Here is a 69,663-nt window from a genome sequence, read left to right as displayed (position 1 = left end):
CCCTTCGATCCAAAATGGCCTCGGGCTTCTCCTCATAGCTTAGATCGGGATTTAGGATCATCATCTCTTCTTGGTGAACTATGTGTGTGGGGTCAAACACATACTTCCTCAATTGTGACACATGGAAGACATTGTGCACATTTCCCAAGCTTGGTGGTAGAGCCAATCTATAGGCTACCGCACCGACTCTATCCAAAATCTCATACGGTCCGATAAATCGGGGTCTCAGCTTTCCTTTCACTCCAAATCGAGTTATTCCTTTAGAAGGGGCAACCTTCAGAAAAACTTTCTCTCCAGATTCGAATTGTAGATCGGTCCTCCGAGCATCGGCGTATGATTTCTGTCGATCCTGCGCCTCCTTGATCCTCCCACGGATTTGTCGAACAATCTCTATCATCTCTTCTACAGAGTCTGGTCCGAGAATTCTTCTCTCACCCACTTCATCCCAATAAAGTGGCGATCTACACTTCTTTCCATACAATGCCTCATATGGAGCCATCTTGATAGTCGCTTGGTAACTATTGTTGTAAGCGAACTCTACCAAGGGCAACACTTCTTCCCAACCTACGCCTCGATCTAGCACCACGGCCCGCAGCATATCCTCTAAGGCTTGAATCGTTCTCTCTGACTGCCCATCGGTTTGTGGGTGGAAGGCAGTACTAAAATTCAACTTAGTCCCCAACTCGCGCTGCAGGCTCGTCCAAAATCTAGAAGTAAATTTAGCATCGCGATCGGATGTAATTGTCGCTGGTACTCCATGCAGACGTATAACCTCCCGCACATATATCTTAGCCAACTGGTTGGATCCATAGGTAGCACGAACCGGTACAAAATGAGCAGATTTGGTGAGGCGATCTATAATCACCCAAATCACAGTGTTTCCTCGCTGGGATTTTGGCAGTCCTGTCACAAAGTCCATTGCAATATGTTCCCACTTCCATTCTGGAACCTCGAGGGGTTGCAATCTCCCATAGGGCCGTTGGTGTAGCGCCTTTACTTGTTGACATGCTAGGCATCTCTCCACAAATGCTGCAACATGCTTTTTCATACCGTTCCACCAAAATTGCCTCTTCATGTCTTGATCCAATGAAGCTGAAATTTTAACACCACACAGAAGACACACCAAGGTTTATACAGTTAAAATTTCGTACTGAAAAGAGATCGTTTGATCAGTCAAAAAGGGGTCGGAACCCACTGTCAGTCACCACCGAAAACATACCCCACACAAACACATGAACACAAAACCTATTCAGCATCTAAAACATTCAAAACGTCCTAAATGCATGTGGTTCGGGTATGGAAATAGGGTTTTGGGCTACCTTCTCGAAGAGTTCAAATGTAGTTCGAAAGCCTTCCCTACTCCGACTCCAAATCGGTACGTGAGAGTGTGATACCTTGATGAATTCAAGAAATCAATGAGAGGGAGTGAGTGGGGGAAAGGTGAGAACCGAGAGGGAGAAAGAGAGAGAGAGACCTTACCGGTGTTGAGAACAAAAGCGAGAGGGAGATGAGAGAAACCGATGATTGTGATTGGAAAGGGGATAATGTATCGGTTATGTGGGAGTGGGGAGGTTGAGAAAATAGTGGGGTGAGGGGGAGGGGTTTCGAAAATAGGGAGAGAGGGGTTTAATTTGTTAATTAGGATTTTAATTCAAAGCTTAATTAATTATCCCAAAAACATTTTGCTTAGGTAAATAATCATATCCCCAAAAATAATATAAATCAATTAAGACTTACCAAACCATATCTTAAACAAGATATTCACAAAATTCATTCCTTAATAAAAAACAATATTCAACACATTTTTTTTTTCCGGATATTACATTCCTCCCACCTTAAAAAAAATTTCGTCCCGAAATTTTCCTAGATCATTCAAACAGCTCCGGAAACTTCTCTCTCATCTTATCTTCTAATTCCCATGTTGCTTCTTCGACTCCATGATTCCTCCACCGTACCTTCACCGAAACAATTGACTTATTCCTCAATTCTTGCACCCTTCGATCCAAAATGGCCTCGGGCTTCTCCTCATAGCTTAGATCGGGATTTAGGATCATCATCTCTTCTTGGTGAACTATGTGTGTGGGGTCAAACACATACTTCCTCAATTGTGACACATGGAAGACATTGTGCACATTTCCCAAGCTTGGTGGTAGAGCCAATCTATAGGCTACCGCACCGACTCTATCCAAAATCTCATACGGTCCGATAAATCGGGGTCTCAGCTTTCCTTTCACTCCAAATCGAGTTATTCCTTTAGAAGGGGCAACCTTCAGAAAAACTTTCTCTCCAGATTCGAATTGTAGATCGGTCCTCCGAGCATCGGCGTATGATTTCTGTCGATCCTGCGCCTCCTTGATCCTCCCACGGATTTGTCGAACAATCTCTATCATCTCTTCTACAGAGTCTGGTCCGAGAATTCTTCTCTCACCCACTTCATCCCAATAAAGTGGCGATCTACACTTCTTTCCATACAATGCCTCATATGGAGCCATCTTGATAGTCGCTTGGTAACTATTGTTGTAAGCGAACTCTACCAAGGGCAACACTTCTTCCCAACCTACGCCTCGATCTAGCACCACGGCCCGCAGCATATCCTCTAAGGCTTGAATCGTTCTCTCTGACTGCCCATCGGTTTGTGGGTGGAAGGCAGTACTAAAATTCAACTTAGTCCCCAACTCGCGCTGCAGGCTCGTCCAAAATCTAGAAGTAAATTTAGCATCGCGATCGGATGTAATTGTCGCTGGTACTCCATGCAGACGTATAACCTCCCGCACATATATCTTAGCCAACTGGTTGGATCCATAGGTAGCACGAACCGGTACAAAATGAGCAGATTTGGTGAGGCGATCTATAATCACCCAAATCACAGTGTTTCCTCGCTGGGATTTTGGCAGTCCTGTCACAAAGTCCATTGCAATATGTTCCCACTTCCATTCTGGAACCTCGAGGGGTTGCAATCTCCCATAGGGCCGTTGGTGTAGCGCCTTTACTTGTTGACATGCTAGGCATCTCTCCACAAATGCTGCAACATGCTTTTTCATACCGTTCCACCAAAATTGCCTCTTCATGTCTTGATCCAATGAAGCTGAAATTTTAACACCACACAGAAGACACACCAAGGTTTATACAGTTAAAATTTCGTACTGAAAAGAGATCGTTTGATCAGTCAAAAAGGGGTCGGAACCCACTGTCAGTCACCACCGAAAACATACCCCACACAAACACATGAACACAAAACCTATTCAGCATCTAAAACATTCAAAACGTCCTAAATGCATGTGGTTCGGGTATGGAAATAGGGTTTTGGGCTACCTTCTCGAAGAGTTCAAATGTAGTTCGAAAGCCTTCCCTACTCCGACTCCAAATCGGTACGCGAGAGTGTGATACCTTGATGAATTCAAGAAATCAATGAGAGGGAGTGAGTGGGGGAAAGGTGAGAACCGAGAGGGAGAAAGAGAGAGAGAGACCTTACCGGTGTTGAGAACAAAAGCGAGAGGGAGATGAGAGAAACCGATGATTGTGATTGGAAAGGGGATAATGTATCGGTTATGTGGGAGTGGGGAGGTTGAGAAAATAGTGGGGTGAGGGGGAGGGGTTTCGAAAATAGGGAGAGAGGGGTTTAATTTGTTAATTAGGATTTTAATTCAAAGCTTAATTAATTATCCCAAAAACATTTTGCTTAGGTAAATAATCATATCCCCAAAAATAATATAAATCAATTAAGACTTACCAAACCATATCTTAAACAAGATATTCACAAAATTCATTCCTTAATAAAAAACAATATTCAACACATTTTTTTTTTCCGGATATTACATTCCTCCCACCTTAAAAAAAATTTCGTCCCGAAATTTTCCTAGATCATTCAAACAGCTCCGGAAACTTCTCTCTCATCTTATCTTCTAATTCCCATGTTGCTTCTTCGACTCCATGATTCCTCCACCGTACCTTCACCGAAACAATTGACTTATTCCTCAATTCTTGCACCCTTCGATCCATCTGTATTATATTTTCAGAGACAACACGTCTCTAACAACATATGGGCAGGAGTTCCATCCGAAGATGTACGCTGCCGACGATTTGAAGGAAAAATTTGGGATGTTCCCATCCAGCAACATGTCTTGACAATAGTGGACCAGATGGGGTTTGGGGGTATGTTAAGGTGTGGTAAACCAAAAGAAATTGACCACCATCTTATCACAGCTCTGATTGAACGTTGGAGGCCAGAGACTCACACGTTTCACTTTCCAGTCGGTGAAGCGACTGTGACACTGGAAGACGTGGAGGTCTTATGGGGCCTGAAAGTTGATGGAGAGGCTCTGACAACTTACATCCCCCCGACGGACGCGGGATATTGGACGGACAGGTGTATGGATTTTCTAGGATTCATACCGGAAGCATCCGAGTTGAAGGAAATGGCTTTTAAGCAGACGAGCTTATCGCGCCAATTGAGGATTGAGCTGTCTAATGACCACGAACACTACATATATGCTCAGCGGGCTCGTATCTATTGTCTGCTATTACTTGGTGGTCTGATGATCCCCAACGCCACCGGAAATAAAATTCCGTTCTTCTACCTACACTTTTTCATGGATATAGAACGGTGTTCTACATATAGCTGGGGTGGGGCGACGCTTGCTTGCTTGTACCACAATTTGTGTGAAGCGGCCGTTGGTCAGAGGACGGATGTAGGGGGAGCCTTAACTCTATTACAACTTTGGGCTTGGGAGAGAATCCCAAATATTAGACCGAGGATGCTAGATCCCGTGCATACAGACTATCTACCATGTGCAAGCGCGTAAGTTGTTCATTAATTGCGTTTTTAAACTTAATGTTCATCAATTTTCGTGTTCTTCGCTCATAATTTAAATTTTTTAGATGGAATGGCCCGGCGTCATATGTAAAAGCACCCGGACATTGTGTTGAAAATTTCCGAGATCAGTTCTCCATGATGCATCCTAATCAGGTACTTCATATATTTATAAAATGTTTTTGGTTTTTTGTTTTTTGTTTTTATGGAAATTATTTTGAAAAATTTGTATCACATGTAGTTTATTTGGAGGCCTTATCTCCACCGGGAGTTGCCGGAAAGTTGTGATGCCGGTCGTCCTATATGGATGTCGATCACAACGCTTATTTGTTGGAATCTGGCTGAGCCACACCTGCCACACCGAGTGTTGCGCCAATTCGGGATTGTCCAACCGTATATCCCGGATCTCCCCCGGTTCCACGGTTCTGATTTTTTGAAACAGGATCGCCGTGGAAAAGCTGGTCGGAATTGGGTTCAATGGCACGCCAATTATATACAGGAGTGGGACAACAGACACTTTACGATATGGACTGATCTGGAGGACAGTACTGAGCCTGTTGCAACGGAAGAATATATGAATTGGTTTCGCCAGATCACTGTGGTGTATTTAACCAAACCCGGCGTGCATGCTGAAGAGGGATTCCACGAAACCGCATCTTCTCATAACTTTACGGTACATTATTCATACTTAACTAAACCCTGATTACTTATTCAAATTCATATTATGATATGTACTTAACTTTGAAAAATTGTAGGTGGAGACGCTTCACAAAATACGTCACTATCTAAGTGGTCGAGCTGCGATAGGACATTTCTGTCCGGATATGGAAACCATTTCGAGGATGGTTGAAGAAGGACTGCAGATATCCGGGGAGCCTCAGCTGATGGACTACCCTCCTTCGCAGCGCTCTGCAATGGACGTGGACGTACCCATAAGGCAAAAGGCAAAACGACGAACCAAGCAGAAAACCGTCCGCGGAGAGTCGTCATCTCAGTTCGTACACGACTCCGATGACGATTTTGAGGACCCACCTCCACCGAGCTCTGCACTTCGAGGCCGTCATTCTATTAGCCATACCGGTGGTACCGGATAAGATATTGGCCTCAGTGATGTCCCCGCTTCTCCACCGCGGTCGTCTGTGCAGGAGGATCTTGAGAACGCTGTTGTTCAAGATACTCCTCCCTCAAGGATCCCTAGATCTACATCTACTATTGGGAAGGGGATACGGCGTCTGTTTATGCGGAAACGTCGTGACGATTGAACTAATTTGAACTCTTGATATTACTGTAATTTGATATTGATGTTTTTTCATTTGATTTGAACTCATTGATTTTAAGTCTTTATGATTAAGTATTTGGATGTCTGAATTATTATTTCCTAGTAGAAATGAAAATGAAAACAGGCAAATAAAGAGATATTGGCGTTTTTGTGAATGTAAGTCTTTGTGAAAAACGCCAATGCTATTGGCGTTTTTAAGTTAGTTTATATTTTTGCCCGTTTTGTCTACGACGAATGCGGACATTCTGAACAAACACGCCAATCCCGTTGGCGTTTTTAATAAGACGCCATTCCCGTTGGCGTTTTTAAGTTAGTTTATATTTTGCCCATTTTGTCTACGACGAATGCGGACATTCCCGAGGTGCCGAGCAGGGGGCCGAGGTGCCGATGTGCCGAGCAGGGGGCCGAGGTGCCGAGCAGGCGGCCGAGGTGCCGAGCAGGCGGCCGAGATGCCGAGCAGGCGGCTGAGGCGTTTTTAATAAGACGCCATTGCCGTTGGCGTGTTATTTAAAAACGCCAACGCCATTGGCGTTTTTAAGTTAGTTTTTTCGTTGCTCGTTTTTTCTACGCCGAAAGCGGACATTCTGAACAAACACGCCAGTCCCGTTGGCGTGTTTCAGTAATAGCACGCCATTCACGTTGGCGTTTTAAAGTGAAAAGACGCCAATTAAGTAGGCGTCTCTTCAAACACGCCACTCACATCGGCGTGTCCTATAAAAAAACGCTCCCACAGCTAAGAGTTTTTAATCATTTCATCATTATTCAATATATAAGTACATACAAATATTACCCTATACATTAGTCCAAATCTTGCTAAATACAGAAATCCAATATTACACAATGCATACGTTCAATTGTCTCGCCTTTTCCGCGTAAAAAAGCTACGGATCCCCTTCCCGATTCTGGCGGTTGAGAGTCTAGACGGAGGAGTCTCTCGCACAACGACATTCTCTAAATCAACCCCAAAATATTCGTCTCGCACAGAAGACCGAGGTGGAGAATGTGGGACATCACTGAGACCGATGTGTTCGCCTGTACCACCAGTGTGGCTGACAGAGTGACGACCTCGAACTGCAGATCTTGGTGGAGGTGGAGGCATAAAATCGTGATCGACATCATCAGTGTGACTGACAGAATGACGACCTCGAACTGCATATCTTGGTGGAGGTGGAGGCAAAGAATCGTCAGCGGCATCATCTATCAACTGATTATCCATCCTTGGTGGAGGTGGATGCAAAAAATCGTCAGCGGCATCATCTACCAACTGAGTATCCATCCTTGAATGAGCATTCGGGCAGTTGCGCCTGTCGTGACCTGGTTGACGGCAATGTTTACATCGGCGTCGGGCTCGTGGCTGGTCAGCTTCACGGACATCCATCTGATTAGGAATCCTAGTAGTACGGTATCGACCGCGACTTTTAGGCATTAACTGAGCTCGTGAACATTGCAAAGTCCATTCAGGCACGGCCCAATAATCTTGGTGTCTGGGTGGATTGAACACCGTAGAATATTGGTGTACCCAAACACTTGTGCGGTATACGGGATCAACAAGCGACAGCATGTTGTCGTTTCTAAAACGCGCAACTGCCGCTGCATGTGAACATGGAAGTCTCCACATCTGCCACTTTTGACATTTGCAGTGCGAGTCCAAGTACTTTACCTTCCACTTATTAGCGCCCTTTCCACCAATTCGACGCTTTGTTCGAACCACATAATGCCCTGCAATTGTGTTGGGTGCTCTCACATTATGCAATTGACCTTTTGCATCATTTTTGTACACCTTTTCATGCGCCCACGGGGTAAGTGGTGTGGCACACTGTGTTGATGCAATTGACCGGTCATTGAACCATTCTATTGTCCTCCAGAATATCATATCAATGCAAGCTTTAATTGGGAGTTGTCTTGCGCCTCTCAACACATTGTTGTAAGATTCCACCATATTAGTGGAAACCTCACCCCATCTTTTGTGTTTGTCATACGCCAGATTCCATTTTTCTAACTCCACGGCATCAAGGTACTGCAAAGCCTCGTTGTTGACGTTTCGAAGTAAACGACGTCTGATCTTAAACTTGCGCTTCTTGGTAGCAATACCAATTTTCCAAACAAGTCTTTTGACCATGATACCTTTGTGATTCTGCAAAACATTCTTTCTAACATGTACCAAGCAAAATCTGTGATGACCCACATTGGGTTCTTCTTTCCATATGGGAGAATTCATTGCATCTATGATTCCCACATGCCTATCAGATATGACACATATTTCATGCTTTGCTACATGAAGTCTAATGCGTTCCATAAACCAATTCCAACTTTCTTTGGTTTCCTCATCAACAATGGCATATGCAACAGGCAAACATTTCTTATTAGCATCAAATCCAACGGCAATAAGAATTTTACCTCGACATCGTCCACGTAGATGAGTTCCATCAACCGTTAAAACTGGTTTGCATAGTTGAAAAGCCTCCACAGCTGGTCCAAAAGCCCAGAATACGTACTTGAATACCTTGTTCATACCATTGCTTAATATGTCATCGTGCATCCATTCCACAATTGTGCCAGGATTTTGTCTTTGCACTTCATTCAAATAAGCTGGTAAAACTTTGAACGACCACTCCCATCCACCGTATACAAGCTCAATCGCTGTCCTCCGAGCATACCATGCTTTCTTGTAACTAACTTTGACATGAAATCTATTTTCAATATCCGCCACAATTGCTTTTACCTTGTAGCAAGGATCGTTTTCTATCTGATGGCGAACACTCAACGCTATCATACCCGACGAAAGATTAGCGTGACCATTATAGTTACGATCCCCCATGCAAGTATGAGCAGTGCTGAACACTCTAATTTGCCAGTGTTCATCATGCTTCCTCAGTGTTGCTCGGCACTCCCACAAACATGGCGGTAAGGACTGATGCGAAGCATATTTCCTATATTTTTTCCCCTTAGACTACACATTTTTATGTTAATTATGGCTCATCATGTTGTGCTTTTATTGAAGTTTAGGAGGGTTGAAAGCTGGAAGTGCGCCGAAAGTGCACACTCAATGCTCCATGAGGATTCCAGAAATTTCGCCCGATCGGGCGATTCTGAGATTCAAAACGCCCGGTCGGGCGAAACGCATTAGGAGTCCAGAAAATTCGCCCGGTCGGGCGTTTCTCTCTTCTAAATTCGCCCGGTCGGGCATTTTGCAAGCTTAACTGCATTTCGGCAGTTTATTTGGCTGGGAGAAAAGAAAAGAGAAAAGGGGACGGATGTGACGGAAAGGAGGGTGTGGCAGAAGAAAAGAAAGGGAAGAGAGAGGAAAGAGAGGACTTGGTGATTTAAAAAATGGAGAGAGAAAGTGACGAGGTGGCAGTTTAAAAAGGAGTTGAGGGAAGTTTAATTGGGGCATTTTTTTAATGCCCAAATATTCAACATTCTGGGGGTGACGTTTTGGGCAGAAAATTGAGAGCAGCGAAAAGCAAGAGAAAAGGAGAAGAGAAGAGGAAGGGAGATCCAATCTTCATCATCTCGGAGAAGGACTATCGCCGGCCATTGGAGAACGCCGTTAATTCTACGGTTTTTCTTCTTTAGCATGTGTGGCTAATTTTTCTTCATTGCTCCTAACACTAGTAGGATGAATTGATTGTAGAGATTATATATTTAATCATTTGCTTTGGTTTTCATCTATGGATCGGATCTTATTTATGCTATGTTTTGATGCATCAAATGTGGTATATTATTTGCCTCTTTCTAATGTCTCTTTAACTTAGAAATTGGATGAAAACTTAGATGAAAAGCTTGTGAATTTTACCTTGTTCAAAGGTAAATGCATAAGTGGATATTGATGTAAAAAAGTCTTCGAAGTTGAATTAATACTTACTACGCTTCCGTGGGAGTTTAGTTTGATGAGAAGAAGTTATGTGTTAAGTGTTCAGCTAACCATAACATTTGTTGGCTTTGAGAAGTTAGTCTATTATTTACTGCGCTTCCGCGGGAATGATAGTCTAATGAGTAGGTACTTTTGGCTATGTGTTCAGCTAGTACTAGTACTATAATTCTTTAAGTATGTTCAGTACTTTTAGAGTGTAAAATTAATCATCATTCTCAATAGCTTATGAATGTGAATATAAAATCAGTACATTAGTGATTCATCCGAATGTTGTTAGGAGCAATGTCCTTATCTCTTGAGTTTCTCCATTTTCGCACTTTAGTTCTTAAATTTAGTTTTTTTATCTTGTCAATTCTTATTAAATAATCAAACGTCTCCCTGTGGTTCGACACTCGAAGTACTACATTCGACGCTGTATTCTTGCAGTATCGTTGTAATATTAGAGTTATTTTTATTAAACTTGTGTGATCTTGCACTTGATACTTGAACTCGAAAATTACACATCAAGTTTTGGCGCCGTTGCCGGGGAGGCAACTGGTTATTTAATTTAGGATTCTTTTTGTTTTTTATTTTTGTATAGTTTTCTAACATTTTATTTTTTTTGTTTCAGAGTTGTAGCTAGAAGACTAAGTCGAGCCAACGACTTTAAACAAAGGCGCTAGTTGGGAGGCAACCCAATGAGTTTTTAGTTTTTTTTTTCTTTTAATAAATCGAGGGTTTTGTTTGCTCAATTCTTTCCTTCGATGTATTTTTTATGAATTGAGTTTTTCTTTTTTTGTTGTTTTAATTTTTTTGTTTCGTGTAGGAGCAATGTGGAGATTGGATTGGAGCTTAGGAGGAAGCACACCTGCAAAGGAATATACACCCACCCTCCCACCCGAATGCACTATGGACATCATGCCAAGTTTGGGGGAGTTTTCTATCCCATTACTTGTTTATTTTTTTTTAATGTTCTTCTTTGCATGCATTGAGGACAATGAAGCATTTAAGTTTGGGGGGGTTTTGTTGAGTTTCAATGATTTTTATGCATGTTTTTTGGGTGTATTGTATGATAAAAGTGTTTTGAATCATGTAATTGACGGGTGCATGCTTTATCTTCGGCTTTCTGGTTGGGAATTCCTGCTTGATTTTTCTTGATCTTTGCAGCCTAGGATGAATGGAATTTGTGCATGATTTATTTGAAAGAGCATGTTGTGATTACATCCGATTTCTTGAGTTGAGGAGAGTATGAAAGTCATATGTCTTGTGGAAATTATCTTGAATTGATTTACTTTATCGAGTTGCGTGCTTGTATTCATTTGTGTCAACGGTATGGGAGGATAAGGCACTAGGATGAACTCTATGGCCAAATGATCACATGCCTAGTCCTACACATGATCCCCTAGAAGCCACCTTGAGCTTAATTCCCTATTCTTTGTGTAAACACTTAGCCAAACACTTAGCTACTTAAATAAGCCTCATTTTAGCCTCATTATTAGACCTTGCTACTATTTGGGTGCTAAATACTAGTTTGAGCTTTGTGGTTGAGTGTTGAGTGTTGGGTGGTGAATTGTAAAAGGGTAGACATCTTTTTAGACTTGATGTAATGCATACGTGAAAAGAATGAAGTTCATAAAAAAAAAAAAAAAAGACGACCTCCAAATTCACAAAAGTCGAGGTCTTTACAAAAAAAAAAAAGAATAAGTTGATAAAATAAAGATAGAGCTTCTATGTTTGTTTGTGTAATCTCGTCTGGAATAGATCTCAAGTTTGGGGGAGTGTGGGTTTGGTGGTAATTTTTCGTTGGTTAATCTTTGGAAGGAAGTTGTAGGAGGGAAGATTTTGGCACTCAAATGTGTAGCCTTTGAGCTCACTATCCATATTGATCCTACCTCGTCCCTAGCCCCATTACAACCTTGAAACAAGACCTTGGACCTTATTGTTGATGCTTGTGGATGTTTTGTAAATAACTTGGTAGAGTTAATGAAGTTTGATTTGAAATCCGCGAGTCTATGTGATAAGTAATGCTTGACGAGTCAATGATGACGGTTTGAGTTGTATGATCGCATGCTTGGACTTACTTTGAAATGCACCTTGACTTGAAGTTCTAGGTTGATAAGTGATAGTTCATGAGAGTGAGAAATCTTGATTGGAAATGTTGGAGGTGTAGATTTTGTCACTCACGTGCCTACTTGATTCTTTGTGATGAAAACATTTTGTGGGTCAGAATTTGTTGAGCTATTGTGTTTTAAGTTCATCTTGCTCGAGGGCGAGCAAGAACTCAAGTTTGGGGGTATTTGATGCGAAGCATATTTCCTATATTTTTTCCCCTTAGACTACACATTTTTATGTTAATTATGGCTCATCATGTTGTGCTTTTATTGAAGTTTAGGAGGGTTGAAAGCTGGAAGTGCGCCGAAAGTGCACACTCAATGCTCCATGAGGATTCCAGAAATTTCGCCCGATCGGGCGATTCTGAGATTCAAAACGCCCGGTCGGGCGAAACGCATTAGGAGTCCAGAAAATTCGCCCGGTCGGGCGTTTCTCTCTTCTAAATTCGCCCGGTCGGGCATTTTGCAAGCTTAACTGCATTTCGGCAGTTTATTTGGCTGGGAGAAAAGAAAAAGAGAAAAGGGGACGGATGTGACGGAAAGGAGGGTGTGGCAGAAGAAAAGAAAGGGAAGAGAGAGGAAAGAGAGGACTTGGTGATTTAAAAAATGGAGAGAGAAAGTGACGAGGTGGCAGTTTAAAAAGGAGTTGAGGGAAGTTTAATTGGGGCATTTTTTTAATGCCCAAATATTCAACATTCTGGGGGTGACGTTTTGGGCAGAAAATTGAGAGCAGCGAAAAGCAAGAGAAAAGGAGAAGAGAAGAGGAAGGGAGATCCAATCTTCATCATCTCGGAGAAGGACTATCGCCGGCCATTGGAGAACGCCGTTAATTCTACGGTTTTTCTTCTTTAGCATGTGTGGCTAATTTTTCTTCATTGCTCCTAACACTAGTAGGATGAATTGATTGTAGAGATTATATATTTAATCATTTGCTTTGGTTTTCATCTATGGATCGGATCTTATTTATGCTATGTTTTGATGCATCAAATGTGGTATATTATTTGCCTCTTTCTAATGTCTCTTTAACTTAGAAATTGGATGAAAACTTAGATGAAAAGCTTGTGAATTTTACCTTGTTCAAAGGTAAATGCATAAGTGGATATTGATGTAAAAAAGTCTTCGAAGTTGAATTAATACTTACTACGCTTCCGTGGGAGTTTAGTTTGATGAGAAGAAGTTATGTGTTAAGTGTTCAGCTAACCATAACATTTGTTGGCTTTGAGAAGTTAGTCTATTATTTACTGCACTTCCGCGGGAATGATAGTCTAATGAGTAGGTACTTTTGGCTATGTGTTCAGCTAGTACTAGTACTATAATTCTTTAAGTATGTTCAGTACTTTTAGAGTGTAAAATTAATCATCATTCTCAATAGCTTATGAATGTGAATATAAAATCAGTACATTAGTGATTCATCCGAATGTTGTTAGGAGCAATGTCCTTATCTCTTGAGTTTCTCCATTTTCGCACTTTAGTTCTTAAATTTAGTTTTTTTATCTTGTCAATTCTTATTAAATAATCAAACGTCTCCCTGTGGTTCGACACTCGAAGTACTACATTCGACGCTGTATTCTTGCAGTATCGTTGTAATATTAGAGTTATTTTTATTAAACTTGTGTGATCTTGCACTTGATACTTGAACTCGAAAATTACACATCAAGGACTTATCTTTCGGATTTCCCTGTGGCCACTTACAAACTGCATGCCATCTCTTTCCTTTACTTTCAACAACTGTATATTGTCGGATTTTTTCCAAATGCCAATGAGTCACAGCTGCCTTCAATTCCAACTTCGTTCTAAATTTAGTATGCAAACCGACATTGGTAGGATCCTTTTCACTCCAATAATGCACACTGGGATCATCACGCTCAAAGTTTTTGGGATCAAAACTATCATATGGACCTGGTAAGGTGCGAAAGTAGTTGATTCCAGGCTGTGGGAACTGTGGAACTACTCTTCCTCCAACTGCCCTTCCACCAACTGATGTTTCTCCAACTGCTGTTTCTCCAAGTGGAATGGATGGTCTTGAAGCAACAAATTGTTCATCATCCGACGGATCACCATCTGAGTCTGTACTAACCGTGTCGGAATCTTCAGAATTATAAGGTGATTGTGGATCAAGAAAGTCGGCTTTATCAGGACCTATTATGTCCTCCACCACATCACAATTGTCACGATCCCCTAAATGCACGCCTCCAGCTTCAAAATCTTGTGTTGCAGCTAAATATGGTTCTTCGGCTCTCGTAGACGTACCAACATCAAAATCTTGTGTTGCAGCAAAATATGGTTCTTGGGCTCTCGTTGACGTACCAGCATCATAACTTATGACATGATGACTATGATGTTGAGTAATTGCCGAATACTCAACATATAATTCAATTACACCTCCAATAACCATACTCTCACTAAACATTAGTTGCATGCATACTTCTTCTAGTTGAACACCTATAAACGTGACTCCGGATCCAAAGCATATAGTACGTTTCCATATTATTTGAATATTGTTTTCATATATGCTTATCCCCATCCTTTCACAAATTTTTTCCACAAGGTCATCGTACGAAATTGTTTCATCCAACATAATGAATCCTTTAGCAAAAGGAGGATCATACGAAATAACTGCTCCGGGAATTATCTTTCCACCCCAATATAAATTGACACACCACGTCATACTATCTGCAATAATGTAAAACACAAATAAATATGTATTATTTTTACATTCATCATTATGTAGAGTCAGCCAAAAAATTGACAAAATAATTCTATTAAATACACTACAATATGTATTATCATAACAATCCATAAAATATACTATAACATATAATAGCATAACAATTGGTCAAAATATTTCCATTAAAATATATACTATCATAATAATCCATCAAAATATTAGTGTACCCATAATAATTGGTCAAACTATTATATTAATTACACTACAATATATATTATCACAACAATCAATCAAATATTGGAAGACTAATGTTTAGAAGAATGAGTCTAAAATTTGATATACTAACCGATTAGAAGGACTAATGGTTGAAAGAATTAGCCAAATTCAAAATATCCACGCTTAAATCCACCACCGGGTCGACCCGAGCGAAAGGTTTTTATGCGTTTGGGAAGGGTTTTCGCGTTTTGGGGAGGGAAAGTGTTTAGGGTCGCGATGTTGGGGGAGATCTGATAAGGATATGGTTCAACAGAAACACGCCGCTCAAATTGGCGTTTTTAAGCATAACACGCCAACCTCAGTGGCGTTTTTATTAATTAAACACGCCAACTACATTGGCGTTTTACCTGGTATACACGCCAACTTCATTGGCGTTTTTTCCCGTCGCTGTATTTGGCGAAAATACACCTCCAATACGACGCGAAGATAAACGCCAATGAGGTTGGCGTTTTTACTAATAGAAACGCCAATGTGGTTGACGTTTTTCCCATTTTTGGAATAGATAACAAAATGGGTACATTTACGTAATCTTTAGTGTAAAGTGCCCCATAAACCCGATTTTCCCCCCAAAAACAGTTCCCAGTTTCAGGATATTCTCTTTCACATTGGCATTTCAATCTGCTTCAATATAATAATAATACCCTAAATTAGCAGTCGGTATAGATTTTCAGTCTCTCACTGTCCTACTATATTTTATCTTACTGAGAAGCATATCAAACTCACTACTAAATCTTGCTCTTCTCTGCTGCCCGAATTGCAGACGGAAATGGGAGGTAAATTCCTGCTTGTTAATTGCTAATCGATATTCGTTTATGCGGCTTTGTTGAATTGGGGGTGAAATGCGTAGGTGGTGAAGTGGATCGCTCAACTTCAAATCTTTGGTTAGCTCATAACCCGAGCAAAAGATGGGCTGAACTCTTCTTTCTCATCTACACACCTTTTTGGCTCACACTCTGCCTTGGAATTGTCGTCCCCTACAAACTCTACGAGGTATTTTGCCGCTTTTTGTTTCTTATTGATTTGCCTTTCTTCGTTGATTTAGTGCGGGAGGGGAAAGGGAAACTTTTGATCCGTATATCCCATGTGTTGATTCCAAACATGGTTATGAATTTTCTTTTTCATGTAAATTTTGAAAAGGTAATGGTTAGGATTCGTCATACTTATACTCCATGTTTTAAATGTTTGTTTTCTGTTGGTGCTGAAGAATGATGTGCTAATTCCTGTCAAATCTTAATAACATGGATAGTGAGATGGAACATCCTAGATTTCGGAAGATTTAAATTATAAGGATACAGGGCAAGATTGCAAAAATTACACTACTTACTAGTTGTAAAGCCTTCACTATGAGCTATAAATCATGTTAACTGACCACCCATATGGAGTACTTATTAGTGATGAGAATCATTTGATATCTTTTAACTTCAACCGTTAGTGATGAGAATCTTAATGGAACAAATATCCTTTTCTTTATTGTGCTTATAGATGAACATGGTGCTATGAAGTCCTTGTTCTGTTGTTATATTGATGAGATTGTTGACTAGAATTTCTTAAATTTCTTATTTTTTTGCCAGAATTTTACAGAGTGGGAGTACCTCTTACTTGGACTTGTTTCAGCTTTGCCTGCTTTTATAATTCCAATGGTTTTTGTTGGAAAGGTAAGTTTATGGTTTTCTTTCTCATGGTGAATAAATTCATTTGAGAATAAAGTTATAAAGGTCATTTTGATTGGTCTGCTGGCAGCAGTTGTTGTACTGAATCTCGCATTGATTCGTTTGTTTCTATTATGAGTTATGTCTCCCTATCCCCTAGAAGATGCAAATTGTAAAGTCATGATTAGAAACTTAGTTGTTAACTAGCGACATGTTTTAAGTTAGTTAATTGCAGAAATCATGTGAATAAGGATATAAGCTTTAACATATTTCCAGCTCACATTGTAAAATTGTATTAATTCCTCTTAAACTCTTGCAGGCAGATAGGAGCTTGTGTTGGAACGATCGTTATTGGGTGAAAGTAAGTACTTATAATTTTTTGCTAAACTAATTGAGAATTACTAACATTTATATGACTAATCTAATCATCTTTGTCTTATAATATGCTTTCACTTGTTTCTATGGAATTTCTTATCAAACAAAGTAATGTTAACTCGTATCACTTGCATGACATACAACCTGAGAATCAAGTTCCCATGTCAGATAAAAATCACATGAGATCCTTGTTTCAGAGTTTTGCCCAGAAAAATGTTGCAACAGAGCTATCTTAAATCAATTGCTTATCTTCCTTAAGAAATTGATATGATGCTGGGTGATGGAAGACTAGATTGTGACAAAACAAATCATGTCCCATCTGTTAGCAATATGCATATGAATGAGCTAACTTTTTTTTTTCTCATACTGTATGCTTCAAAACAAATAACGTTAATGGTTCATACGTAGATTTTTTGTTGTTCGCTTCTGGTACATATCAGTTAATAACTACTACGCGAGTTGTTTTATCTTGCATCTTGCTGTAACTAGAAATTTCTTTTCTTCCAGGCTAGTCTCTGGATCATTCTCTTTAGTTACGTTGGAAATTACTTCTGGACCCACTATTTTTTCACGGTATTGGGTGCCTCATATACATTCCCATCGTGGAGGATGAATAACGTGAGCCCGAAAATCATATTTGTTTACATTTTTATTAATTCATAATAGTTGAAAGTGACCATGGAAACCGTTTTGCAGGTACCACATACAACTTTCCTTCTCACGCATGTCTGCTTCTTGTTTTACCACGTTTCTTCTAATATGACACTTCGCAGAATCCAGCATTCTGTCGCTCACTTGCCAGAAACAACACAGTGGCTGTTTAAAGCTTCCTGGATTTTAATTCTTTCATATTTCGTAGCATATCTGGAGACTGTAGCCATTTCCAATGTAAGTAAAGACACAAAAACACACACTGGTATTTGGGGTTTAATCTTTATGCAGTTCAGATCTTTTATCAATATGCCTTTTTTATATATTGATATTTTCTAGTATTAATCTTCTATTTGACTATGTGCAGTTTCCCTATTATGAATTTGTCGATCGAGCTGTCATGTACAAAGTTGGCTGCCTGTTTTATGCAATTTATTTCTTTGTTAGTTTCCCAATGTTTTTCAGGTAATATTTGCTCCTCTCTCTGTATGTGTGTGTCTAACTTTTTTTATGTGGCTGTAAATTTATGGGTGCTTGAGATGGCGTTGCTTGTGTTTGGAGTATGTGTGCTTTTGCGCCTACTTGTTTAGGAACCCAACTTTCTACTTATATATCATTAAACTCCTTCATGAATGTAGGCTTGCTTACAATAGGAAAAGGCTTTCACTTAGATTTTGGTATTGAAATTTGAAATCAACATAGATGCATATGATAGTCGAACTGCTAAAATTTATTGTCTTTCTGATGTTAATGGTAATTCATGATTATTACTGAAGTTAAAAGTAGTTGTTCAGTGCAAAGTTAAGGACCTAATTTAGAACTCGAAGCTCATGTTATTGAAGTAGCAAACTATTATTGATCTGCTTATTTGGTTGGCACCATATGCAACGCAGGATCGATGAGGAACCAAGTGATGCTTGGGACTTGCCAAGAGTGGCTGTTGATGCTTTAGGTGCTGCAATGCTAGTCACCATCATTCTCGACTTATGGCGGATCTTCCTCGGACCAATTGTGCCTATTCCAGAATCAAAACAATGCCATCAACCAGGGCTTCCGTGGTTCCCCCCAAGCGCGTAAGCCTTGTTCATGCCAAGCACGTCTGTCCTTGTCGGACACATTGTTTAGCCCCAGACTTTAATAGAACTTTCATTTCATACACTCTAGGCTTCTTTGGCACATGACCAGCTCTTCTATAACCGTATTCAAATCTGCCAACGTTTGTCACAGATTATATTCAAATCTTTTCCACTCTTCTATAGCTGAATCATGTTTGATTCATATTGGCTGACATTCTTACCAAAACACTCATTCATGATGTTTTTCAGTTAATTCACAAGATGTGGCGTCTTGGGCCTCCCTTAGGTTGTCGAAATGGGTTGTGAGGACATCGTGTCTTCAACGAGGGAGAACCTCGTTGAAATGCAAATGTCAAGTAGTTGCTAGCGAAATCTATGGTGGTGTTGTACTCCCTACTACCAACCATGGATCCCAATCAGGGTTTTGTCATCAATCAACACTTAATAATAGTACTACTAGATTTAACATTATAGTAGGGGCATGAGTGTGACATTGAGTTTAAATAGTACTCCAGCACAAACATGTGTATACAGATGTAGGGACAAATTGATCATGTGACCACTTCACTATATGAAAACATCAATTTCTTCGACCTGTTAATATTGCTGGTGTGGGCATCAGTAACTAAACTGTTTTGTATAAAGTGCTGTCTGGAATACCAAAAAATGCACAGAACTACAAATGCTCAAATTTATTGTTTGTCAACTTATTATGAAAAGTGTTTAATTCACAAGTCTAGCTACCTGTATTTAAAACCAGTAGTCGGTATGCGGAATGATGTACTACTACTATTTAAATTCAAGACACAAAATGAAAGAGCAAAATATAATTTTTCACAAAATTGTCCCATAATAATCTGATATATACATGTAAAATCATTGATTTTGTTATCATTTTGCATCCTAATTTACAACTACCACCACCACTTATTTATCCTTTTCTACTTAATGCAATATAATACGGAGTATACAACAGAATTAAATTAACTCAAGTATATAAATAAGTGTATTCAAAATAGAACATACAAACATAAGTAAAAGCTCACATAAGGTATATAGCATATCATTTTCGTATAGACAAATTAACTCCAGTATATAAATAAGTGTATTTAAAATAGAACATACAAACATAAGAAAAAGCTCACATAAGATATATAGCATATCATTTTCGTATAAACGTATGCTATAAAATAGAGCATACTAACTTGATGTAAATTATGAAGTTAGGAATTTGGTTTAAATTTGCAACAATGTAAGGTCATTTCTTGGACCACATTTCAAAATTCAAATCTTTAATTCTTTCCTATCTTATCCAACTCTGTCACTCACTCAGGTTTCGATCACTTACTGTAATTAGCACTTGCAAAAAGTGTAAATAATTTGGCCCATTTAACCTAGGACCTCATTTTCTCTCTCTACATATGCTACTTAAAAAGAGATTCCCTGTATAAAATTTGGGATAAAGGGGAATCATATTTCCTATGATACTACTTGTCACACGACATAGAATTATGCATGCATGCCGCAGGAACTATTCTTGAATCTTAACATGTGAAGATAAATTTCATGTAATCATTTCTTGTTTCTCCGATCTTTGCCCCAAATGCCAAGATTGTGTTTTTATAGATGATGATGAGGGCTAAAAATTGAGGTGAACATAAAGATCATTTTTTTGGCAGTGTATGTATGTAAATGGGGATGTGACTTTTTTTCTTCCTACATTTCAAGTGCAGCTGTCAAGCTCCATCTGGGAATTCTCTTCTTTTTTATTGTGCTTTTATATTCTCAGTATATGTTTAGGTGGAGAGAGAGAGAGAGAGAGGTCAATAATGGCAACTGGAACCCAAAACCAGAAAGAAATGCCTCAGAATCTAAGGACGCAGCTTGCTCTTGCTGTTCAAAGCTTTCAATGGAGCTATGCAATTTTCTGGTCCGTTTCTTGCATACAACCAGGGTAAGTATTTACTGTGATACCTCCCCACCCCACCTACCAACCAATAAAATTGATTTTTCTTCTTTATGCTTCTGCTGAAAAATGAGGAAAACTGCCCTAAAAGTTTGAATGCAGTAGAAATATGAGAGGAATCTCTAATTTCAGTCATGATTTTTCTTTTCAGTGTTGTTATATGTTTAAGTTATGAGTTTGGCCTTCCTACATTGCTTGCATTTAGGCTTAAGTTTTAGAGGCTTGCTTTTGTAGGACCACAAATTGAGTGATTGTGTTCCACCATTCACTGTTTTAAAGCTACTTGCTTGCTTCTCAACATCGCTTGAACAAAAGCTTTTTTTTTTAACTTGAATTCACCTGCTTTGTTGGGGATTTGGATGTAGCTTTGCTGGTGACTGCATTGTTAATGGTCGATGTTGAATCTTATATGCATATGTGACAAGTTTAGGATGCTGGAATGGTGCGAAGGGCACTACAACGGTGACATAAAAACACGAAAGACTGTTCAAGTAGCTGAGGTGGACATGGATCAGTTGGGATTGCAGAGAAGTGATCAATTGAGAGAGCTTTACGTGTCTCTGTCGCTTGGTGATACCAAACCTCAAGCTAAGAGGCCTACAACTGCATTATCCCCTGAAGATCTCACTGATGCAGAGTGGTATTTCTTGGTTTGTATGTCTTTCGTGTTCAACGCCAACCAAGGGTACCTGTCTTTCCAGCTGAATCAATTTGCTTTTACTTCGATTTCTGGTTGATGGACGTAATTATGATGATCTGTGCGCCTGATTCTGAAACATTAAGCATAATATGAAAACTATATTGAATTTTGTGATTCTGAATTCTTGAGGTTGCCTGGGAGAACATTAGCTGCAAATCAAATGATATGGCTCTGCAATGCTCACCGGGCTGACACCAAAGTCTTCTCTCGTTCTTTGCTTGCAAAGGTAAGCAGAAAACGAATCACCCCACAAAATGTGTATCCCATAGAATCAATCGAGTTTTTAACATCTTTTTGCTTCTTCTCAATTTTGATGGTTGGGCGCGCATTGCTTTTATCAGAGCGCATCGATCAAGGTATTTATCTGAACTCGTTAAAGTTTTCTCAGGTTCGAGTAAAAAAGAACATATTTCTAAAGAATCTATTGCATTGATCTGAACTTGCAGACTATTGTGTGCTTTCCCCATTCAGGAGGTGTCGTTGAGCTCGGGACAACTGAACTAGTATGCCACTTTAATCTTAGCCTCTGTAGTTACGTTCATCGAACTCATTTATTGTTATGATAACATGCAATGTCCACGCGATTTTTTAAGGTTCCAGAAGATCCAAGTCTGATTCGGCATATAAGTTCGTTCCTGGAGAGTCCTTCCGTGGCGGTTCCCCTTATTCCTAACCTTGTCTTCGACAGCAGCAGTTGCTACCCAAATGGTCTGAATCTTGAACGACTCGACCATGCCCACATTCTCGAAGATGGTCTTGACCGGCTCATGGATGATCCATACATGGAGATATGTTCTCCATATAACTCTTCAGATGATTTTGCAAACAATCTGCTGAGAGATGAGTCGAATTTGGGGGAAGGCGTGGGCGGTGAGGCTTCTAAACTGCAAAGCTGGCCAGTAATGGAAGATGCAGTCAGTAATTGCTTGAATAATTCTGTGAATTCCAGAGACTGTGTGTCTGAAACAGAGGGAGAATCCGAGACGGAAATCCCACATTCGGATGGGAACAAGGAAAAGAAAAGCTGCATGCAGGAATGCAATCAAAAGACACCCTCTGAAGGCCAAGGAAATGATGTTCATTACCGCAGTGTTCTTTCCTACCTCTTGAAGAGTTCTCACCAATTGATTCTTGGTCCTTACATCAGAAATGGGAGCACAGAATCGAGCTTCGTTTGCTGGAGGAAGGTTGGAGTTCCGGGACCCCAAAGAGGAACTACTCCACAGAAGCTACTCAAGAAAGTGCTCTTTGAAGTTGCTAGATTACATCAAAGTTGCAGGGTTGAATCTGATAAACATCACATCTGTCCCAAATCTGATGAAGCCGATAGAAACCATGTCTTGTCTGAACGGAAGCGCCGAGAGAAAATAAACGAGAGATTCATGATTCTTGGATCCCTAGTCCCATCTGGTGGAAAGGTATATGATCTGCTCTTCAGATTATCCTGACTCATAAACTAAATTTCATGAAAACGAAACTCGTTGTTGCAGGCTGACAAAGTATCGGTGCTTGACCACACGATAGAGCACTTGAGGGAGCTCGAGAGAAGAGTGGAGGAGCTGGAGTCCTACAAGGAAGCAATGGAGAGAGAGTTAACCACACACAGCAAATCCCAGGATGCCATTGAGAGGACCTCTGATAACTACAGAGATGACAACAATTCGAAGAAGCCAGCAATGAATAAGAGGAAGGCCGCTCATAGGGGCAAGACAGGACCTCGGTTGAGAGACTCCTCCCCAACTGATAACATAACCATCAGTGTCTCAAACAAGGTGGTCTTGATTGAGATGAGGTGCTTGTTTAAGGAGCACGTGCTGTTCGAAGTTATGGAGACGTTGAGCAAAATACACCTCGAAACGCAGACTATCCAGTCATCCACCAATGACGGGACTCTCTCCATCACTGTAAATGCCAAGGTCTACCATCTAAGACCATGAATGTGACAGTTCCATGCATGCCTTACAACTTCAGTTACATTTTGTTTAAATAATGAGCTGAAGCTATCTATGCTAACAGCTGTTGCATGATTTTGCAGTGCGAGGGACTGAAATCTCCATCAGCAGTAGTGATCAAAGAAGCTCTTCAGAAAATTATCAGGAAGTGTTGAACATGTTAGACTCTGTGTTGAGAACCTCTAATCCCTAATTTAGCAGGTATAATTATATATTTTCAAGTAGTGCAGTTTTTGTAACCTTTTTTGATGATGGACAGTAAATATTTCTAGTCATGTAAATTAATCTGTACTGGTATGATTCAAACTAGAGTTTTGGATGGATAAACAAACCAGCATAACTTTTAGGTGTAGAACAGCAGATGATGAACTTAAACTCAAGAGTCAAAACAGCTTAATAATTTTTTGTTAATTTTTAATTATAGTAATATAATTTGTGCAAAAGCTAATAGAGCTAAACTACTTTTCAAGTTTATCTTTTTAAATGTGTACTTTACAGGTTTACTTTTCCCTTTTTGGGAAAAAGATATCAATTGAATAGTTGAATATCAATTTCTTTTTTCAGAAATCTCGACCAACATTATTAATGAGTAAATCATCAAATCCATGTCAGAGATTCTGAGTCAGAAATCTACAGAATCCACTTTCAATTCTTTTCTCCATTAGCCTTTTTTGACCATTAGTATTTTAAACAGAATCACAGAATCACTTGGTGTTCCATCATCAAGCATGAAAACTGAAAATGCAAAGGAATCAATCAGCGAAATAATCCCTCCTTTAATATATACCACAGAAGTTGTCTGAATCCCTCAATCAACATCTTCTCATCAAAATTAAAAGGTAAATTGCATATTATACTTCTGATACTAGTGAACAAAAAAATTGGATCATTTGATCATTCATTCCCATTCAATAGTTGATGGAGGCTTCGATGTAATGTCCATAAGAACTCGATTTACGCCAGTAACTTCGTTGCAAATCTTTGTGGATAGATAAGCAAGAAACTTGTGATCATAGTCATACCTGGTTGTTGCAATAAAAGATATAGTTCACACTCCATATTTGATAAAAGAGCAGAAATAGTTGTTAGGAGAGAGACGAATACGCGTACCAATCTGCAGTCATTCCGTCATGACTGGTGACGGCTCTCAATGCAATGGCATGACTGTACGTTCTTTGATCCCCTTGCACACCCACGGTTAGTACAGGCAAGAACGCAGCAAAGGCTTGCCATATGTTGTCGTAAATCCCAGCGTCTTTGATCGACTGGATGAAAATCTCATCCGCCTAATACAGATTACCAGTCAGAAAACTAGTGGAAATGCAAGCTGAGGGAAATATCATGTTGATGTGCAAGAAAATTATTATATACCTTTCGCAGAGTGTCTAAATGGTCTCCTAATGTAACGTCACCAGGCACATGAACTGCAAGTCCAGGCCCAGGGAAGGGATGGCGCTTCAAAAAGCCCTGTGGAACCCCCATGATTTTCCCCAGTTCACGAACCTGCCAAGCATTCACTTACATCATCAATACAGCAACAGAAAAGCACAAAATCAAACGCATAGAGTACCAACTTGAAACTCATACCTCATCCTTAAAGAGGAGTTTAAGGGGCTCAATGAGCTTCAATTTCATGTTCTTGGGAAGCCCTCCGACATTATGGTGACTTTTGATCGTGTGCGAGTGATTCCTTCCGCTTCCAGGAGGAGGACAGGATTCAATCACATCAGGGTACAAGGTTCCTTGAACCAAATACACAGGTTCCTTTCCCAATTTTTGCTTCAATTCTTGAGCAAAAGAATCAAATATATTGATGAATTCCTCCCCAATGATTTTCCTTTTCTTCTCAGGCTCTGTAACACCCTTTAGCTTGCTGAGAAATTGCTCTGATGCGTCAACACAAGTAACTGGTAAATGAAGATATGTTGGTTAAATTAGTAATTAAATACCTATAGTTTTTAAATACACGGAAATATGTTGGTTAATATATTTTGATAACAACAAATTCACTTTTAGTAAGTTTTACTTTTAATTGAATTATTTTGTAAATGACCTCGGTAAATAAATTAACAAAATGAAATCTAAAAATATTAAATGAAGAATCACGTGTAGTATTTATCAAATCAAGTTATTAAACAAGTGGAGTAGAATTTATGTTAGAGAATATTCTAATTCTTTGAAGTTGATGCAATTTTAATTAGCATCAAATAACAAGACTCAAAAGGACCCCAAAATGCAGAATAATTAATAGCAAGATCAAGGGAGATTGAGAAGACCTTGCAAAGAGAATAGTGGATCCTCAAATAAACGGATAAACAAAGAAAATGAGTTTTAAATGATATAGATAAAAAAAAAGGATGGGATATTCCTCTTCAAGGATGCGCGTGGTAAGCAATTAAAGTCTTGATTGATTATTTACTTTTCAAAGGCATATTTATGAATTAGTGTTTGATTATTTTGCAGAAATTTATTTTGACGGTGGACGAAGAATCTGAATGGGAGAGGAGTGTTGTAAGCGTGATGAACAAATGCTATGGTATGTATATTTTGAAGTGTATTTAATTATAGATATTTTGAATTGAAATTGAAAAGGGTCGAATCATGTGATGATGTGTAGGAGTAGAGTGGTTCAGAACGTCTAATGTTGGTTTGGTGGAAATATGTGGGCGTGTTGATCCAAGTGAAGTGGTGAGAATGTTGCGGAGAGCAGGAAGATCTGCAGAGTTGTTCTTGTTCGACCAAAGCTATCTGACCATGATCACCACGAGTATCAGTGACATAGACATAGCCTAGATTCACTCATCCTACTCTTGTTCACACTGTGTTTCTACTCGAGTTTATTTTAAAGCTCACTAGTATCCATACATAATATTCGGATTCCACTTGTCTATCATAAATACTTCTACTTGTGCCATGCCATCGACTTTACTTGGGCGGAACTAAATTTTAGCAGTTTATTAACTTTGTATTCATTACTACATGATAAAATGTTAGCAGTTTATTATTTTTTCAAACTATAATCATATAAATAATGATTTCTAAACAAAAATAAATTAACAACACATAAAACATAGATGTTGGATTTGTTGAACCAGTTTATTTTCCTCCTTAAACATTTTTTGTTATAGGCATGAATAATAGGGCCCAAATATATCAGGCCGATACGTACTCTTACAAAGCCCAATTTATTGGGTCCAAGTAAATATAGGCCGGGCATAAATTATTTTCTTCTTTATTTTCCCATATAAATGTTGGATTTTGTAATTGTTATTAAATTTTAAGATTATGTGATGGTGGGGAGTGATCAATTGCTAATAATCATAAATTAAGATCAAATCTTAGCCATTAAATTAGGAGATTGGTTGAAATAATGTCACATAGATTATATTTTTAATTAGAAAATTATTAAATAAACTTAAAGGGTATTAATGTCAATTCTTTCTGATTAAAATCATCTTAAAACTTTAAATTTACGTAACTCTCCCGATTTAAATTATTATTTTGCAAAAAATATATCAAATTAAAGATAATTTTATAAGGATTCCAACGAGATCTCAATTGCATATGTTCCGACGATGTTCGGGTGATGACATTTGATAAATTATATTTCAATTTTTGTACATGTTGATAAGTAGGTTTTATTAACAAATGCAAAAAAATCTCAATATAATGTATGCAAAATCTCAATATAACGTAGGTAAAATATCAATAAAACTGTGTTGATATTTTCTTGTACTTGTGTTGATATTCGCATGCCATATTGTTGATATTTGTAATACACTATGTTGATATAAAAAAACACCCATGGAAATTTTTGTACATGTTGATAAGTAGGTTTTATTAACAAATGCAAAAAATCTCAATATAATGTATGCAAAATCTCAATATAACGTAGGTAAAATATCAATAAAACTATGTTGATATTTTCTTGTACTTGTGTTGATATTCGCATGCCATATTGTTGATATTTGTAATACACTATGTTGATATAAAAAAACACCCATGAAAATTATCATATGATAATATAATGACGATATTACCCTTTTGTTGATATTTTGTTTACTATTTATTGATATTTTTTTATTCAATCTCAGCCTTTGATTTTTGGATCAAATGGTCCATATTCAGTCTCAATTTGGGATTAAGGTGATAAACTCAGTATAAGACACCCATACCGTGGTGGTCTCAAACATTTACGGGCCAAGTCATAAACCACTTGCACATTGAATACTGAGATTAGATATCCATATAAGCCAATAGACACATAAATATATTTCCGATTCTAAAATTTATCAGCAATAAATATTTTACTCGTTCATGAATAATCAAATTTTCCTATTTCGAATATCTATAAAAACTAGTCTTTATCTACATATGATAAATTTTCTATTTTCTCATGTTCACTACATACTTCACTAACTTTTTATTTATCTCTCTTTCATTTTTTGTTTTCAATTGTATGTTAAAACATATATCATCAATTAAGACTATTTTTTGCATTTTTGGTTTTGTAATAATGTTATAGAAGAAAGGTTTGAATTTAGAATTTTTATTCAAGTCTATATATTTAAGTAGGCCTGCAAATTTAGTCTGCGGGTTTCTGGTATACCCGATCCCGACCCAATACCAGACGGGTTTTAGGTACCCGAAATCCGTAATTACGGGTTCGGGTACGGGTTTGGGTAGTTAATGTTAGGATTTTTCGGGTTTAGTGTACCCGAAACCCGTATTAGGGTACCCGACTAATACCCAATTAAATCCGATTAATTATGTATTTGTGATAAATATTTTTATTTAGTATTGGGCCTATGGCCCGTAGGGTAAATCTAGAGTAAATTTATTTAATCACATGTAGATTTATGCCAAAATTTTCTTTATTTTAAAATTAAGCAGTGTTTATTTGTCTAATGTCTATTATATACTATATATATAGTCATAGAATCATAATCTAGAGAAAGCTAAAGCATTAGAATTGAAGTTTAAACTTTTAATAATAGTCAATAAATAGTATTATTGTGTTGTTTTTAATAATTTCTATTCTTATCACAATATAATTTATATAAAGAAATAAATTTGAAATACTAATTTCGGGTTTATGGGTACCCGATTAGTTAGGTTCGGGTACCCGCACCGGGTATTAGGGTACCCGAATTCACATACGAGTCGGGTATTGGATATGATATTTTTGAGATTTCGGGTTTGGGTACCCGCGGGTACCCGAATTTACAAGCCATCGGGTACCCGTATTTACAGGCCTATATTTAAGTATCAACCAATTATTATTTACCATTTGATTCTTAGGTTATATAGTCATGTAATGTCAGCTAGCTAGGTGTCAAAAGTAAAGGTAAATAGAGAGATAAAGTTTTATAATTACAGTATTTATTTTCTTTTTATGAAAAATCATCCTCCCAAGGGAAAAGGTATTTTAGAAAACATTATACCTTTTTCAATTTTAAAGAGTTATTTTTACCTCTTCTTCGATGGAGAGGTAAAATCTTATAACTATGATATTTGTTTCTTTTATGAAAAATCATTCTCTAAGATACTGTATACATTTATGTTTTGGAATGTAATCTTGTACTATTATTTTTTTATTTTACAAAATAATTTACCTCTCCATATACCTTTTGTCTTTGAAGTTTGTTACTTAATTAAGAAGGGTTATTTGATTATTTCTCTCTTTGAGAACGTAAATAGATGGTATAGTTTTTTTTCATTGGAGATGCTCTGAAAACTTACGCTCTGAAATTATCTTTAATTTGATATATGTTGTGCGAAAACATAATTTAAATCGAGAAAGTTAAATTGACCTTAGTACCCTTATTGTCGTTTTTTTTTATCGTATTGACATTTCGAGGCTGATGATCTAGGCCCTTGAATTGAATATCTATTAGCTATTATTTAATTGTATTTAGCAATTAAGTATTGAGTTAGCAATATAACACTCTCCATAGTTCTAGTAGGTAACTTTTTCTCTATATCTCTCTTTTATTAGATACATTGTGCAATTGTGATTGATAAATAAATCATACTGATCCTATGAACTAAGAATAAACTTGGTTACTTTATTACATACATTGTGCAATTGTGATTGATAAATAAATCATATTCCTATGAAATAAGAATAAACTTATCTACGTATATTAATTAATGTAAAATTATATTTTGACCATTTGATTCTAAGGTAATAGTCATGTAATGTCAAAATTTCAAATGGGTGTCAACGAAGGGCATGCATACATACTTACATTCCAAATGAGCGTACACTCTCTCTCTCTAAAAATATCTCTCTGCAACTCTTTAGTAAGCGTCTGACTCTGTGTGCACGGACAAAATATTTGGTCCGGTTCGTCCTGTCCCTCCCTCCGGTGAGTGCAGTTGCAATTAATTAGGGTTTGCATTTTACTTGATTCTTCTCAAATTATGTGAATTCATACTGTGATTCGCCGCGTATTACCTATATTTTAATCTTATAAATTCACAAGCTCCTGCCAATCCCATTTCAGTATCACAAACAGTGACTTTTGTTTTAGGGTTGTGCGTTTTTACTTTTCCTTTCTGGTTGCATTTTTCTATTGAGACGTTTTGGCTCTCTCGAGTTGATTGATTATGTAAGAATTCATTTTACTAAGCCAACGTTTAGCCCCAATTGTTTGTTCATTTGGGGGTCTAAAGATCTTAACTACTCTAAATAATCAAGTTTTAATCTATTGTTCATCCGATTCTGGAATCATATACTGGTGCGGGTTTAAATATCTTGTCAAGTTCTATGTTGGCACCAGGAGTCTTAAGAATCTCAGCTATTTAGAAACATTGCGTTTAGTGTTTTAAAGTTTTTGTTATTTAGTAGTACGTTACGAGTTAATGAAGGATCTTTGAAATTGTTTTGTATTGTTGCCTTAGTGATCACATCTAGATACTTGCCCACACATATAGTATTTGATGAACTTTATCTCTATTTTTTTAATGGCGAGGCATTTACGAGGATCAAGTCAATATGTGATTAAATAGTTCTAAAATTGTATACCCTGTTCATATGGAATGGTTGAAGAGTTGTGCTTAGTATACCATATACTACTACTCTAGATACTTAAGAATATGCACCGGCTTTAGAAAGTCCCATTAATTGGAAATTTGTGTTATTAAGATCTAGAAACTGGACTCCCGATTTGGTCAACATATGGATCAGTATACTTTTGTGACTTTGTCCCACAAATCCAGTAAAAAGAAAGCTGTAATCTAGACCACCAAAATATTCTGATAATATTTGGGGTTCTTGTTAAAGTAGCCTATATATTCAACGTCATGGTGGATTGTGAAGATGGTTTGCTTACATTTTTGTCGTGACGTCTTTATAATGCAAAAGGTTATTAAATAAATCTCTTTTAGTACTGCATTAAATACAAACAATCCGTACTATTAAAGGGTTGTACCAAAACCGTGAAAATTGTAAATGCTTTTTCAAGACATTTCGTGCATCTGCGAGACAATTCCTTGAAACTCATGCATCAGTTTCTGATTTGCAGGTTTGTAGCAGTACCTGTATTTGTAACCAACAATTAAAGATGCATTGTATATGTATTTGATCTATAAAGAAGCCTTTTCTGTGCCAAGTTTGTTCAATCCAAGGAAGTTACTGCTTCAGGATTGGAAGCTATTGTTGTATATTAACTATGCCTACATGGTGGGGGAAATCTTCCAAAGACGTGAAGAAGAAATCAAATGTAGAAAGTTTCATTGATTCACTGAGCAGGAAATGCATTAGATCTGGGGGTCCTCGTAGACAAAGCAGTAATACTACCTCACAAAAGGTATTGGGAGCAGATTCACAGTCTCCATCCCCGTTGCAACAAGTATCACGTTGTCAGAGCTTTGGTGAAAGGCCCCAGGCGCAACCACTTCCCCTTCCGGGGAGCCATTTCACTAACATCTATCGTACTGATTCCGGGGACAGGGCATTAAATGGACCATCAGCTGATAGAGTTTCCAAACCCACAGTCTTACATCCCCTTCCCAAACCTGGGCATGGAAAAATTGGAAAACGTGCTGAAGTTGGTGAAAAGGACCTGGCAACTGCTTCTAGTTGTAGTGACAGTTCCAGTGATACTGATGATCCGTCTGACTCACGCCTCCTAAGCCCTGAAGCTTCAGATTATGAGAGTGTGATTAAATCTGATGCAGCTAGTCCTTCTGGGTGAGTTTGTTCAACAGTATTTATTTACCAAACTGCTTCTTTAATATGAAACACTTATTATGTATCTTCCCTCTAACTGAACTATGTTATCGCTGAAATAGATTGAAGCAAAAGGATCGATTCCCCTTTGCCAAAAAAATGAGTTCAAAAGAGATGTCGCCACCAGCTGATAATTTGCCGCATTGTCAAACTATCCCTGCATCACCACCTAAGAAGAGGCATGTAGATGCTAAAGTTGCTCGTTTACAAGTTCCTAATCTAAGTGTTCCAAACAGCTCAATGTCGAGTCCTTCTAGAAGTCCAATTAGGGGATTTTGTCACGAGCCTATCATGAATGGTGGTGTCTGGCTAGGAAAGCCATATGCAGATTTGTCTTTGCTAGGATCTGGGCATGGCTCAAGTCCAAGTTCTGTTCACAATTCAGGGCACAGCTCTTTTGTAGGAGATGGAACATGCCAGCTCTTTTGGCCAAACAGCAGGTGCAGCCCTGAATGTTCACCATTACCTAGCCCAAGAATGACGAGCCCTGGTCCCAGCTCAAGAATACACAGTGGTACAGTGACGCCTCTGCATCCTTGTGCTGGGGGGGCGTCAGCTGAGTCACCTACAGCATGGCTTGAAGATGGAAGGCAGCAGAGCCATCGACTGCCTCTTCCTCCAATAACAAATTCTAATGCTTCCTCAGTCACTCCATCGTATTCAGCAGGAACTTCTCCAAGGATTATGCGCAGTCCTTGTAGGACTGATAATCCTCCAAGCCCAGGTTCACGATGGAAGAAAGGACGACTACTTGGTAGAGGAACATTTGGACATGTTTATCTGGGTTTTAATAGGTAACTGATCTTTAATCATTATATTAATACTGAAATAGCAATATGACATTGCATAATATGCGTAGCACTTCTCTATGAAGCGTACCTAATACTCCCTCAGTCCCATTAGTCATGGCACGTATTCATTTTTAAGCCATCCTAAATAACATGGCTCATTTCCTTTTTAAGACATCTTTATTACTCACACAACTTAAATAATATATAGTCCCACTCCACTTTACATTACCCTACAAATCTCCTAAATATTTGTGCCCAAAAGAAATGTTCCATAAATAGTGGGATCGGGAGGGTAACAGCTTTGTTTCCCCAACTAGAGCGCCATAATTCTGAATGTGCTTCTAATATCTTCTGTTATGTACCTAATAAACATCTAATGGCTTTGCATCACTATGTGTGCTTTAATAATTTACAATTTTTTTGCTTCACCAATTATCATTTGAAGTTCACTTTTCTTGTTCCCTTGGCTGCAGTGAAAGTGGTGAGATGTGTGCAATGAAGGAGGTCACATTGTTCTCTGATGATGCTAAGTCAAGGGAATCTGCTCAGCAACTTGGACAGGTGAGGTTTTTCGACTCTTCTTACTATAAAAAGCAATGGGGAAACTTTTGGAGCTCTGACTTAGAAAGATAAAATAACATCTACTGAAATAGCATGAATCTGATTTATGATACATTTTTTCTGATTGCCATATTGCTAACTCTCTGTTCCATAACTGGGTAATTCTTGCAGGAAATTGCACTCTTAAGTCGCCTCCATCATCCAAACATTGTGCAATATTATGGATCTGAGACAGTAAGTCTTTTTTTATCGTCTGTTATTGCTATTTATTTCTTTATCGGAAACTCATAGAAGATTGGCCTTGTTATATATAAACATTTTGGATTGAAATACTTTGAAGTGGAGAAAAGTTCCCATTGTTGTTTTGTCTCATCTTGCAGTTCATATGTTTGTAATTGAAATATACAGGATACGTTTTGAAAATACCATATCTTCTTGGATTAATAATTCATGCTCTCTGGATGATATATGGCAAGCATTTTTCTGAACTTAGTTAATAATTAATTTCGTGTTGCTTTCCTACCATTTTCATGCATTATTTCCTTGTTAACATATAATTAAATGAAGGATTTTATAGCTCTGGAAATGAGATCTTTTGACTTCCATTTGATGTCATCTCTTTCTTCAGGTAGATGACAAACTCTATATATTCCTTGAGTTTGTGTCCGGTGGTTCTATCTACAAGATTCTCCAAGAGTATGGGCAGTTGGGTGAAGCAGCAATCAGAAGTTATACCCAACAGATATTATCGGGGCTGGCTTATTTGCATGGAAAAAACACAATTCATAGGTGGCTTAGACTTAAATTGTTTGAAATTAATATTATCCCTTGGTTTCTTGTTCAACACCTAAGTTGGGCAAGTGGGGGATTTTTTGTGTGCTGATTGGATTTATATTTATTTGGTCAGGGACATAAAAGGAGCAAATATTCTTGTCGACCCTAATGGGCGGGTAAAATTGGCAGATTTTGGGATGGCAAAACATGTAAACCCTTTCACTTTATTCGATGGTTTCCATTTGTGACATGACTTAAGCTACTGGTTCGATTTAATTTTATCTTGTTGATTTGGGGCTGTCTTGTATAACTTAACGTCATTATTGTTTTTGCTTCCAAACAAAATCTAAAGGTTATTTGATGAACATAGCCCCTCAAGAGGTGACTATATGTGTTAATTATTTAGTATTCACCATTGTCCTATAGTAAATTTGGAACAGTAATAATAATTATGCAATACTCAATAAATAAAGAAAAGGCTGTTTATCTCGTTTAGTTTGTCTAAATCTAAATCAAATCTATTATTTGCAGATAACTGGGCAATCATGTCCATTGTCGTTTAAGGGAAGCCCATACTGGATGGCACCTGAGGTTTGTGAAAGATGATTCAGTAGTTTTAGTTGTTTAGACCCATCTCAGCCAGCTCTAGTTACTGTATTAATATACAGGTCATAAAGAATGCTAGTGGTTCTAACCTAGCGGTGGATATATGGAGCCTTGGATGCACAGTTCTGGAAATGGCTACAACAAAACCACCTTGGAGTCATTACGAAGGGGTAACCTTATGTCCTTGCAATTTTGACATGTTACTGTTGCATCATAGTGATATCTTCGGTATTCTTCCTGAAGGTTGCAGCTATGTTTAAGATTGGAAATAGCAAGGAACTTCCAGAAATCCCCAATCACCTCTCAGAAGATGGGAGGAGTTTTGTGAAACAGTGTTTGCAGCGCAATCCATCTCATCGTCCTACAGCAGCTCAACTCCTGGAGCATCCTTTTGTTAAAAATTCTGCTTCTCTGGAGAGACCTGTTCTGACTGCTGATCCTATGGAGTCAATACCTGCACTCACACATGAAGTCAGAGCACTGGTATCCTCCCTTTTCTAATTCCTCCAGTGTATATATCTCTTCCAACTTGCACTGGAGTATATGATTTCCTTCAAGACTGTACATTCCATTAGAGACTTTTTAATGATTTAATCGAGAAAAGTCTTAGGATGGCATGCTGAGCTGTCACCAGTAGAGTATAAGAACAACTTTTGCATTGATTTCCGATCGTTATATGGTTATGTGCATCTTATTTCTCATTAATTATCTGGAGATTTTTTTCAATTAAGGTGACATAACAAAAAAAGTGTTACTACCTTTATGTAGGGCTTTGGACATTCCAGAACACCACCTTGTTTGGACTCCTCAGGAGCTGTCGGTCATTCTAAAACCCGAAAAAGTTTTCCTGGATTTAGGTATCTCTCTCTCTCTCTCTCTCTCTCACTCACTCACTCACTCACTCATGCGCACACGCACACACGTGAACATGTCATTTTATGATGTTAAATGCAACTTTTACTATGGTATGCATAAATGGTGTACTTTGTGCTGTAGCATTCTGAGTCTACATTAGTTGCTGAAATTCTGATTGTCAGTCAAAACATGATTTATGTGTTTTGCTATTTTACCCTCAAGTTTTTTTTGGCAGCTGGGTTTTTTTATACGTATTAAATGGTTATAGGGGTTATGCTACTTATGCGAGAAGAACTGAAAATTGAAGTGGTGGTAGTCAGTGCTCCATATATCCTGAATGAGCATGTCTACCAATTGCTATCATATCATGCTAAACATCTATTCAGTAGGATGAGTAGTACTCCCTCCGTTCCTTGTTAATAGAGGCGTTTCTTTTCGGCATGGAGTTTAAGAATAGTGTGTTAGTGGATAGTGAATAAAGTAAGAGAGATGGTTACTTTTTGCCAAAAATAGAAATGACTCAATTAATTTGGAACTTCCCAAAGTAGTAAAATGACTCTATTAACATGGAACGGAGGGAGTATAGGAGTGACTATTGTGTCTTATTGTGTAATTATGGGAAGAGATTGTCACCATTATGAGGTCTTGCATAAAGCTCATTGCTCGACACCATAATCCATATAATAGATTACAGTCAGATGTTGTATTCAGTTTCCCCTAATCAGTCTCTAACTTATTCTCATTCTCATGGTTCAGCAGAGATGCATATATGGCTAGAAACAACCCCTGTGCTGTACCTCCAGTTGCAAGTCCTCGTTCGTGTTCACGATCTCCACAGCACATTAATGGAAGAATATCACCATCTCCAATATCAAGCCCTCGTGCTGCATCTGGTGCTTCGACTCCTCCAGGTGGAGGCAACCTTGGTGCAATTCAACAATTCCATTTGAACAATTTGCATGAAGGCAGTGGTATGTTAGCAATGCCCCTGAATGCCTTTCCTGCACGTGGAAATGGCTCTCAGGAGCATAAACCAGATATATTTCGAGGACTTATTCAAGCTCATTTGTCCCTGGAATCCGTTCCACGGGATAATGGCAACCGTAGAAACAAGGTTGAACGCCCTGTTTTGCATGGTTCAAAAGAAGAATTATATGACTCACATCTAGTTTTAGCTGACCGGGTGTCACAGCAGCTATTGAGGAATCCAGTGAGATTAAATCAAGGTTCGGAACCAAAGCCGAGTTCTTGTCTTCCTAGTCACAAAGTTAGAGGTTAATGAGGCCAAGAGCTTCTAAGTTGTGCTTCTTACCAAACAATTTCGTTGGTATATATTTTCTCTTTCTTAAAAAGGAGGGAAAGCCCAGCAAAGTTTCTGAAGGTAAATATTCGTTTTGAGCAACAATTTCTCCATATTTTCATCAACCTACACTTAACGAAAGTATTCTCTTTGCAGATGTAAGAAGCCACAGAAGCTGGCTGGTGTAGAGAACTATGTACTTAGTAGATGTGGTAGAGAGAGATATGGAATTATTTTAGATTGGCATTTTGAATATTACCCCTACCCTCCTCTGCTACTATAGAAAGTGTTTTGTCAGTCTCTACAATTTTGTACTACTATATTTTATAGGACTACAAAATTTTGATGAGGGATGGATGTTAGGAAATTAACAGGCTATGTTAAATACTCCAGTTTAGAATTCAAATCCAATATTCTTGCTTCATTGATGCATCGATTGTGCCTTTATTCATTTGTTTGTTCTATTAGTTCCATTGTAGTGTGCTCATAATGTGGAAACCACAGAATAAGATTTGGACACAGTAGTATAAAATAATATAGTAAAAATTTTAGTTCATCTTTGGGTTCTTTGCGCAAAAAATCTTCTTATTTATACCAAACTGCATGTTTAGATCAAGCTAAATTTTACAAAACCAGTTATTTCTAATATTACTTGATTATTTCTTTTTGTCTTTTATGGAGTACATGCAAAATCTGGAGTACAAAACAAAAGTTTTGAGAGGATATATAAAACTTCTAATGCATCATGTTGAATGTCAATTAAACTCATAGAAATTCCATTGAATATAGAATGCAGCTTATTCAAAATTCTGTACTACTATAATTCTATTATGAGCTCAGAAGGCAAGAAAAATAAATAAAATCTAAGGCGAAGTATGAGTTTGAACAGTGGCAATAATTCTAGTGAGTTTTGTGAGAGTGTCACGAGCCGAGATGGTGTCTGGATGATCCTCACCACATATTGAAGTTCTAATGTAAACAGCCTTCCTTATCAGATCGTCGCCGATGTCGAATTTCCCACCTCTCACCATCAGCTTCGCCCTGACCTCAAGCACAGTGGCCCGAGCCAACGCAAGATCCTGCCACAGGCAAGGATTCAGCTGTGCGTTCGTCTGTATCGGTTTCCAGCAAAGCGACTTGTCCAGCCATTTATCCACCGGAGTAACGAGTTCTTGATCCGTTGCTTCCAGTGCGTCTGTGCACAGGCGGAGCAGCTCCATGGCAGCGTTGCAGCGGGAGAAGCTGACGAATGTCTTTATGGCAAGTGGCAGGATCACTTCTTTGACGAGGAGCAGCAGTTGCGTCACCTTGATCTCTACAACGATGGGGTCCTTCCCAAACCCGAGCAGCAGGAAACACGCGGCCCATATGTGGTCGGAGCTGTGGGACATAGAGCCCCGGGCGATGACAGCATGGACCATGGCCTGTGGAACGCCCGAGATCCCTCTCTTTCGCGAGTACAGCTTGACGAGGTGGTTGAACTGGATGCACCCTTGTTTCGTGCAGTTTCTTGCCATGTTGAATCTCAGCAGCAGTGAAGAGGCTTCTGCTTCTGATCTTCGAGCAAAGGATGATGTGAGGCCGCATGCTAAAGACGCGAGGATCTTTCTCCAGAGCCGTCTGTGGCGTCTCTTCTCCGGTATTTTCTTCGCAGCCCCGGCTAAGATGGGCAGAGGGATGGGCGCTGGGGCAAACCAGCCACTTGCAAGAACCATCCGAGTCGCCAGACTCCTTGGCCCGTCTGCATGGTCAAATATCGAGAAGCAAACTTCGAAGAGCTGCAAGAGGAAATTGTTCCGCCTCAGGGGATGGTTTTCTCGACCAGTCCACGATGGAACCTTTGAAGGCATCCGGTTTATGGTGTCGAGAAGCCTGCTAGGCGTGATAGGAAGCTCCGACAGAATAGCTCCCACGATGGCTAATCCCAGGGTTAGCCTTCCGAGTTTCTCCTCAATGACGCGAAGCGCGTCAATCTCACTGACCGATTGATCTTTCACGACGCCCTGCATCAAAGCCATTGCCTCAACACCGGATAGGTAAGACAGCCTCAACGGCTCGAGGTTCATTATCCGGGACAAGCGTGTGCATATGATGACGTGCGTCTCCCCACCAAACTGGGGCAGCAGGTCCATTACGTGTTTGTGATCCCACCAATCCTTCTCGCTCTCCAAATTGTCGATCACCACTAGAAATGGAATGTTCCTCATGAGCTCCTTCCGGATTCTGGCTATAGCAGCTTCCTCTTGCTCTTCGAAGCTCTTTGGCCGGGTTTTCTCCGTACAGCTCTCCACCCCTACATCTATCTCTAGGAACGACCACAAGTTCATATAGTTTTGACGTATGTATCTGCTTTCGCCACCTATCCAAAGAACCATCTTATACCTTTGATGGTACCGGTGAGCATACTCTAAAACGAGCTCGGTCTTGCCAATCCCCGAGTCACCTGATACACAAGCAATTCCCTTGCCATATTCAACTTTCAATGATCTTCTCCTTCCGTTTCTTCTGCCATTCTTCGGCTTTGCTGTGTGGTGCTGTGGTTGAGAAAATTCAGTGTTTTGCATCTCAATTACCTTTTCCGATTCCCTCCATTCAATTGGTTCTTTCCCCTTACGCTTACTACTCTCACTTTGTCTATCTCCCTGCTTCTCATCTATTGAACTAGTCCTTCCCCACGCAATCGTCAAGTTCTTCCTCCTCGGTCTGGCCTTGAGCTCAAAGTAGTCTCGCTCAGCATCTCCGCTAACATCCCCAAAAAGCATGAATTCCAGCTCGGATATCTCCTTTTTCCTACCAACAAAATTCTCATTTCGAGGGAAAGGGAACTCCTCTTTCTCGGCCTTCTCTCTCCACTTTGTCACCCGATCCACGACACTTCTCCGTCCTAACCTCAATGCCAATAGAGAAACAGCTCTTAGTATGCAATGCCTCCACTGCTCATCTCGAGCCTCTAGCTTCCACTCATCAACACGAGAAAGGGCACCTAATGCATCTTTCCATTCCTTCTCGACTCCTCCATAAAGTAACCATAGTTCACCACCGTATTTTTCCCACACCTCTCCTCTCTTCTCGACTATATCCCTGACAAGGCAGTCATCCGGACCCAAATCAAAGTATATAGGAACTAAATTCTTCTTGCTCGAGAAAAACCTCAGCTCTTCAATGGTGTATGGATTTCTGAACGACTTCTTTGTCAGGATCACAACTCCGTACGTGCAAGCATCCATAGCTTTCTCAACAATGTTGTGCTTACGAGAATTCCGGCATCTAGACCGGTCAGTGAGAAAGCAGCTCAAACCTTGAACCTCTAACTCAGCGCGAAGCCAGTTTGCAAACCTCAGTAACAGAGGCTTCCGGCCGTAAAAGCCAACATAAACATCACAGCTCCTCAGCCTATTCGATGAATAGGAAGCCGGAGGAACTTCAATCTCAAGTGACCTCTCAACCCTTTTCCCTTTACTCTTTTGCTTAGAACAACCATTTTGAGGCAGAACTTCATTACTTGACAGGGGACTTACAGATAAACCCGTCGAAGACCCCAACTTCAAAGGATCACTCGACGTACATGCTTCAGCACCAGGACAGACATCAACTGAGGCGTATCGGATGCTCATTAGAAGCTCTGATTCAGCGTTATCCAAACTCGCATCTCCATTATTCGCATTGGTGGTGGCGGAAGGGCACAGTTCGTCCGATTGCGCAGATTTACGACAAGTAGATGATCTTGGGGAGAAGAAAGGAGACTGATTTGCAGAGAAAAATGCAGACGAAGATGATGAGAGATTCCTAGAGGTTGTATTAGGTAATGGCCCCAACTTAGAAATCTCTTCTTCCATCTCTAATTCCACCCAATTCCTTGTACACTGAAATCCCATGCATTCTCAATAAGGACAACAGCACACCTAATTCACAACAAAATTACCAAAAAAATGATTACACCATCTAAATGGAGTACCAAAATCTTGAATGCAATAATTAGGCCATTCATACATGAACTAGAAGAGTTAGGCCAAACACATACATGTACAAATATTTCACAAAAAAATGAAAGGAAAAGGGCAAAATGCATAAAAAAGTAACAACCTAACTAACTAGTGCAAAGAAAGCTGCTCCCACATTGTGCAAAGCAAGATTTTCTGAGTACAACAAAAGCATACATTTTTACCATCAAGAAACTCACTGCACGCAAAACCGAAGTTACAACTTACTTCTACAAGCAATTGCTAAAACTCATCCCCTTAGATTCCATCTCATACCAAGAAAAAGACCAACCTTCAACATCCCTAAAAAAGCATTAAAAGCAGCTTCAAATTAAAGAAATTTAGATCTAAGTACACAAGTTTTAAAAGGAATATGATAAACCTTATTCAATCCAATAGAATATAAACCTATGTCACAGGCCAACATTTAGATCTGAACTACTTACCTCAATAAAAAAAACGGTAACTCTTCAAATCCAGAAATCCAAATAGCCTCCTCGATGCAGAAAGGAGCAATCTTTATGAACCCCAGAAAAAAATATTTAATATTTCACTATGAAAAGCGATGCATTTAATCATGAAACAAAGCTTATAAATATAAGGAGGGCCAAGACAATAACTGCAAAAATTGATGAGTATTTTAGAAGGGAGTGTTTGTGAAAGGAAGAGTAAGCAGAATTGGACAGAGGAGGAGAGGCCCCAGTTCTTGAAAAAGTGGGAGTGAAGAGCAATGAAAAGATTATAAATGGCGATAGAGAATTGGGAAAATGGATTTTACCTTATTCAGCAGAAAATCGGAGACATGAATATAATACAATAAAATTTAGTAAACCTTGAGCCCCATAAGATTTTATCCTGTCCTAAATCCAATATCGTGCGTATGGTAAGAAATAATGTCTCATTTTGTCAGTGTATAACGTCTACCGATTGAAAACCTCATTTTCTTTTTTCATTTCGATAAATATAGCACTATACTCATATTTATTTTTGGAATAACAAAATATATTGTAGTACTCACATAATATCCACCTTTATTAGGCAGAGCTCAATATCAGATCAAGCATTGAATATATTTTAATTTATTTTTGATTTAAATAAGTGGAGTAATTAACTACTCCATAAAAAGACAGATAGGGCCGGCAAACGGTGTTAACGAGGAGAGGTACCCTAATCATCCCCTTTATTTAACAAAGATATTAACGCTAATGACAATTATTTAAGTATTAAAAATAGGATTAATTTTAAATGACGCATTGACGTGAGGACCAGTAACATTTACGCGTTAAATTTAATTTGGAGTATCCCTATTTGTTGTATAGGTTATGCTTTTGAGACTTGATAGGATTTAATTACTAGTATTATTTTCTACTCATCTTTAGTTATATAATTTGTACTACTAGCATTTTGTGTAGATCTTTCTATCCTCGCTGTTTTATGAAAAAGATTGCAACAAGATTTGGTTTTAAATTTGAAAATAAATCTAGAGTATGTTTTATAATTAATTCAACAACTGATCATATAATTATAGAAATCATTTAAGTATAATTTAAGATTTAAATAATCAAACTAAGTTTTTTAATTTCTCTTTTAATTTTCTTCCTAATGTTTTTTTTTGTCATTTAAAAAGGAATTCGGAAGAAAAATAAGAATATTATGGCATACAAACATTATGTAAAAAAATATTTTTCCTCTTTATATTTGACACGATTTATTCATCCATTTTTTAAAATAGATGGAATTTGAGAAAACTTATTCATAAAATTTGAGTTAAAGGTAACTAAAACTCTATAACTATAAGTGGTCCACTTTCAGTAGGGAATTGATCACACATAAATATTCATCATACACCAGTTCTTCATTTGGCAATAATGGTGTAGCATAATTTCAAAATTATTAGTAGTATTTTAGTACTAGTTGTGGGGCGTGGAACAATAATTATGAATTTATGCTAAAAATAAAACGATTCTGAATGTTTAAGCTACTAATTTTAGAGCTTTCGTCTCCTCAACATTAATTTGTATATGCACTTATGTGGAATAAGAACATATATTGTGTAGTCTAAACGAGTTTAGTCCACTTACAAAAATATTAATGAACATGCCTAATTATTTACATTACAGCAAGATTCCTATGAACTTCCAAATGAATTTTAAAAAAATAATATGATATGCTATTAAGAGGGAATATTTTTTAAATTGCATAATGTAACGACTGACTCTAAGATTGACAGTTGTCTTCCATGACATCACTCATCTCGTAATTGGAGATAAGAAGAAAAATATGCATCTTGTTAGTATGGATATCATCTATCAAATAATTTCTCAAATATGTAGTCTCATATCCGCAGATCCTCGGAATCTTATATCTTTCGGGTGAGTTTCAGTCCATTATTCTATTCAGACGCAAGAGCCGCTCATTGTCTATGCCTCTGTACCAGCGATCACTCCCTATCTATACCTCATACGTTACACGAACGATATTATGTGAGAACGAACTGAGAATGTCGATTGAAAGTTCGTATTATCACAATGAGAGAGAGATTTGAGTTGACTTATATGATACTTAGTTTTGGATCTCTCATCATCACTCCAATACACTCTTTTGGTACCTAGTGCTAATACCACATGTCTCCATGTGCCTTCACAACGGCACTGATGCATTCACACACATTTCTCACACAATGTAGCTTAGTTTAAAGACTTTTTCCAAAGCAAACTTGTGCGTGCGTGTGTGTGTGTGTGTTTTTTTTGGGGGGGGGGGTGGTTGGTTACATTAATCTAGGGGATATGTTCAAAAACATATTACCACAATAAATCCAAGTTTGCACATTGGCCTACAACTTAATAAAACAAGTTTGTCTAATTCATAGAACAAATCAAACATTTCTTTCAGTGTTTGGTAGTTTTGCAGGTTACAAGGACAAAGACAATTTAATAATCTCTACCCTACATAAGTAATACTCCTATAAGCCAAATTAATATGGAAAAACTGATTAAATGAAAAAAAAAAGATGGTGTGGCTTAAGCATCATTGGCGGGGAAATAGAACAAATGCGAACACTACTTCGGAAACATCAAATAAATTGTGTTGCCCCAAAAAGTTTTTAAGACCAACGAATCAAGAATTCAAGTGCTTGATTGATGGGAATTCTCTCATCATTTAGATAAGTAAATGGTCCACTTATAAACACACACACACACACACAAAAGGAGTAATTAATCATCTAACAGTTATTTTGATGAACCCATTTAATTTTTCAGTATGGAGACTTTATGTAATGGCTATAATAACCTTCATCTACTTGATAGTGGGAGTAATAAATATTGGGTTGCAAGTGCATGCACTGGAATCCATCTGGAAAGTGCTCAAAATATTTGCACAGTTTTTCACTACTAATAATGAGGCCCATATTCTCAGCTTTCCCATTTCAATTACTCTAATTCATACTAATATCAATAGAGCTTAGCATTAAAATTTACCACTTATTTTTACCTTTTAATGCACCCAAAATTCATTAACCAATACCTCTAAATACACCTAAATAATCATTAACCAGTACTTATCCTTCAACTAAGTACTAGTTATAAAATTCACCTTGATTTCTAAAATATAAGTAGATATTTTTCTTAGAACTTGTTTTATTTCCACACTACAATTGAGTGTGACACTTTGTATGGTATGGGTGTCTGACCGTACTGGGCCATAATATTATTATCATTGGTCACTACCCACTTTTTGTTTCTTCTTGGGAGGCAGCCTGATTATCATTTATCCTCTTTTCCGGTCATCATTTCATTTTTAAGTAACTATATAGTATTTCAGCAATTTACACAGATATTTTCATTGGAAAATCTTATATTTTTTCCAGTTAAATTCAATAAATATTTTTTTCAAAAACTACTATTTATATATAAAAAAACTAAGTGTAGTAGACATTTATCTAAGTTAAATAGTGAGAAATAGTATAAAAAATCTATCAAGCTTATTTAATGACATAGCATTCGTCATTGTACTGGGCTCGGCCCATTTGAGCAGACCATCAAATTACAATAGTAGATGATGATATCCATCCGATATTGCTAATGAAAATTCAAACTTGACACTAGATATTTTACTATATAAGGTATTAATATGGTTACATACATGTAACAAATTATGATACTAGAATAATAAGATTTTTAAAATTTAACCAATTAATTTATATTTTACAAAAAATTATTACTACCCACCTCTCATAATAAGAGTCTATTTTTATTATTTAAGTCCGTCCCTAAATAAGACTTCACTTTATTTTCGTAGTAATAAATAATAAATGGACCTCATATTTCAGTAACTTATTCCACTCTCATTTCATTATGAAACAAATATTTCATGTATATTTTTTTCATTTTAGTTTGTCTAAAAAAATGTCTAATTTTAGAATAACTTAAATTTAATAGCTAAATATTATAATTTCTGGAGTACTTTCGTAGACATATTTAAATATTTTACCCGATTTATATTCCAAATGAATACGACGTGTCCTTGGCATTTTCCAAGCAGATAAGGATAAGTCTCATCGGCGCGGCTATTGTTATGATAAAGCCGAGCCATTCCGACCCACTACCGGCTCAGCCGGTATGAAAGTGACGACAAAAGTAGAAGCAGCGGCCGTACAAATCACTGCAATTTAGCAGTAGCAGGTCGCTTCCAAATCCACATTCACACGGCAGTTAAAGCATTTGCTGCGTGCTCTCTCTCTCTCTCACACACACACTGCTTCAAATTTGATTGCCCCCCCCCCTTCCATTTTTGTAAGCTGATTCTAGTCGTCGTCGTCGATTGCCATTGTCCCTTGCTCTCTTTCTACGGAGCTGGTAAGGCTGGTTTTGCCAATTTAATGAGCATGTTTCGTGGGGATAAGTTCAAGTTTCCTAATTTGAATTTCTCATATTTTTAAGTGCTAAATCAAGTTTTTTTTTTCTTGTTTTTGATTAATGTACTTCAATTCAGTGGCATTGGCGTTGTCGACTTCAAGTTTACTAGTATCAATGCTTAATTTTCATGTCAAAAACCAAGTTTCAATTGCTTGACTTTCATTTCTGCCTATACGATCACTTGATTTTTCCAGTAGCTTCTATTCTGTTGGGAAATGCAGATGTTGCTGAGTGTTATTATTTCATAAATCAATTATGTGTGTGAGAGAAAGAGAGAATTTTATTTAAAAAAACAATAAAATTGATTTCATTTAATGTGAGCTAAGTAAGCCCGTGAATCATACTCCTATGAGATTGAATGCCCTGTATTTAAAATCCCCACAACCTGTACATGTCAATTCCACGAAAATTCTTCAACTCAAATGCAACTTGTGTATTTATATGACTCACTCCATAGATTTTTGTGTGTCAGGAATTTGTTCAGAGGTCGAAGTTTCTGCAGGCTGCAGTTTGTTTGCTATTGAAAGGACTCCAAATTCAGGAAATTGGATTGGTTTACTACAGTGTATTGCGACTTAATTCATATGCATTTTGTTGATTGTAAGTTGTAACAGCAGTAAACACGAGAGATAGATTATTGTGATGATATCCGGCGGTTCCAGTAGAGTAGAGAGAGCGTTTATTGGTGAGATGCTGGCTATGGAGTCATGCCCTTCACGGGTTTTATCTCATTTCCGCGATGAGAGCTGTGAAGAAGAGCTGGCCGTTCTTCCCAGGCATACAAAGGTTATTGTCACAGGGAATAACAGAACAAAGAGCGTTTTGGTTGGTTTGCAAGGAGTAGTCAAGAAGGCCGTTGGTCTTGGTGGTTGGCATTGGCTGGTACTCTATATTTCCCTAACTTGTGTCTTTCCCTTTACTTTAATATCTGCTATGCCTACCATTAGTTATAGGAAATTGAATTTGTGTAATGTAGAATGCTTGATATACTACACTTATACTGTCAGAACTTATTCCATGTCATTCTTTCGGTTTATAACGAGTTGATCAGATCATTGCTTGACAAGTCTGTTTCTAAAAAGTTATGAAAATGTCTTCTGTGAAATGCTACATGTAGCTAAAATTGATTGGCCCAGAATCTGGGAGGTTTCTGCTTCTTTAATGAGTCGAGTCTCATTGAGCTTTACTGTTCATACGTTAACTCTTTTCTCTCCTTTTTTATTTTGGCCTGAAAGCAATACCAGCTACTTTCACTTTGTTTTTCTATACATTCGTGTTCTTGCTTCGGTCAGGTCCTGAAGAATGGTGTTGAGGTCAAGCTTCAGAGGAATGCTCTGAGTGTATTAGAACCGCCTACTGGAAATGAAGAAGACGATGAATATGATTTTGATGATTCAAGCAGTGGCTCTGATATGGGGGAAAACCATCGCCGCTTCTGTGAGTTGCCTTTAATATCACTACAGCGCTACATTCTGTTTTTGGTGTTTGCCTTCAATATCTGGTTGATCATGTGGCTTAGAGTACTTTGTCTTTTTTCTTTGAAACAGCTTATGGGCTTCACTTGAGCAAGAAAAACAAGCCAAAAGTTAGGTATAATATGCAGTGGTCTCCCTCCGCACCAACAACAAAGTCGATGAACCATAGCAGTTGCAGAGAGATTCAGTCCAATTTTCGCGCAACACAGTTGGTAATACTAATCACAATACCATAAGATACCAATTTTTGTTTTCTAACAGAGTTGATAACCATAAATCTGTTACAGCATGTCTACATCTTCATGTGATTACTCAAACTCCCCCCTCCCCACAAGTTGATCCTTGAATATGAGTGAGGAAATGTTGCAACCGGAAATTCTTGAACTGGACATAATATTTGTGTATTAATTCTGATTCGTGTCCATATACTGCATTTCAGAGAGTTAATCTGGCAAAACTCGGGATTGGATCATTATGGAGATATTGTCGAAGCTTCCACATCGTGGGTTTTATTCATCTATCTTTCTTTCCTTTCCTTTATAGTTGATGGCAATTTCCAGTGTTAATTTGTGCTTCTCAAATTCTATATGCAGGCCAGTATCAGCTCTCACCCTACCAAGGAACAACTCATCAAAGCTGTCCAGCAGCATTTTTCTTCACAGGTCTCCTCTTTTGCACTCAACCCTCGCCCCACACTATGCAAAAATATTGTCAGATAAAATGTTACATACTCTATGGGGAAAGATGTAATTTCTGGAACGTTTACTTCTACAGAAAGTAGACGAGGTACAAGTGATTGTGGAGTTTATTCATGCGGCCAGGAGACTTCAGTAAGTTGGCAAAGATTTATAGAGGCTGTAATATATGGAGCATGTATTTAGTAGGTAGTCTACTCTTATTGACCCTAGCTTTTAGTTTAACCTCTAATTATCAATGTAGAGACTATGAGTGTGGATGTCTGGATTGCTAACCATGCAATAGGGGGTTTGGTTTGTTCACTCAATCTAATACTACTCCTTGTACAAAATACAGTATGACTTTCACTCCAAAGTTGGATTAAAGAATTAGATTAGATATCCTACCCCTAATTAATTGAGAATTAAATGATGTGTGTTGATAGCATGTGTATGCAAAATGCGTTTGATGAAACAAAGTCAGATGCGGATTAAATTTTTTATGTAGGGTAAGATGCGAAATATGGGCAAAGTACCGTGAGTATATGTATATTGCAATAATAGTATATGTGTATGTATGGAAAATTGAGGCGGGGCATTTGCCCCATCTAAACATACATTGGCCTTACGACCGCATCAGTAGTATCCAAGAATCCAAGAATGGAGAAGGAAACGCTAGTATTTGTGTATGTATGGAAAATTGAGGTGGGGCATTTGTCCCATCTAAACATACATTGGCCTTACGATCGCATCAGTAGCATCGAAGAATCTGAGAATGGAGAAGGAAACGCGTTGCCGGAGCACACAACACCATCATGCCCAATCCCGTATTTCGCCCTGCGTGAGTTATAATTAAATGTGACCTTCAAAGTTACGAATTTTAAGGCACAATACTTACTCCAACATTGAGCCATTTAGAATAAAGCCGTTGAGTGCTTTGATGCACTACAACGCCGCATTTTCTTTCTTCTGAAATGTTGCTTATTTGAAATAAACTAACGATTATTAAAAAGGACTCAAAATGATGCGAACCCATCAGATTCATATTACAAAAGTTAATTCCAAACAAATGACTCACATTTCAAAGCATATTCCATGTTTATACAACAAAATGACCCCATCAGATTTTCGTGTAACTGAGACCTTATATTGCCCAAAACATGCATTGTTCATCAACTTCTGTTGATGCATAGCATTAACTATTAAGAACAAGAAAAGCTTATAACACTAACACAATTGAAAATGATTTACTTACAGCTTCATTAGCAAAATCGACAGGTATTCTCCTCACAGATACAATAGAAAATTACATACTCTGTCGGCTTTTGCCTAAGTAACATGAGATGAGTAGGCTATAAAACAATCTAACAAACTTGGTGAGACTGCCTTAACTTGAATGTTCAAGCAGCAGCCCTTACATTATCAACCTGTGAAACTAAATATGTGGCTGCCACCTTCGGTGTTTATCATGCAGTTTGGCTTAGAAGTTTATTAACGGAGCTCGGGTTGCCACAAAAGGAGCCAACAAACAAATCGGCGATTGTGCTATCAAAATCCAATGTTCCACAACCGAAGCAAGCACATCGACACCCGCTACCACTATATCAGATTTAGGAGAGGTGAGTGGGGAAACTAAGAAACTCTATGTTCTTAAAACTTGTTAAGTTAATACAAATGATACAACTCTCCTTTATATGCATCTCTTAGTAATTCTAGAATTCTCTACTCCACTCTTAATATTCTATATCTATTTTTCTCTATAAAAATCTAGATATTTACTAGATAATATTTATATTCTAAGGAATTCTATACCTAGATATTTATACTAAAATATCTAGATATTTATCATATCGATAATTATACTACAAAAATCAAGTTTAATTATTTTTATTCCAACAGCCCCTTAAATTTGATTTGTCATTCCGAGATCTTGATAAAGGCTTCATGCTTAAGTGGCTTTGTGAAAATATCAGCAACTTGATCTAGTGATTTCACATACTCGACTTGAATCTCTTAGACTTGCAACACATTCTCTGATGTAGTGGTAGCGGGTGTCGATGTGCTTGCTTCGGTTGTGGAACATTGGATTTTTGGATAGTGCAATCGCCGACCTGTTCGTTGGCTCCTTTTGTGGCCACCCGAGCTCCGTTAATAAACTTCTAAGCCAACCCGCATGACAAACACCGAAGGTGGTGGCCACATATTCAGTTTCGCAGGTTGATAATGTAACAATGGGCTGCTTCTTGGACATCCAAGTGAAGGTAGTGTCACCAAGTTTGGTTAGATTGTTTTATAGTCTACTCATCTCATGTTACTTATAAGCAAAAACCGAAAGAGTATGTAATGATAAACATAGGTTTTGAGGGAATTGATTTCATTATCGGTTTTGGAACTACAAAGATTTACACGCTTCATATAGGCCTCAATATTCTCCACATATGGTAAGCCACTAATTGCCATACCTAATTCTATACAAGATATGAAAAGATATCAATCAATTACTAATTCTTCCAATCTTGATTGTGTGGGATCTACCCTTTGATTGCGCAAGATCTTTCCTTCCAACACTCCCCCTCAAGTTAAGTGACGGGATTACCGATGCTTAACTTGTCCAATACTCCGTGGAAAGATTGAGAGTTCACAACTTTCGTCAAGATATCTGCTAGTTGATCTTCTGATTTGACATATGGTAGTTCCACGATCTTTGCATCAAGTGTATCTTTTATAAAGTGTCTGTCCACTTCCACATGCTTGGTTCGATCATGTTGAACCGGATTCTCGAAGATACTAATGGCGGCCTTGTTATCACACAGTAATCGGCATGGTTGGGCCGATTTGAGTTCCAACTCAGTCATGGGTCTCCTAAGCCATAATTCTGCCTCCGCACTAGACATAGCTACTACTTTCTGCTTCTTGCTCCTCCATGTCACAAGATTGCCTCCTACAAAGGTAAAATACCCGGCTATTGACTTCCGATCATTTGGATTTCATGCCCAATATGCATCCGTATATCCATGTACCTCTAAGTAGTTATGCTTCTTGAATAACACTCCATGTCCTGGTATACCCTTCAAGTATCGTACTATTCTCAAAACAGCCTCTCAATGTTCTTCCTGAGGTGCATGCATGAACTGGCTTACCACTCCGACGGCATAGGCCAAATCCGGCCTAGTGTGGGATAGATAAATGAGCTTTCCCACTAGTCTTTGATATTTCCCTCGATCAGCCCGTTTAGCTCCTTCTCGGATCTGTAATCCGTGATTCTGAACCATTGGAGTGTCCGCTGGTTCACAGTCTATCATTCCTGTCTCTGCAAGGATATCAAGCACATACTTTCTTTGATTGATGAAGATACCTTGTTTTGATCTCTTCACCTCGATGCCCAATAAGTATTTCAAGGCACCAAGGTCTTTCATCTCGAATTCTTTGAACAAATTTCTCTTCAACTGACTTATCTCCTTTTCGTCATCCCCGGTAATAATCATGTCATCAACATAAATAATAAGACAAGTAATCTTACCATTTCTCTTCTTGAGGAATAAGGTGTGGTCCGAGTTGCTTTGTCGGTATTCATACTTTTTCATCACTTCAGTAAATCTTCCAAACCAAGCTCTCGGAGATTGTTTCAAACCATATTAGGTCTTCTTGAGTTTGCAAACATCCCCATTCAAAAAATCTCCTTCGAAGCCTGGGGGAGGTTCCATGTAGACATCGTGTAGAAATGCATTTGTTACATCAAATTGATGAAGGGGCCAGTCTCGGTTGGCTGCAATAGAAAATAGCACCCTTACTGTGTTGATTTTGGCTACTGGCGAGAAGGTTTCAGCATAATCCACGCCGTAAGTTTGGGTGTACCCTTTCGCTACTAGCCTGGCTTTGTATCGATCAATAGACCCATCCGGTCTCCTCTTGATAGTGAACACCCATCTACACCCCACAGTTGTTGCTCCTTTGGGTAGTTAGCTGACTTCCCAAGTTTTAATTTTTTTAATAGCGCATCCATCTCCACAAGCATTGCATCCCTCCAATGTTTTTTCTGCCAAGCCTCTCCAGCTGTATAAGGGATTTCTTCCTCCTTATAGAGAGCAGCCTCAAAGGCCCTCGCCATCTTAGTTAGGTTTGCCTGTGCGAAATTTGCAACAACATACCGACTCCTTCCTATCTTCTCTGGGGAGTATCTTTTTGGGGGACTTCCCCGAGTGCTCCGTGGAGGAAGTATATACCTCCCGGTGCTCTCATCTAGAGTAGTCTCTGTATCAAGTGAGTTAGGAAGAGTATTTTCTTGGGGAGGATCAGAAGTTACCTCGGATACCGGTTGAGGAGGATCATCGGGTGGTGGTTGAGAGGACTCTGTGGTAGAGACGTGCTCGGTGGCCGTGCTAACCTTTTCTGTTGAGTCCTCGTTGGAGATATTTGACCGAGGCACAAACCAACTTAGGTAGTCAACAGTGTTTTCTGACTCACTCTCCCCCTGACTACTAGAGTTGACGTGGTAAAATAATTCCGATTCCAAAAAATTACAGTTCATTGTGGTTACGACTTTTCGTGTGCTTGGGTCATAGCATCTATACCCTATTTGATTAATCCCATAACCTACAAAGACGCATTTGGTGGCACACGGTGATAATTTGGTTCTCTCGTATTTTGGAATATGGACATACACTGTACATCCAAAAACTCTGGGCTGATGGTTCAAATGTTCGGGAATTTTAGTGAACTTGGTCAAGGTATCAAGAGGTGTTTTCTTGTTCAAAATTTTTGTGGGAAGTCGATTAATGAGGAAAATCGAGGTGGCAACCGCTTCTGGCCAGAAAGATTTAGGGACTTTGGACTCAATCATCAAGGCTCGGGTGATTTCAAGGATGGTTCGGTTTTTTCTCTTGGCTACCCCATTCTGTTCGGGTGTATATGGGCAGGAAGTTTGATGGATAAGGCCTTTTTCGGTAAAGAAATCAGTTATTTTTTGGTTAACGAATTCCCCCCATTGTCGGACCGAAGAGTTTTTATAGTGGTCGGGAACTGGGTTTGAACAAGTTTAAAGAAAATGATGAATTTTTCAAGTACTTCGGATTTGTGCTTTAGAAAGTATATCCATGTCATCCTAGTGCAATCGTCTACAAATATTACAAAGTATCTAAAACCATTCCCACCAACAACGGGTGCAGGACCCCAAACAGCAGCTTGAACAAGGGAAAAAATGGAATTCATACGAGTATTTGTAGGTTTAAACGATTGTCTGTGGTTTTTGGCCAAAACACAAGTCTCACAAGTAAAATCTTTCGGAATAGAGAATTTAGGAAAAAGTAAATTGAAATAACCAGGGGAGGGGTGTCCCAGTCGTTGGTACCAAAGCCAAATCTCCCTTTTCGTAGACCCGTGATCCAGCATCACAATTCCTTGTTGAGCTATCTCGTCCACGTAGTAGAGTCCTTGGCTCTCAGTGCCACGCCCAAGTATCCTCCTCGTCCGAATATCCTGCAAGATACAAAAGTCGGGATGCATCAGTAATGTACAATTTAACTCATTCATCACATGACTTATAGACATCAATATCTGGGACAAGGTAGGGACATAAAGACAATTTGAAAGTCTCAAGGTCGAGGATATTTCAATAGTGCCTGCCCCGGCTACAGTGATTAATTCCCCACTAGCAGTCTGTATAAATGCCTTAGTAATATTACTAAAACTAATAAAATGATCCTTATTTGGGGTCATGGTATCTGTGGCCCCACAATAAAAAATCCATCCTTTTTTCTCCCCCTTAATTCCATGTTTCACAATATATGCTGCGGAAATTCGGTCTAGGGGCTCAAATCGATTTTTAAGGTCAATAGGGCAAATTGGGATAGTTTTAGAGAGATCAGGGGGCTTTTCACAGTAATCCATAAGTTTTGGGTCTTCATGCAAGTCATCATAAGTAGGGGTTTTTTTTGCAAAGCATCGGGTGTTTTGTATAATTTTCGAAAAAACATAACAAAAACTAGGGTTAGGGTTGTGAATCCCCAACCCTTTACCTCCATTTGATGCGCAGCCTCTTCCTTCGTTCCAATTCTTTCTCTCGGCAAAATTGCCGGCTCCAACGACGCCTCCGCCTCCGCCGGAGGCTTCTGGTCCCCCCTCCTTCTGCTTCCCATTTTTCGGGATTTGGCTTTCCCGTCTCATTTCCGACGGTGAAGCCGACTGCCATCTTGGCCCTCGCCGTTTGCTTCTCCTCCCACCAATCGGGGTATCCTACCAGTTGAAAACATGTCTCCCGCGTGTGCTTTTGCATTTTGCAATGAGAGCACCACAATTTTGACTTGTCCACAATATTTCTAACGGTTCAAATCATAGTTTGAAGTTTGTACAAATATTTAGAGTTTGCATTTGATCACCTTCCCTCGTAGTACTTTGCCCATATTCGCATCTTACCCTGCATAAAGAATCTAATCCGCATGGTACTTTGCCCATATTCGCATCTTACCCTGCATAAAGAATCTAATCCGCATGTAACTTCGTTTATCAAACGCATTTTGCATACACATGCTATCAACGCGCATCATTTAATTCTCCATTAATTAGTCCATTCTATCACTTATCATTCAATTCCTCAGCACATCTACGTCTTCATGTGATTACTCAGACTCCCCTTCATCACAATTTGATTCTTTAACCGGATATATTCCATACGTCCTATAAGAATATGCACTCTTTCCTTTTTAGTTCGTCTCACAAAAATATACGCTTTCTAATTTTGAAAATTTTACTCTCTCTAATAAGGTAAGATTCATTCTCCACTAACAATACTTTATTTACTTTTTTAATCTACTTCTCTCTTATTTTATCAATTTTACCTTAAAACTCTTGTTGAACTCAAAAGTGATTATTCTATGGAACTAAGGGAGTAATTATGTGTGTAATAATAGGTAGATTATTGATTCATGTCCATATATTGCATTTCAGAGAGTTAATTTGGCAAAGCTAGAATGATAATTTGTGCTTCTCAAATTCTATATGAAGGCACATTGTGCGACGGTTCTAGAACGATCTCGGAGAAGTCGCTCGAGTTGTCGAAGCTATTGCTGTTGTAGCTCCTTTTCATTAGCTTCAATGCGGTGAGAATCCGAGCTGGCATTCCTCCGTCTTCACGGCGAGAATGCGTTGGAGTAGTATGAATTGTCGAACATCGGAAGATATATCTATTAATTAAAATGAAATTACACAAAATAAAACTTTTACGAGGTCGAGTTGAATGGTCTATGATAATGAAAACCATATTTACAATTGAGCCCCTCTATTGTTTCTTTATGTATGAAAGGCCACTTAATTTCTAGAAATGACTTTACGCTGCCAATGTATCCCCCGTCCCTGAAATTTTGTTACACTTTTTTTTATTTTTATCCGTCTTACAAAATTTGTCAAATTTAACTTTTTACCATTTTTTTTATTTTTATCCATCCTACAAAATTTGTCACATTTTATTTTTTATCATTTTTATTAATAGATCTCATATTCCACCAACTTATTCTCACTCACATTTTATTAGTATAAAACTAATATTTTAAGAGTATGAGTCACTTATTCTCACCCTAAACTTACATCTTACCAACTTTTTAAATCCATTTTTTATTATATTTTTAAAAACTTATGCTCAGTCAAACTGTGACAAAATTTGGGGATGGTTGGAGTAGTTACTTCATGTAATTTTTTGCCGGCTCCCATAAGACCATCCACTACGCGTCCCGCGCCGGGCTCGCGTCTCGTCCCGGAGGGACGGGTCCTCCGCGGGACGCGTTGCAGCGACCATCCCGTCCCTAGCCCGCGCCCGTCTCGTCTCGTAGCCCGTCTCGTCGAGACACGGGACGCGCTGTCCCGCCACGCGTCAGCGACACGTGTCTCGTCCCCATGCGTGCGTGACGCCCACTCGCTGGCCCGCGAGTGGGCGTCGTCACTGATGACGCAATAATTCGTTTTTTTTTTAAATTCGACTTTTAATAAAAAAAAATCAAACTGTAATATTACCGTTAAATTTTTGTTTTCGTTTTTTTAATTTTTTTTATATATTTTACTCTATAAATAATCCTATTTCATACTCATTTCAAACACAAACACACATCTATTCCTCTCAAATCCTCTCTATCACTCCAATTTCCATCTTCAATCAACTCAAACAAATGGATCCTTTTGAGCAAATGCGTCAATTAATGGAACAATCACTCGAAGAAGATCGACGACGAGAGGCGGAGGAAGCCGCGCCACCCCCACGACGCTCCCGGAAGTACATCAATCGGAACCGGGAAGAAGCCGCCGCACGGTTAGTACGCGACTACTTCTGCGATAACCTGATTTGGGGAGATACCTACTTCCGTCGCCGTTTTCGCATGCGGAAACCGCTATTTCTCCACATAGCGAATACTTTGGCGGCCATGGAAGAGTTCTTCAGAGAAGGGTTCGACGCGGTCGGCCGTCCCAGCCACACGACGCTGCAGAAATGTACTGCAGCCATCCGGCAGCTTGCGACTGGACAAACGGCCGACATATTCGACGAATACCTGCACATCGGAGACACCACTGGGCGCATGTGCTTGCTCAACTTCTGCAGAGGCGTCCGGGCAGCCTTCAGTGACGAATTTCTCCGGAGGCCAACCACGGAGGATTGTCAGTTCCTCCTCAAACTGCACGAACAAGTGCACGGATTCCCCGGGATGCTTGGCAGTGTCGATTGCATGCACTGACAATGGAAGAATTGCCCGGTGGCTTGGAGGGGGTCCTACACGAGCGGCCACAAAGGCACCCACCCAACCGTTGTACTCGAGGCCGTTGCCGACTACCGGCTTTGGATCTGACACGCGTACTTCGGGGTTCCTGGCTCGAACAACGACGTAAACGCGCTCCAACAGTCCGACCTCTTTACCGAAGTTTTGGATGGTAAAGCGTCGGCCATCAACTTCGTCTCCAACAACCGGCGGTATAAAATGGGGTACTATCTCGCCGACGGCATCTACCCGAAGTGGCCGACCTTCGTGAAGACGTGCGGCAGGCCTGCGAACCCAAAGCAGGCTCTTTTTGCGCAGAAGCAGGAGGCTGCGCGCAAGGATGTGGAGAGGGCGTTCGGGGTTCTCCAAGCGCGCTTCAACATCATCAAAGCCCCGGCTCGTTCGTGGTTCATGGAGAGCATGGTCGACATCATGTATACGTGCATAATCTTGCACAACATGATTGTCCGAGACGAAGGACCCGATGCGGGAAATTGGTTCGACCCCGAATCCCCCGGAAGCTCAACCGCAAGTAGTCCGCCGCGAAGTGGAGCGCATCCGTCTATACAAGAACGGTTGGCTATTCGGGCAAGGACACGCGACTCTAGCGCCCACACCCAACTCCAAGAGGATCTAATTGAGCACATTTGGGAAAACTTTGGCGGAGCAGATTAAATTATGTCATTTTTATTTTTTTAGAATTTTAATTATGTCTTCGTTTTTTTTTTACCTTTAAGTTGTAATGTTGTTTTAATTTTAATAAAGTGTGTTTGTTTAAATTGAATTGGGTTGAAAAAAAATTATAAATGAAATTGAATGAATAGTAATTAAGGGACGGTATAGAGACGGTTAAGGGACGGAGCGTTGCAGGTTCCGTCCCTTAGTTAAGGGATGGATGAAAAAAGGACAGTGTGACCCTCAAATAGTAGTTAAGGGACGGTTTAAGAGACGGTATAGAGACAGCGTTGAAGATGGCCTAAGTCAAAATATTAGAAGATTCAGAAAGAAGTCATCCAACGACTTGGTAGAACCTCGGGAGCGACCCCTCCTGCGTCAGTTTCTCAATCAATTTTTTCGCAATAACGCTTCCTCTTCTTCGTCTCCGTTTCTTCTCCCCTTAAGGAATTGAATCTGAGCTCAATTAAGGGAGATTTTTAGCTGGTAGCTGCACAAAAATGGGGTCTCAGGCGAATATGGACAAGATGCAGCAGCGCCAGAATTATCGCAATCTCTGGCATACCGATCTCATGCGCACAATCCAAAATGATCCTCCATGTGAGTATTATTTTGTATAACTTCTTTATCTCTACGCGTAATTCGATTTCTTCGTTTACGCCTAATGTGTTTGTTACGCAGCTGATTTAATTTTTTTTAATGCTTTTTGGGCAGATTGCTGCTTGTCGTTTTGGTGGTAAGTGTACTGATTGATTCATTGTTTTATGTGTTTATACTAAATTTTTCAGATTGTTTCGTTGCTAAGGAATTACTATATTCTTGGTTTTCTGCTCTGTGTTATTTGTTTTTTAGATCTGTGTTAACAGTATGCTTTAATTGAAGATTTCAGATGTTGTTATTTTAAAGCTCGGATCAGTTAACTTAGGCTTTGAGACTTTGCTGCGACTCAGGGTTGACTTGGATTAGTTAAATCTTACTTCATATTCTTGTGCTTAATTTAGGATTAACTGTCCCTTTCTGAGTTTTAAATTTAACGGTCGCCGATTCAAAGATCATTTCAATCAACGAGATATTCATTTCTGAGTTTCTGCAAGAATGTGAGTTCAATTTAAAATTATGATGGCAACAATATCAATTATCCCTTGAGGAAACGTTGTGCTTTTGAGGATTAGCCTAGATAGATAGATAAAATTAGAACTTGAAACTTTGTGATATTCTAAAGCTTGATAATCTTTCATTTGAGCTGATTTTGTGTGATTCATATCCAACTGATATGCTAGGATTAGAGCAATCCTAATAATGAGGATATTAAGTACAAATCATTTATCTAATCAATCATAAAAAAGAAAACATCTCTTAATGGCTTGCAGCTAATCTGTGACTGCGTGGAATGTCCCTGCTAATGCTATGATTGGGTTAATTATAATTTTTGGCCTCAACTTCAACTTTTTTAGTATCATGTCATGTAGTTTGAGAATTTGTTTGATTATTATGGCTAGTTTAAAATTTTTGGGATTTGGAAGTGTGACTAGGATCATAAGTAAATGGGGTGGATTTTCAGTTTTCCACCACAACAATAAAACGATTAATGGCATCGTTTTCTTCATTGTCACTTCAAATTTGGAATTTTTAAAAGTTGAGCTGTGGGGCATGAGTTTGCTGCTTGCTTCCGTTCGTTTTATAACAATATTCATGTGATTGATCCTTGGGCTTTGCCATGACCTGTTGCTCAACAATGACCTTGGTTGAGTAATGAGGACAATATTTCTTCATTCCTCTTGCCTCTTCGATTTTGTTGGTCTATACCGTTAACCTTTGGGGGTTTTTACCAAACAAAAAATATATTTCCTTTAATCAGTCAGACTCCCCCAGGATATCACAAACCATTAAGGTTTGGGATTGAAAAATATTGTCCCTTCAACATGTTCGGTGGAACTCTTATCTGTAAAAAGTTTCGTTTATCCTTTAATAAGTCACAGACTCCCCCAAGACATCAGGAAGCATATTTCAAGAGCATTTTGGCCCAGTTTAGGATTTAGCTTTGATGTGTAGCTTTGTTGCAATTTCATAAGACCTCTCTAGGTATTAAAGTGTTCATGGTAGTAAGATTGAAATTTAAGCATGTATATGGCCAAACATGAAATAAATTTTTGTTTCATCCACCCTTGATTCTGCATCTGCAGTGTGAAAATAAGTTTTTGAACATGTTAAGTAATTGATTGAGCTTTCCATATTACAGTGGGCCCTGCGTGTCGTATATGCTCCGCAAAAGAGCACTCTACAATGACATGTCCCGGTAATTACAAATCATCTCTCATGTTCTAGATTGTGACCACCTGTTGCGGTTATAATCGTTTTTTCTGTTTTTTGTGACAGGTATGTGTGCTGTGCTGGGTATATGCCTTGCAGTGGTCGATGTGGTGAAAGCCGTTGCCCAGAATTTTGCCTTGCAACTGAGGTACTATGAAGTTCAGGGGACCAAAGTTTTGAGTTATAAGATTTATGATATTACTGCTGCAATTTTAGAAAGCTACAAAATTTCTCCAGCTATGATACCCATTTCTATTTTTTTATCTACATTTATGCTTAAAACATTTTTTGGCAAGGTATGGACTCCCTCTCTTTCTTCTCCATCGTGTACTAAGTGCCTCTATTCTTGTGCTCTCCTTGTTTTGTTTGTTTGACTCCTGCTACCAAGCATTGCTGATATACGAAAATAATCGAAGTGCAATTTCAGGTTTTCCTGTGCTTTGGAAATTCAGTTGCCTCTACTCGGTTTTTGTTGCAAGATGAATTCAACATACAAACAACACAGTGTGACAATTGCATCATTGTACTCTCTCTCTCTCTCTCACACACACACACAAATGTGCTTGTGTGCACAAAACCAATCCATCAATTTAAGCAATCTCGTCTGCTCTTCCCTTACGACCTCCTGAATATGAATTCTCAAGTGGTATGCAGCTTGACCAACTGCTAGTTCTGTATGTAGGGTTTCATGGTCTGCCTCCAACAAATTGCTTGCATTTTCTCCATTGTTGCTATGATCGTTGGAAGTGAAGAGATCTCAGAGGCTTCCCAGATTCTGTCATGCTTGTCTGATATGGTGTATTGCACGTAAGAAAATATTACCATATATCTTGAATGTCAATCTTTTGTTTCTATCCTCTACTAAGTCAAATATAATTTTGTTTTTGCAGGGTTTGTGCTTGTATGCAGGTAAAGCCTAATGCCAGCACTTTATTACTACTTTATACCGTTTGTTCAATAATTAACTGCATAAAGAAATAGGTGAAGTTATTGCTGGTGTAGCAGTTAGAAAACCCGACTTTGTGGTTTGGTTCATAAGTTCTACTATCAAAATGTTTTTCCTTTGTGTTAATATCAGACACAGCACAAGATTGAAATGGACAAGCGTGATGGTAAGTTGGGCCCACAACCGATGGCAGTTCCACCCGTCCAGCAAATGTCACGCCTTGATCAGCCATATCCCTCTACTGTCGGATACCCTCCACCCGCATATGGGCAGCCAACTTATCCTCCTCCACCCGTGTATGGGCAGCCAAATTATCCTCCTCCACCCGCGTATGGGCAGCCAACTTATCCTCCACCCCCTGCAGGCTATCAGAGGTGAGCTTGTGTTCTTTCTGTACTGTTGGCTCGTTGGTCGGAGACGGTGTTGTTCGAATACATCATCAGGAGGTTGTTGATAGATATTCATAAACATCGTCTGTTGCACATTCTACTACAGTATTTGGTTGGTAGTCATATATAAGACCCCTACTAATTTTTTAAAGCCTGGCCATGACTTGAGATTTATATAATAAAATGGCATTTACATGTTTTGGGTTTGTAACGTCTAACGTGACTTTAAAATAAATTTGGCACCTATTGTGATAGAGCTTAATTTAATGGAAAGAAGGCTGTATGTATTGTATGTTTAGAAACAAATGATTGATCGAGTCTTAATGGGCGGCTACATTTGACGTACACGTTTTAAGCGATGTGGGGCATCGCCTAATTAATCAAGGCGCTTCTTATTTCTCCGTTTTATAGTAATAGAGTCATCTTGCCATTTTGATAAGTTCCATAGTAATAGAGTCATTTCCATTTTTAGTAAAAGTCAACACATTTTTCTACACATACTTTACTCTCTCTTACTTTTTTCTCTCTTCATCTCTTTACCTTTTTCATTTTCCATTTTATTCTCATTTTATTTAACTCACCTAACACAGTTTTTCTTAATCTCTGTGCCGGAAAAAAATGTCTTCATTACTATGGAACGGAGGGAGTATCATTTAGAACGTCAATGTTTTATTTTACTTTTTTAATACGGAGTATAAAGGTATATAATGGAAGAATCTTAACTTTTGCTTAATTATGGTCTTGCTCTTGAGTATACATACAAAATCAAAATTTGTCATGAGTATAACTTTTACTTACAAACCACTTAACCAAGTTGGTTTAAATGAATCAAATTGGCAATACGATATATAGAAGGACGAAATAACAGTCCAACGTGGACACTAAATGTAAAATGTTAATACCATTCCGATTAAATAAGGCATTGCAATTCAATTCTTGAATTAATTTTTAATTGCTAGTTACTACAGCGAGTACACGCAGAAACGCATATGGAGTATTATAATATCAAGACAACATATAAATAGTCATTGTTATAATGTGTTCGTTCACATCGAACATAAGAGGAAGCTTCATCCTACAATTATTCATTATACATATGGTAGGTTCAGGTTATAATTTATTGAGGTGATCATAGTGCTATTATTTTTTGCTCTTATTTTCACTTTTAATCAAATGAGATACACAAATAAATTAAAGTTATAATAGTTACTTAAATCACAAAATTTAGTCAAATTTTGATTAATCTTTTAATATTTGAAAATATAATTATTCTTGTGGAGCAGTACAAAACAACGTTCTTGATGATACTTGGTAGTAGGATATTTTGATATTGCATTGGGGAAATAGAAGAGGCATTGCAACAAAATTCCCCACCAAAAACCATTGTTATAAGCATTGATTTAATCCAAGTTAGAGAGATGTCCCAATTCAAATAACAATCAAAAGCAATCTCATCTTCACAGCTGGATTTGCTGCTCTGCTATCATGACTCCTTTGAAATGGAAAATTAGACGACAAAAATATTCTAATTTAAAATTATCTAAAGAATATATTGTGGGATGTTTATTACTTCATGCCAAATATAAATTCAGTTGGTCACACTCAAACCACATCCAATCCAAAATGTCTATTTGTTTGATTGCCTTTCTTGGCATATTAACAATTTACCGTTCGAAAAGATAAATAATCGATTTTGTCCCAACACTTTTAATATTTTAGCTAAAGATATCTCACCTTTAGGCTTTAGGATAAATAATCGATTGTTGCACTGTGCAAGACCAGTCACGCCACCCGCAACGCATCACACGGGTGGCCCGTATTCCGTCACGAAGGAACGAGACAGCGGCGTGACGCGTTGCGGCGCCCCGTCTCGTCCCTAGCCCGTCCCCAGCCCGTTGCGTGTTCCGTCACGGCGTGACAAATGGGAGACGTCTCGCCACGAGCCGAGGCGACGTGGCGCGCCCCGGCGCCATGCGTGACGCCCACTCCCCGACCCGCGAGTGGGCATCGTCACACTGACGCAATAATTTATTTTTTTTAAAATTCGAATTAAATAAAAAAATAAATAAATTAAAAATTTAAAACGGTAATATTACCGTTTATAGCCGTTTTCCATTTTTTTACTCTATAAATACTCCTAATTCATCCTCATTTCACACACAACTACACATCTATTCTTCCCAAATCATCTTCATTTCCTCTCCAATTTTCATCTAACATCTCATCACAAAATGTCCGGCGACGGAAACTCCGGCGGTGGCGGCTCCGGCAGGTGGGATCTCAACGCATTCGGCGACTGGGGGAGCATGTACAACACATTGGGTGGTTCCGATTCGTCGACGCCGGGGGTACCAACCACCCAATTTTGACGTGGATGCATACGCCTGTCCCTCCGCCCCGCGGTATTCGCATGGATTATCCCAGATTTCGGGGGGATTATTCCGTTGAACCCACTCCGGAAGAAGGCCGAGGCGGTGGAAGCTCCAGGGCGGAGGCGGAGGAGGAGGATCTAGGCCGGCATCCGTACGGCGTACGGCCCCAAAGAAACGCTGGCGGTGTACAACGCCTGGATCAGCGCCTCGTACGATCCCATCGTCGGGAATCAACAACCCCGGAAGTGCTTCTGGGAAAAGGTCACCGAGGCCTATCACCAGATTAAGCCGAAGGGGTCCCGCCGCCGCATATATAAGATGCTCCGCGCTCACTTTGACCGAGTCGACAGAGAGGTCAAACGATTCTGCGCCATCCACAAGAATGAAGCGGCTCATTACCAAAGCGGAGCCACGGGAGCCGATATTCTGAGGTCGGCTTTGCGGGTCTACTTCGACGACACCAGCAAACAATTCAAATATGTCGATTTTGAGAGGTCATCAAGGACGAGGAAAGGTGGGCCGGCGGTGTGCGGTCCAGCACAGGCTCGACCTCGAAGCGCACGAAGCACACGACGAGTGGCCAATACTCGTCTAGTGAGGGCGGTTCGGGCAGCGGGCCACAAGAGTTTGCCTTGCGGGAGGTTGAGACCCCGGCAGACGATGCCGGGGGTCCTCCCGTGGGCGCCGTCGGCCGCAAGGGAGAAATGCGGCGAAGGTGGCTAGAGGGAGGAGGGGCCGAGCCGAATCAAGCCAGGTGGGCTCCGGCTCGGGGGGACCCCCAACTCCCTTATGGCCATGTACATGGCCGCCACAATAGTGGTTTAGTGACAGCGTTGTAATTTAAGGGACGGTTTAGTGACAGCGTTGTGGATGACCTAATCCACTGCCGAATTTGTTGTTGAGCTGATGATCTTCCATAAAAAACCTGTTATTATACATCTTTTTTCACCGATTAAATTTTGTAACCACGTTGTTACTAGTACTATAATTACAAAATTAAAATTTAAACAAAAGGTAATAAAAAAATTTATGTTTGCAAAACATAATGTGTTTGTTTAGATTCTCTGACGATAGCTTACCCAACTAATGTATACTACCACTACTTACTTAAATTAGCTACTTATTCTACCAACGTAGTTACACTCACGTCAAATTTTATCCAATTAAACCCACCAAACTCTACATTGGAGTACTATATTAATATTCCTTTCGTCTCAAGATATTAGAATCGTATACCACTTTGGGATGTCCCAACATATTTGAGTCATTTCTATTTATGGTACACGGGATTTATAATGGAGGGGTTCTTACTGGACATCTTGACCTAAGTCTACCTCTGTTTCTAGGCTTTGTAATTGTAGGCTAAAACTAGATTGGTGTTGTTCGAAGAGGTGTGGTGTGTGAAATAAGTAAATCGATTGGTGCATTCCTAACAATAATTGATTGATTGAGAGAGAGAGAGAGAGAGAGGCTCCTGACATTCATCCACATGCCTTACTCTCCCAGCTTTATATGTTGGCCCAAACTCTCATGCCTTGCCTGACCATCTTTCAATTTTTTATTTTGCTTTTTGTCCAACAACACCATTTCTAAAGTTAAATAAATACGGACTAATTTTTTTATAATACTCCAATGTCATTTTTAAATTTTGTACATATTTCGTTCTGCACCAGTTGAATTATTTTACTATTTTAATACATTCCATAGTAAAGTCATTTCATTTTCTAACAAAAGTTAACACATTTCTTTTTTCTTACTTTACTCTTTTTTTTATTCTCTTTTTATCCTTCTATTTTTTTCATTTCTTACTTTATTCTTCCTTTACTTAACTCACTTAACACAATTTTTTTAAAATTGCGTGCCGAAAAGAAACGCATCCACTAATGTGGAACGGATGGATTATATCACATATTTTAATATGTAATTGATTAAGTAAGAGAGTGAGTAAAAAGTAAGAGAAAATAATGTTAATAGATTGTGTGGTCCACAATATTAGTATAATAGTAGTATTTAAATGTTTAAAATTTTCCATATTTAGAAATTGATCAAATTTTAATTGACGATTCAAAAGGGTAAAATTGGTCTATTTTTATGGACGATATTACTATGAAATTTAAACATTTCTCAATTGTACAATCCGATCAAATTTGAGGAAAATTGATTTTTTTTAAAAAAATTGATGCCTAAGTTGTTTGATGAAAAAATCTACATGAAGGATGTCAATATGGAAGGGACTAGGGAGGATAGAGTTAGTACTAGATTAGAGAGGAGAAATGAGTAGAGAGGTTGTAGAAAGAAAGTTAATTTTATAACTAGTTTATACCCAAAATGAAATTCTTTTAATACATGTCTGCATCAGCATTTTTTTCAAAATTTACACATTGACGCCAACTCAATATATCATCATGGGACACTTAATTTTTTAAAATTTTGTGATTTGTGTTTCAAATTTTGAGGGTGCAAAAATTTGACAAAACTTCATTGTTTTTATAATAAGCAATTAAAAAATAAAAATGTAACAGAATTAAGCCTTTAAAAATTCTATGAAATTTGAACCTAATATCTTTGGAGTAAGAAATCCACCACTATATTATCTACAAAAGGAATATGAATCGACTTCTCAATTATTACCATTGTTCTATGTTATTATGGATGAGAAAGACACCTATCTAAGTTACAACTTGATTAGGATAAGCACAAATAAAAATAGAAAGGGATTAAACCGCTAGCCCACCAACTTAGTCCTAATTAGGTAGGGTCTTCTTTGTTACCATTATTCACATTCAACAAAATCATCCACTGAAACTATTTGGTATGATTGCACCCATATGCACAATTATTTATTTCAATCTATACTTCAAAACATATCTAATAAATGCATACACTATTTACTATTCCTTCATGAAATTGTTTGTCTCACCTAAGTCACCAACCACCTTTCAATATTATGCTCTACTCATTTGGAATTGTATACATACGTGCAAACTTAAACCTGGATTACTTGGTAATCGTTGCAATAAACCTTAATTACTGTGAAAATTACAGAAAAGATAAATCTTATGCTTCTTTAATTGAATTTCCCATATATGTCCAACTTTTTTTTTCATGTAATATATACATTCCACATCCCATATTACAAAACCTCAACCATCACCAATCAAAAAACTAGAAAAGATATTACCAAAATCCCGAATCTACCCCTCACCCCCAAAAAATAAAAATAAAAAGAAAAAGTAACTACAAACCAGCCGTAATCGGCGAGTAGTCGCCGTAGAGATCGGAGATGCCGGAGGCGAGCCAGAGGCGCTCGTTGAACGCCTCCTGCATATCCTCCGGTATGAACTGCGTTCGGCAGAGTGGGCACGTCTTCTGATCGTGGTCCATCCACCGGTCCACGCAGCTCCGGTGGAATATGTGCCGGCAGTTCGCCAGCTGCCGGATCTCGTCCTCCCCGCCGAATTCGTACAGGCACACCGCGCAGCTCTCCGGCGGATCCAGATCCTCCTCCAAATCCGCGAACCTCACCACCGGCAGCAGCTCGCGGATCAGCGCCGCCGACACCGACCGCGGCTCCGCTCCTACCTCCTCGCTCGATGGATACGACGCCGTCTCCGGTTCCAGAAAATCCCCCAGCCCTAGCACGGAGAGCAGCGCGTACACGAATTTCCGTAGAAATCCTAATGCCGTTAGCAGATATACTAGCAATTTCGGGAGAAATAGGTCAGTGTATCCAACTGGAAACCCCATTTTTGAAGCGGAATTTGTCAATTTCAGAGGTGTTTTTGTGTTACAGTTAAGCGTTTTCAGAGAGAGAAGCTACGAGAGAGAGAGGATGATGGAATACAGGAAGGGTTATATAAAGAAAGTTGGAGTGGGTGAAAGGACGAAAAAGGGCAGAGGGTTGTGGGTATTTACGATCGTATCAGCTGTCACGTTTGCATAAGCTGCAGCAGAAATTGTCGTACAATTTTGAACGTGTGCTTCCTAAACACGTGTGTGCTTATATTTAATTTAAACCCCTTAACTTTGCTCATTTATTACTGAGGGACCAAAATTCTAGTAATGCTTAATTTCTTTTGCAACTTCAATCTATTTTTTAATGGAAATTTGTCTCAAAAGTAATGAATTTTGGTCAAATTTTAATATATCCATTAATTATGAAAAGTAACATTTTAAAATAAATTTTAACATTTTTTCAATGTTCTTACAACTTCCTATTTGTAATATGACGTTCATTTTTCACATATGTGTTACAAATTGATGACGTAGTTGAGTTATTAGCCAAGAATGTTGAGAGAAAAAAAATAAAATTTATGAATTGTGTTGTTTTTGTTAAATTTTTTTAATGTCAAATTGGATACAACTTCATTCAAATTAGAACTCTTGAGAAATTGAGAAAGATATAGTACAAATTTATAAATTTTACAACCGATTTTTAAAGTTTCGAGATAAACTAAAATTTGACAGAAATCATGGATTTTTTTTTACAATATACCCTTTTTAAAATCATTTGCACAGGTGACTAAATAGTTACATAGATGTCACCACATTTTAATTATACGTGGCGTATATTCCGATACACACTATATAATATTTGAAATTTGTGATTATGCGAATATTAATTAGAGCTTATATTCACCGTACGGTATTGTCGACATTACGAACTTTAATAGTATTTAAACAAGTAGTATTGAGTGTAGTATTATATTCTAAGCATGACTGGCTATGAAAAAGTGACACTTTTCAAAGAAACTTAGAAAGTGGCGTTAGAGCACGAATTAAAGTACAAATAATTAATTACTCGACTTTATGGAAATAATCTAGAGTAAATATTTTTAGACCAGTCAGCTAAACACTGAATAATATCGTTCGATCTAATTAATTTTGTCTACTTTCAAATATGTATCCCAAATTAAATAGTATATATGGATCAAATAAAAAGACCGCATATATAAAATAAAGAAATTAATTACTGTGTCGTGTTGGTACATAGTGTAATGCTATCAGATACGCGACTCAATCTTGTTATCACAACGAGATCGATTCCGGAACGAGAAGAACGAATACTTGATATGAAAATGAATAAGCAAAAAACAATTCTTGGAGAGTCAATGGAAATCTTGTGTTTTATTTGTGTGGAAGATTACAAAACTCTTGGATGAAAAATTCTCTTTTCTTTTTCCACAGCTCGGCTCTATTTAACTAGTTCAACCTAACGGCTTTCATTTAAAGCTAACTAACTAGTCGCATCCGACGACGTGCATCAGTTAATAACAACTGTCAACTCCGAACTCGTTTAAGTTCGGCCAACACCGAACACCAACACCGAGCACTGAGCACCGAGCTCAACACCGAACATTGAGCTCGGTTAATCCCTGAGCACGACTACAAACTCGACCAATCACCGAGCATGATTGCAGTTCGTCAGATCACCGAACAGCATATCGGTCCCTAATCGCCGAACAGTATATTGGTAACCGAACTGAACTGATTGTGCAGTTTTGCCCCAATCCTCATAACAAATCTCCACCTTGGGACATAACTGGACAATCCATAGATTTCATCCATCTTCCACAATCACTCCAGCTGAATCAGATTCACCAAATCCATGCAATACTTCAACTTAAGTCCGGGCAACACCTTTGTTAGCATATCAGCTGCATTGTGCTCAGTAGCTACCTTTTCAATCTTCACTGAGCCCATTTCAACTTCATCCCTCACAAAATGAAGCTTAACATCCACATGCTTGCTCCTCTCATGGAATGTCTGATGTTTTGACAAACATATGGCACTATTTGAATCACATAATACAGTCACAGCTCCTTGATCAACTCCAAAATCCGAGCAGATTCCTTTCAGCCACATGCTCTCCTTTACGGCCTCAGCCATGGAAATATATTCTGCCTCAGTTGTTGAGAGTGCCACCACAGATTGCAAACTCGACTTCCAACTTACAGCAGCTCCATACATGCAGAAAACATAGCCGGATTGGGACTTCCTTGTGTCAATGTTAGTAGCAAAATCAGAATCACAATATCCCAATAGAGGCTGTGCATCAAAATTCTTACTTCCATCAAACAGTATGCCATAATCCTGAGTACCATTCAGATACCTTAGTATCCATTTTAAAGCATGCCAATGCTCCATACCTGGATCTGCCATGTATCTGCTCACAACACTTATGGCTTGGCTGATGTCTGGCCTTGTACACACCATGGTGTACATGATGCTTCCCACTATGTTTGCATATGGGATTTTATCCATCTCTCTTCTCTGACTATCATCTTTAGGGCACTGATTTACACTGAGCTTAAACTGCTGGCTCAGGGGCACACTCACTGGTTTGCTTTTATCCATCTGAAATTTCTTGATCACATTCCTGATGTAATCTTTCTGAGTTAGCCATATCCTTTTCTTGTCTCTATCCCTTATGATCTCCATTCCAAGGATCTTCTTTGCATCTCCAAGATCCTTCATATCAAATTCAGATTTCAGATCACCTTTCACTAACTCCACCTCTTCCTTATGCTCTGCAGAGATCAGCATATCGTCTACATACAATAGTAGATATGCCACAGCAACTCCACCTCTTCTCTTGATGAAGACACAATGATCATACAAAGACTTCTCAAAACCGATCTTATGCATGAACTCATTGAACCTGAGATACCACTGTCTTGAACTTTGTTTTAGACCATACAA

The 69,663-nt window shown here is 38.7% G+C and overlaps 9 protein-coding genes across 21 annotated transcripts; 5 read left to right on the top strand and 4 right to left on the bottom strand.

Annotated features, from left to right (window-relative positions):
* Positions 1 to 15,613: 15,613 nt before the first annotated feature.
* LOC121785358 (cycloeucalenol cycloisomerase-like) lies at positions 15,614 to 19,349 on the top strand. Its single transcript, XM_042183747.1, has 9 exons — positions 15,614 to 15,770; positions 15,845 to 15,987; positions 16,569 to 16,652; positions 16,966 to 17,007; positions 17,529 to 17,639; positions 17,718 to 17,909; positions 18,040 to 18,137; positions 18,566 to 18,745; positions 18,998 to 19,349. Exons 1-9 carry the CDS (start codon positions 15,764 to 15,766, stop codon positions 18,999 to 19,001), a joined length of 861 nt encoding a protein of 286 aa, XP_042039681.1. The 5' UTR covers positions 15,614 to 15,763; the 3' UTR covers positions 19,002 to 19,349.
* Positions 19,350 to 20,178: 829 nt separating this feature from the next.
* LOC121784578 (transcription factor EGL1-like) lies at positions 20,179 to 24,172 on the top strand. Of its 9 annotated transcripts, XM_042182737.1 has the most exons (10): positions 20,179 to 20,399; positions 20,477 to 20,702; positions 21,140 to 21,399; positions 21,544 to 21,640; positions 21,756 to 21,770; positions 21,861 to 21,917; positions 22,008 to 22,832; positions 22,905 to 23,330; positions 23,450 to 23,567; positions 24,061 to 24,172. In XM_042182737.1, the coding sequence occupies exons 2-9, from the start codon at positions 20,541 to 20,543 to the stop codon at positions 23,519 to 23,521; spliced, it is 1,914 nt and encodes a 637-aa protein (XP_042038671.1). In that variant the 5' UTR covers positions 20,179 to 20,399; positions 20,477 to 20,540; the 3' UTR covers positions 23,522 to 23,567; positions 24,061 to 24,172. The 9 variants fall into 9 exon arrangements, with proteins under 9 accessions (XP_042038671.1, XP_042038674.1, XP_042038678.1 ...); XM_042182740.1 differs by lacking the exon at positions 24,061 to 24,172 and having other exon boundaries at positions 20,549 to 20,702; positions 21,145 to 21,399; positions 23,450 to 23,657; XM_042182744.1 differs by lacking the exon at positions 24,061 to 24,172 and having other exon boundaries at positions 20,549 to 20,702; positions 23,450 to 23,657.
* A 76-nt stretch (positions 24,173 to 24,248) lies between these two features.
* LOC121784579 (GMP synthase [glutamine-hydrolyzing]-like) lies at positions 24,249 to 25,280 on the bottom strand (the record flags this gene model as incomplete). The annotated part of the gene is made up of 4 exons (XM_042182746.1): positions 24,249 to 24,388; positions 24,477 to 24,652; positions 24,738 to 24,869; positions 24,954 to 25,280. Coding segments are annotated over 4 exons (759 nt in total), but the record flags the coding sequence as incomplete, so codon positions are not given.
* Positions 25,281 to 29,612: 4,332 nt separating this feature from the next.
* LOC121785057 (mitogen-activated protein kinase kinase kinase YODA-like) lies at positions 29,613 to 36,913 on the top strand. Of its 2 annotated transcripts, none has more exons than XM_042183398.1 (13): positions 29,613 to 29,737; positions 30,896 to 31,563; positions 31,665 to 32,396; positions 32,867 to 32,954; positions 33,126 to 33,188; positions 33,583 to 33,743; positions 33,862 to 33,937; positions 34,260 to 34,319; positions 34,397 to 34,504; positions 34,578 to 34,817; positions 35,103 to 35,191; positions 35,949 to 36,570; positions 36,646 to 36,913. In XM_042183398.1, exons 2-12 carry the CDS (start codon positions 31,043 to 31,045, stop codon positions 36,466 to 36,468), a joined length of 2,658 nt encoding a protein of 885 aa, XP_042039332.1. In that variant the 5' UTR covers positions 29,613 to 29,737; positions 30,896 to 31,042; the 3' UTR covers positions 36,469 to 36,570; positions 36,646 to 36,913. The 2 variants fall into 2 exon arrangements, with proteins under 2 accessions (XP_042039332.1, XP_042039330.1); XM_042183396.1 differs by having other exon boundaries at positions 35,946 to 36,570.
* Positions 36,914 to 37,237: 324 nt separating this feature from the next.
* LOC121784992 lies at positions 37,238 to 41,375 on the bottom strand. 4 transcript variants are annotated; one of them, XM_042183308.1, is made up of 4 exons: positions 41,248 to 41,375; positions 40,916 to 40,986; positions 40,698 to 40,772; positions 37,238 to 40,391 (listed from the first exon to the last, which is right to left on the bottom strand). In XM_042183308.1, the coding sequence occupies exon 4, from the start codon at positions 40,362 to 40,364 to the stop codon at positions 37,353 to 37,355; it is 3,012 nt and encodes a 1,003-aa protein (XP_042039242.1). In that variant the 5' UTR covers positions 40,365 to 40,391; positions 40,698 to 40,772; positions 40,916 to 40,986; positions 41,248 to 41,375; the 3' UTR covers positions 37,238 to 37,352. The 4 variants fall into 4 exon arrangements, with proteins under 4 accessions (XP_042039242.1, XP_042039241.1, XP_042039239.1 ...); XM_042183307.1 differs by lacking the exon at positions 40,698 to 40,772; XM_042183305.1 differs by lacking the exon at positions 41,248 to 41,375 and having other exon boundaries at positions 40,916 to 41,241.
* A 3,794-nt stretch (positions 41,376 to 45,169) lies between these two features.
* On the top strand, positions 45,170 to 47,964 carry LOC121785379. The gene is made up of 7 exons (XM_042183785.1): positions 45,170 to 45,325; positions 45,858 to 46,267; positions 46,678 to 46,822; positions 46,933 to 47,072; positions 47,300 to 47,362; positions 47,454 to 47,522; positions 47,635 to 47,964. The coding sequence occupies exons 2-7, from the start codon at positions 46,028 to 46,030 to the stop codon at positions 47,692 to 47,694; spliced, it is 717 nt and encodes a 238-aa protein (XP_042039719.1). The 5' UTR covers positions 45,170 to 45,325; positions 45,858 to 46,027; the 3' UTR covers positions 47,695 to 47,964.
* A 2,671-nt stretch (positions 47,965 to 50,635) lies between these two features.
* Positions 50,636 to 51,118, bottom strand: LOC121784473 (uncharacterized mitochondrial protein AtMg00810-like). Its single transcript, XM_042182605.1, has one exon. It carries the CDS (start codon positions 51,116 to 51,118, stop codon positions 50,636 to 50,638), a length of 483 nt encoding a protein of 160 aa, XP_042038539.1.
* A 6,152-nt stretch (positions 51,119 to 57,270) lies between these two features.
* Positions 57,271 to 60,795, top strand: LOC121783662. Its single transcript, XM_042181805.1, has 8 exons — positions 57,271 to 57,544; positions 57,659 to 57,680; positions 59,184 to 59,240; positions 59,321 to 59,402; positions 59,682 to 59,777; positions 59,937 to 60,061; positions 60,145 to 60,163; positions 60,333 to 60,795. Exons 1-8 carry the CDS (start codon positions 57,445 to 57,447, stop codon positions 60,576 to 60,578), a joined length of 747 nt encoding a protein of 248 aa, XP_042037739.1. The 5' UTR covers positions 57,271 to 57,444; the 3' UTR covers positions 60,579 to 60,795.
* A 5,229-nt stretch (positions 60,796 to 66,024) lies between these two features.
* Positions 66,025 to 66,801, bottom strand: LOC121783442 (brassinosteroid-responsive RING protein 1-like). The gene has a single exon (XM_042181512.1). It carries the CDS (start codon positions 66,706 to 66,708, stop codon positions 66,199 to 66,201), a length of 510 nt encoding a protein of 169 aa, XP_042037446.1. The 5' UTR covers positions 66,709 to 66,801; the 3' UTR covers positions 66,025 to 66,198.
* Positions 66,802 to 69,663: the final 2,862 nt, after the last annotated feature.

This window comes from Salvia splendens, chromosome 21 (assembly GCF_004379255.2).
Source record: "Salvia splendens isolate huo1 chromosome 21, SspV2, whole genome shotgun sequence".
Lineage (NCBI taxonomy): Eukaryota > Viridiplantae > Streptophyta > Magnoliopsida > Lamiales > Lamiaceae > Salvia > Salvia splendens.
This window is presented reverse-complemented; position numbering and strand designations above follow the sequence as displayed.

Coding starts and splice junctions, on each gene's coding strand:
- LOC121785379 (XM_042183785.1), top strand. CDS start 46,028: ATGATATCCGGCGGTTCCAGTAGAGTAGAGAGAGCGTTTATTGGTGAG. Junction 47,363..47,453: donor ATTGTCGAAGCTTCCACATC/GTGGGTTTTATT, acceptor TTCTATATGCAG/GCCAGTATCAGCTCTCACCC. Junction 47,523..47,634: donor AGCAGCATTTTTCTTCACAG/GTCTCCTCTTTT, acceptor TTACTTCTACAG/AAAGTAGACGAGGTACAAGT.
- LOC121783442 (XM_042181512.1), bottom strand. CDS start 66,708: ATGGGGTTTCCAGTTGGATACACTGACCTATTTCTCCCGAAATTGCTA.
- LOC121784473 (XM_042182605.1), bottom strand. CDS start 51,118: ATGAAAAAGTATGAATACCGACAAAGCAACTCGGACCACACCTTATTC.
- LOC121785358 (XM_042183747.1), top strand. Junction 17,640..17,717: donor CATCGTGGAGGATGAATAAC/GTGAGCCCGAAA, acceptor ACCGTTTTGCAG/GTACCACATACAACTTTCCT. Junction 17,910..18,039: donor AGACTGTAGCCATTTCCAAT/GTAAGTAAAGAC, acceptor GACTATGTGCAG/TTTCCCTATTATGAATTTGT.
- LOC121783662 (XM_042181805.1), top strand. CDS start 57,445: ATGGGGTCTCAGGCGAATATGGACAAGATGCAGCAGCGCCAGAATTAT. Junction 57,681..59,183: donor TGCTGCTTGTCGTTTTGGTG/GTAAGTGTACTG, acceptor TCCATATTACAG/TGGGCCCTGCGTGTCGTATA. Junction 59,778..59,936: donor AGTGTGACAATTGCATCATT/GTACTCTCTCTC, acceptor TTCTGTATGTAG/GGTTTCATGGTCTGCCTCCA.
- LOC121784992 (XM_042183308.1), bottom strand. CDS start 40,364: ATGGGATTTCAGTGTACAAGGAATTGGGTGGAATTAGAGATGGAAGAA.
- LOC121784578 (XM_042182737.1), top strand. CDS start 20,541: ATGTTTAGGTGGAGAGAGAGAGAGAGAGAGGTCAATAATGGCAACTGG. Junction 22,833..22,904: donor TAGTCCCATCTGGTGGAAAG/GTATATGATCTG, acceptor TCGTTGTTGCAG/GCTGACAAAGTATCGGTGCT. Junction 23,331..23,449: donor CCATCACTGTAAATGCCAAG/GTCTACCATCTA, acceptor ATGATTTTGCAG/TGCGAGGGACTGAAATCTCC.
- LOC121785057 (XM_042183396.1), top strand. CDS start 31,043: ATGCCTACATGGTGGGGGAAATCTTCCAAAGACGTGAAGAAGAAATCA. Junction 32,955..33,125: donor CTGCTCAGCAACTTGGACAG/GTGAGGTTTTTC, acceptor TAATTCTTGCAG/GAAATTGCACTCTTAAGTCG. Junction 34,320..34,396: donor CATACTGGATGGCACCTGAG/GTTTGTGAAAGA, acceptor ATTAATATACAG/GTCATAAAGAATGCTAGTGG.